The following is a 72,089-nucleotide window of genomic DNA, read 5'->3' as shown; positions in this document are numbered from 1 at the left end:
CTCTTGCAACAATGATTCGGAATCAATCAATGAAGGTAGACTAAAGTTAGTTTCCTCATCCTCCATAGGCTGTTGATAAATTTTATTATTAGTTATTAATTTAATAATAATTAAAAAATACATACCTTAATAACTTTATTTTGAAGGATGTTCACTTTTTGAGTAGACATTTTTTTTTTTCGTGAAATTACCAACAATTGAACAAATGAAAACTAGTAATTGAAATAAACAAGAATCATGATTTATATAATAAAAAAATGCAAAGTTTACAAAAAACCCCCACAATTTTTCTGCATGTGCCTTGGTCGTTTAAGTCTACCTCTAAATGGGTGGGGGCTAAGAGTGAACGAATGAAACGTCTTATGTGATAACGCCTAGATGAACAGTGGGAGAGAACGTTAATTACTCATTTGTAGCATAATTTTTTATGTTACCGCCCACAGACGTACAGAGCCATTACAGAATGATTTCTTTTGTATTTATTTTGAATGTGACCAACCCCCAATAAAAGTTGCACCAAAGAAGATGAATGCACCCTTAAATGAAGAGATTGAAGGAAAGAAAAATGTGCCAATTAACACAGGACAACATAAAATGTTTACAATTGAAAATGAATTAAATGCCGATATTGGCAAAAGTTTATTAGGAAATAATTTTGATTTTTATTTTGCTTTTATGGCTGTGTACATTTTCAATTGGATTGGATATTTATTGGTGATAACATTTTGGCACAAACTTGCAGCAAAATTTGGTGCTCTATCAGGATTTGGATTATCAATATCAAAGTGGACGTTTTTGATTCAATATTCAACAGACTGGATATTAAAAGACTACAGCTGGTTTTGTTGGCTTTTAATAATTTTAGGATTAATCGTCTGCATATTTTCATGTAAACGATATTTAAAAATAGTAAGGAACTGGGACATGCTGTCTGTTAATCAACAAATAACTTTAATTTTTAATTAAGTTTCAACCAATGTAATATTTATAAATGTCATGAATAAAATATTAAAAACAAACAATCCTTTAATTTTTTCTTGATTTTTATTCGTAATATGTATTTGTAATTTTTCACTATACAAAATTACATTTACAATATAAATTCAAACAGCAAATATATTTGAAAGGGTGGTTTAAGATCAAAAATAATAAAGGAAAAAAAGCTGCATATAGACGATTGAAATTAAATGAAACAAAATTGAAGTTAATAGAATCATAAAAATAACCTCAAATTATATTTTAAAGAAAATTTTTTGAAACTTTATTTCGTAAACGGTACGTTGGAGCCCAAAATAATAGAGGAAAAAAAGTTGCAAAAAGTTGTTATAAATCGAATGGTAAAAACTAAAAGTTGATTGATTCACGTGCATAAGCTCAAATTACAATTAAAGAGTAAAATTGTAAAAGTTTAATAGCGTTTATCTCAAAAACTATTCGTTTTATTGAAAAATGATCTATGTAAAAAAACATGCGCAAAGAAATGGAAAATCGATTTATTTAAATCAAAATTTTTTTAGGGTTGATCATTTTGTATTTTCTACACCGTTCAATATTTTTTGAATTTGAGTTTTTATTTAAATTTGTGAGTTTAAGCGATGAAGTTTGATATGCAACTCGATATGGTTCTGACAACATTTAAAAAAACTACCCTTAGCTTAAATTAATTTAATTTTGAGATAAAAATTTGAAATTAAAACCACAAGTAGCATTTTTTATGGAGAATTCAAGGATTTAATTTAAAAAATTTTAAAATGTTTTTAAGTGCCTTTTTTTGGTAAAAAAACATCACTTTTTAAAGAAAAAAAATTAAAAAAGTAACAATTTAAAAACATGAATTTTTCTAAATCCAACCATCATAAACATTTTAAAAAATAAAAATGTTTTAAGTGCCAAAAAGTATAAAATTAAAGTCATTTCCGCCCGACCAAAAACGGGGGTTAAACTTTGTTACTGATGTAGGTTCTCTTAAGATATGTCTCATATCTGGATTGAAAAGTCAGGACTCTTTTTTTTTTTTTTTTTTTTTTAAATAGGGGTGTTATATGGTTATTTAATAATAATAACAAAGATAAAAGTATAAACATTTATTTATTTATTCTCAAATACATTATTTTCATCGCAATCATCCCAATTTTCATCATCGGGAGTGTAATTTACTTGAGGGATGACAATTTTTGGTCTCTTCTTCATTTCTTCCCATAATCTTTGCCGTTCCGCAGCACCCTCTTTCCACTTGCGGTCCATGTCTTTCATGTACTCCTCACGATGAGCCTTGTACATGTGGATCGACAAACGATGCTCCAAGCATTTATGGAAGGGGTTGTAGGGACATTGAACAATTCCTTTAAAATAATAAATATATGAAATACAGTTTTATATTAAAAAAAAAAAACTTACCATTTTGATTATTGTAACTATCAAAATTTTGGAAATTCATGGTTGTAGTACTCGCAAGTTGACAATTATCAAAGTGTATAAAACTAAGCCAATTACTGCTATATTTATTTCAATGTCCCCACTCTTGTTACATCCCTCTTTTTGTCTCCCACCAACTTTTAAAGAAAGAAACATTTTGCTTATCTTCGGCAAAATATATCCCAATTTATTTTTACTTTAGGTAATTAACATGTTATCACCATTATTTTATTCTTTTTATTTCACTATAAATAAGAATCTTTTTTTTGAATATTGACATTGTTTGTGCAGCTTCTTTATTAAACTTCAATGGAAACCGTCACACGTTTATGTAAAAGAGTCTTAAAAGTGGTACGTGAATATTTCTCAAAATTAAAAACTATAGATGAGTTAAATAAATTTCAAATTCATATAAATAATACAATCAAAATTGTTAATAAAGCAATAAAAAACAAATTGCATAAAAATAATGTTTTAGAGTCACTTCATTCTTTAGAATCTAGTTTATCATATTTAAAATATTATCGTTTAAAATTAAAAAAACTTAAACAAAATTTAATTTTGAAAACGGGAGGAAAACTTTCAACTAATTTAAATCGAAATTGCTCTAATGTAAAATGGGAAAATATTGAATCAGCTTTTAATGGAAGAATTCGTACTGGTTTTATATCAACATTAAATATAAAAGACCCTTTAATTTTTTTCAATAAAGCTTTTAAGTGTTTTTCAATTAAAATTAAAAAAATCTTAAAGGAGTCTATGATAAAAGTGAATGTTATTTTCTCCGCTTATTTCATAAAACCTCAAACTGGTGAAATTGACATAAAAAGCTTTTGCACAAAAAATGTTCCAATTGACACTTCAACTAATTTAAAACGGTGGTACAAAGAAAACGTTACCGATAAATTAATGAATGAATTAGAAGAGTTTGCAGAAAAGGATTCTGGATGGGCTCTTCATGAAGTTATAGGGCTTAAAGTAAATATTAACAGGTATGATCCATTAAAGATAGGTTTTTCAACGTTTGTAACTGTACCAAATTTTATTAAAAAAAAACATGCAGTAATTAATGTTGAAAATGATGATAATTTTTGTTTTTTATGGTCAGTTGTATCTGCTTTGTATCCTGCAAAGAAAAACGCTAATAGAATTTCTTCTTATCCACATTTTAAAGATGTGTTAAAATATCAAAATATCCAGTTTCCAATTACAATTAAAGATGTTAGAAAGTTTGAAAAACATAACAATCTTGCCATTAACTTATATTATTTTGAGCGTTCAAAAATTTTGCCTTGTTCTTTAAGTTCACAAACACATAAAGCTGATATTAAAGTTATCAATTTATTAATGTTGCCAATTAATACTAAACCAAATTTGTCTTTTGCTTCTAAAAAGTCCTTACTTTATCACTTTGTGTGGATTAAAAATTTATCTCGTTTGTTATCTAAACAATTATCAAATCATAATAATAAATGTTTTGTTTGTGAGAGATGTTTAAATTCTTTTACCACTGACAATCTACTCCAAAATCATTTGCGTTATTGCCTAAAGTCAAATCAATGTTGTGTCAAATTACCTGATGAAACAAAGAAATTTTTGCAGTTTGAAAATCATTCTTATAAAGAAAAAGTTCCCTTTGTTATATACGCAGATTTAGAAAGTATTTTAGAAAAGGCATCAGACAATAATTACTCTACCAAATCTAATTCTAAAATATATCAAAATCATGTTGCATTTAGTGTAGCCTATTATCTAAAATGCTCTTATAACGATTCATTCTCTAAATTTAATATTTATCGTGGTAAAGATTGCATTCAGTGGTTTGTTAAAGAGTTGGAAGAAATTTCACAGTTTTGTGATGAACAGCTTAAAATAATTTTACCAATGACAACAATAACAACAACAACAACAACAACAACAAATGACAATTGTCACATCTGCAAACAAACATTTCAACCAAACCAAATGAAAGTACGAGATCATAATCATCAAACAGGAGAATTTCGTGGTTTAGCGCATCAAGCTTGTAACTTAAATTATAAAGATGCTCATTACATTCCTGTTGTTTTTCACAACTTGAGTGGATATGATGCTCATTTTATAATTAAAGAACTATCAACACAGTTTCAAGGAACAATCAAATTGCTACCTATAAATAAAGAAAAATACATTTCTTTTACTAAATATGTTGCAGGCACAAATGTATCTTTACGATTTGTTGATTCTTTTCGTTTTATGTCTCAAGCTCTAGGAAAACTTTCATCAAATTTACAAAACGAACAAAAATCTATAACAAAATTATTTTGTAATACCGAAGAAGAATTCTTGTTATTAACAAAAAAAGGTATATTTCCTTATGATTACATTGATTCATTTGAACGTTTAGAGGAAACCGTTTTACCTTGTAAAGAAGCATTTTACAGTGAACTTACTGAGGAACCTATTAGTGACAGCGACTATTATCATGCTAAAAAAGTTTGGGACTGCTTTCATATTAAAACAATAGGAGAGTATGCTGATTTGTATTTAAAGACTGATGTTCTTTTACTTGCAGATGTTTTTGAAGCTTTTCGTGATACATGCAAAAAAACATATGATTTAGATCCTTTACATTACTTTACTACTCCCGGACTTACATTTGATGCTATGCTCAAAACCACAAATATAACATTAGAACGTTTGATGGATATTGATCAAATATTATTTATAGAAAAAGGAATAAGAGGTGGTGTATCACAGTGTTCAAATAGATATGCAAAAGCAAATAATAAATATATGAGAGAAAATTTTATACAAAATTTAGACAGCAAGTACTTAATGTATTTTGATGTGAATAATTTATATGGTGCAGCAATGTCAGAATATTTGCCATATGGTGAATTTGAGTTTTTAGAAAATTTTAACATTCAACAAATATTATATACCTCCAATACTTCTCAAATTGGTTACATACTTGAATGTGATTTAGATTATCCCATTTGCATACATGATATGCATAGCGATTTACCATTGGCGCCTGAACATATGGTGCCACCAAATTCTACATCCAAAATTAAAAAACTGCTTTTAACATTATTTCCAAAAAAAAATTATATTATTCATTATAGAAATTTGAAAATGTATTTAGACCTGGGAATGAAATTAACTAAAGTTCACAAAGTTTTAAAATTCAAACAATCACCATGGCTTAAACAATATATTGACTTAAATACCAAACTCAGGCAACAGTCTAAAAATGATTTTGAAAAAGATTTCTATAAATTAATGATTAATGCTATTTATGGTAAATGTATGGAGAATGTTAGAAAACATAGAGACATTCGATTGGTAACGAAATGGGATGGAGGACGCTGGGGACTACGCGCATTAATTTCAAGACCTAATTTTCATAGCTCCATTATTTTTGATGAAAATATTGTTGTTGTTGAAATGAATAAATTAGAAGTTTATCTGAATAAACCAATATACGTTGGTTTTAGTATCTTAGATATTTCGAAAACTTTCTTATATCATTTTCATTACAACTATGTTATTAAAACCTTCCAAAACTCTGCAAAATTACTTTATACCGATACTGACAGTTTAATCTATGAATTTAAAGTTTATGACATATATGAATATATTAAAAAAGATTTTCATCTTTTTGATACCTCAGATTATGAAACTAACAATATTTATAACATTATACAAAGAAACAAAAAAGTACCCGGCCTTATGAAAGATGAAAACAATGGTAAAATTATGTTAGAATTTGTTGGTTTAAGATCAAAAATGTATGCTTACACTGTAGATGACGATAAATCAAAAGAGTATTTAGTTAAAAAATCAAAAGGATCTACAAAATCTTCAATAAAAGCCATCACATTTAATGATTATAAAAATTGTTTGTTCGATCAAACAATTTTAGAAAAAGTGCAAAAGTTAATAAGATCTAAAAACCACAAGGTATCATCTATCAAACAGAAAAAAATTGTCTTAAGTCCATTTGATGATAAACGTATTCTTAATTTTGATACAACTGACACTAAGCCTTGGGGCTATATGTATCAAGCGACACCTAACAGAGAAAAAGAAGAAGAAAATATTAATTATGAGTAAAGTACATATGTGTACATAAGTAAATAATGGAAGGGATATCAACTACAAAATGAGGTACTGCATACAAACTAGCAACACAAATAATTTTATTTTATTGTTGTTGCAGTGCTAACCAGTGTTTCCAAGATGGATCTTTTGTTACAAATCAAAATCGAAGCCCAAGATGCTCTACAGAAAATTTATATGAAACATTTAAATAACCTGATCCTGTATGAAGACACTCATCAAACGAAACTTAAACTTTTTACTCTGATGAACCGAGAAGACTTTATTATTCCAAGTGAAATTTTTCCAAAAATGTCTCTTTACATAAAAAATGCTAATGTTGAAATATTTGTAAAACTGTTACAGAAAAGAAAATTTTTAGATAAGTATGTACACACATTTGTAGATATCTGTAGGAAAGAAAATGTAAGTTTGCTTTCTTATTCGAAATTATATGCCTTGTTAACTGCTCATGGTTTAGAGAAAAATGTATCACATATTTATTATCTGTTAGATTTATTGTCCAACCACAATTTGCAAAACATTTGCACAAAGGAATTTCCATTGTTGAATATTTTGCAAAACCATCAAACTGTTGTATCATGCATTGATCAATTTGTATGTAATGTTTCATACATAGCTGACTACAAAAAGCTTCAGATAGCGATTTTGTCGTTGAAATTAAATAAAGATGTTTTATATAGATTTAAGCCTCATGAAAATGTTAAACACTCCCAAATATTACAATGGGTAAAGGAAAACATATTCAAAGGAAACAGCGATCCAGAGGCTCAGCTAGGTTGGACTTGCGGTCCAGACTCAGCGAGATGGCCATCAACAAAGCTCCAGGATTATAAAGAAACTTTGACTCTGTTAACATTATTATCATCTATTCAATAAAACACTTTTCATATTTTTTTGTCTTTTATTTATAAATTTTCTTACATAATTAAGGTGCTACAACTATTTATCTTAAATACTACCTAAGTAATAATAACAATAACTAAATAAATAAATAAATACATGGGTACCTACTTATAACCTATCTAACTAAAGATATTATGTTTTTAATTGGTATATATTTAGCTATTCTATCATGCAAAATTAAACAATAAGCAGTTGTTTTATCAGGTATATTTACACTTGTTTCAAATTCTATTCTAATATCCACTGCACTTCTTTTTAATTCTTCGTTTTGTTTAGAACAATCAATCACTGCAATTGGTGCAATATCTTTAAACTCTTTTGGAGTAAAAATAGGTTCACTTTCTTTGTAAAGAAAAGAATTTTGAAAATTAGTAAACATTTCATATAAGAGAGCATATTGATTGTTAACAAAATTTATATTTAAATTGTCATATGGATAATGTGTATCATTAAGGAAAACTTTAATATTTCTTAAATAACAATGATCAAAACGACTACAGTTTTTAGTAAGTTGATTTTTTCGATCTGTTTGTAATGCAAACATTACATATTGAGGTTTTTCTATAGCAGATTTAATAGCCCATGTATGTTTTTGTGTTTGAGGTAAAACTGGATATTCATGTAATTCTCGACTTCGAAAAGGAATGTACAATTCTTTTGCACTTTTAACAATATCCAATAATTTTAATTGTTCTTTTATTGTTGTTGTAATATGAGGAACTCTCCATGATATTTTTTCTAAAGACAATTTTACTGTCTTATCTAAATCATCATCAAGCAAAAATGCATTACTATCATCACTACCGCGACGTAGTACTAATTCTTGTCGAGCATTTACCAAAACTTTTTTAAAGTCTTCACACAAACCCAAAACCATGTGAAGTGGAATTATAACATCAAAACTACCACTCACTCCATCAATAATAGTAGATTGTTCTTTGGGAAACCAACCACTGTTTTGAAGAGCCTTACTTTGTGATTCGTTGTATGTTGCATATCCTTTTAAAACAGACGCAATTCCCGGATTTCTAACAGTATCAATGGAATCTCCTGATATTTCATAACGTATTTCATTAAACAAAAATAAAATTCCCATGTTAACAAATTCAACGCTTGAAGGTGGTAAAACAGCATTATCTTTACCATACACTTTTACTTTTCCTTGAACATGTAACGTACTGTACCAAGGTAAAGTGTATATGTCTTGTTGTTGTATTGGAATTCTAATTTCATCATTGTTATTAAAAGAACTAGATGCATAAGGTGGATGAGTACGTTTTTCAGCATAAGCAATTGTCATATCAAACAACGGTGGTTCCTGAACATTCAGAATTTCAAAATTCATTTTGCTAAATTTATACTTTTACTCGAAATCCTAAAGATTTTAAAAACAAACGGTTTGCTGTAGTTAACACTTTCACGTTTTTCACTCGACTAGAAATTTTATTTGTTTTTGAGATATTTATATTTTTACCCTTGTATGCTGCACCAATTTTACTATTAACATTAAACACTATTCCCATTGCAGGATCGCTATTTTACTTTACGCAAATGCAACCTTACTGTTAGCACTTCTCCTCTAAAATTGACAATATTTCCATCTTGATCAGTTATTTTAATTGTTATCTCATCTATTTGTTTAGTGTTAACTGGTAGATAAATAACACTAGAAGGTGTTTCTATTATTTTGTATCCAGGAGGTACACAAGGAAAAAATTCATGAATAACATGCACTTCTTTACCATTGCGATACGCACCAGATACAATATTACACTCCACACATAATGCATTTACTTTGAATATTTTACAAGGATTATCTGATATATGTTTTTTGTTTGCTCTAAGTGTATTACTGCTGAAACCTAGTAAGCTACCAATAGTGTCTTTTTTTGTAAAGTCAATATCAAGACTACATTTAATTTCACATTTTAAGGTATTGTTATTTCCTTCTATAAGTAAAGTAGGTTGTTGCATGTAGTGATTTGTTTTTAATGATTCGTTTTTAACATATCTAATAAGTTCTTGACTTAAAAAAGCATTGAGTTCATCAATTTCATAAGAACCCTCAGGAATTTCAATAAAACCTTTTGTTTGATTTATTAAGGTAAAATAAAATTTGTTATTTGAATTAGTTACGTTTGCTATTGAATTAAATGTTTCTAAGTTTATTAAACCTAAAGCGTATTCACTGTTATCCAATACTAAAGGAGGATAATATTTACTTGAAAGTATTGAACTTGTTCCTGTTAAAGTAAACGTAACAGACATGATACAAACACATACAAAAGACTGTGCTAAACTAAAAACTATCTACATCCGTTATTAATTATTATAGTTGTACAAAAATTTTAAACACAAATGTCCACAAATTACTGTATCAAACTTTTGTAATGTTTGATGATTATATATTATTTCACACTTATTGTTTTTGTTTAAATATTTAACTAATTCTGTAGGTGGCGGTAAGTTGCCAAAGCTATCAAAATAAATGACCTGGTTATTAATTTTTTTATAAGCAGTCCAGTGAGTTCCATTACCTTTCTGATCATCTAAATTTATGAGACCAGTTTCGTTAACTTTTGCTCCTGATTTAGGCAATGAATCTTTCATAAATACTCCTCTAAAATTATGAATTTCTAATAGTTTTGCAAATTTTTTTAAATCAATATTTGTTAAGGCACGTTTTGGAAGCTTTATAGGAATGTCCTTGGTGATTTCCATGGTCCTAAAAAAAGACCGAATCCCTTTTTATAAGGTTTTAAAAACAATCCTTTTCCTGATTTAGACTTATTTAATGCAATGGCTTCCATATTTTGATTATGTCTTTGAGTTTCTTTAAGTTGTTCTTTAGCTGCTTTAGTATCATTTACTGCTTTTGCAATTGCTGCAGCACCACCACCTAAAGAACCTAAGGCCCCTAATGCAGCAAAAATTGGAATAAGCGGTAAAAATCCACCAGTTTTTGGTATAGGAATAGTGCGTGTATGTTTAATAGGACTTTTGTTTTTTACTGATTTTACAGCTTTTACTGCTGCTTTTATAACGTCAATGTTGTTTTTAAACTTCTTTCCTTTAATTGCTGTTTTTGCAATTTTTCTTAGTTGGTTAAACCCTAATCCTTTTTTACTTTTCTTAAATTTAGTTTTTGAGCGCTGAGATTTTTTTGCTGATGAACAACCCATTCCAAGTGTTAATTTAGCTTTCATTGCAGATGCAACACCCAAAGCCGCAGTTTTTTCTCCAAGTGAAGAATTAGAAGAACGTAATCTAAGCTTTGCTTTCTCTAATAAGACACGGTCTGCTTTATGTCTATTGATTAGATCTAAACTCTTATTATAAGCGATATCATGTTCCTTGCAGGCTTCATCCAAATCATTAACTCCTTTATCGCCTCGGGAAAGCCGTTTTGATAGTTTTGTTCCTGGTCCACAATAATTATAACCCGGAATATGAAGTTCTACGGGTAGCTTATTTATCACCGAATTTAGAATACCACGTCCACTATATCTCTTTTTAACCGTTTTTACTTGACTGTTACGCTTTCGTTTTTTTACTGCCATATATAGACTTTATGAAGTTTAGGTTTTACCAACTAAAACACAACTAAAACAAAACAGGTTTGGATAAGAATATTTATAGTTTACAGAAATTTTTCTCATTAGTTTCATGCAAAATGCGAATAGTACAACAACCAATAACACTACAAGTTTCAAACAATGATTTTAAAACTATTAACAAAAAAAGACATGGAGGACTTTTTCCCTCAACTATACGTTGTCTTATTGTAGGACCATCAAACTGTGGTAAAACCAATACAATGATAAGTTTAATTGAACATCCTAATGGATTGCGATTTGAAAACGTCTATGTTTTTTCAAAATCATTATTTCAACCAAAATATCAGTATTTAGAAACATTATTAAAACCTATAAAAGGAATGAATTTCTTTGCATTTAATAATCTAGAAAATAATATTCCCTCTTCATCAGAAGTTAAACCTAATTCCTTAATAATTTTTGATGATGTAGCTTGCGATAAACAAAATGTTATGAGAGAATATTTTAGTATGGGTAGACATAAAAATATTGACTGTTTCTATTTGTGTCAGACTTATACCAAAATTCCGAAACAATTAATTAGAGACAATGCAAATTTTTTAATAGTATTTAAACAAGATGAGTTAAATTTACTTCGCATTTATAGAGACAACGTTAGTTCGGAGCTCACTTATGAACAATTTAAAGAAATGTGTCATTTATGTTGGCAGGATAAATTCAATTTTTTAGTAATTGACAAAGAAAAAGATTTCAATAGTGGAGGTTATAGAAAAGGTTTTGATTGCTTCATACAACCTTAATTTCAGTAAGAAAAACTATATAAACAAAACAAAGTACCAAATTCCACAGTTTTAGAAGCAGTTTGTTAACGCTTTGTAACGCTTTTACGATTTGATAACGTTTTGCGTATTTGTATTAACTATGAATTTAAAAAGTAGAGTTAATGATACAGACACAGACAATCTAAAAAAATTAATTAAGAAAAGAGATGAAGTAAAGCGAAAAATGACTTTGCTAAAACAAGATGAGTCTATTTATGAAAACACCTTTTCTCCTATTACCAAAAGACTTGAAACAATATCCAATCAGTTACAAGAAAAAGGCATTGTCAACAACTTTAAACCTAAAGAAGAAAAACAAGAAACATTTAAACAAATTATTCCCGTCGAAAATAAGCTTACTCTTTCGGATAGAATCTCTAAACTTCAAAAAAGAATGGATTCAATAAAAGATGATAAAGTTGATTTGAATGAAATTGATAAGCTACTTCAAAGTACATCACATGATGCATCAGTTTTAAAAAGGGAGGTAGAACCAGAAAGTTTTATAGAGGAACCTGAAAATGTAGACAATATAGAACTAGATGAGTTAATTGAAAATTCAGTTGAAGAAAGTAAAAATAATATTTCAAATATTGTTGGAACAGATTTATTTACTGAGTACTTAGAAAGTTTTGATGAAATACCACGACAATATATAAGTGCTATGATTCTTGATAAGAAACGAGAATTTGATCATAGGACTGGCATAAGACACGACAGCTTTCAAGAGAAATTCTTCATTGGTTCATCTGTTGTAGAGTTTATGGGCAAAGACATTAAAGTAGATAACAACTTTTATAAAACAACACCGGGACTCTATGAACTTTTATTTAAAAACAATCCTAAAAAGTATACACAAAATGACTTGAGTACATATAAAGAGATTTTGGATTTAGGCAATGCTTGTCGTCCTAACTTTGATCCTTCTGCTCCAATTCGCCTTAGATCTGATAAATATAAATCAGTTATTGCTCCCTTATACTTTCCATCTCAAAATTATACTGAAACTCCTAAAAGACCAAGAAAAGCCATCGGTAAAGGTATGATAAAAGAAACAAATAATTATCCAATAAATTATGTTTACTGGGATGATCCAAATGAATTAGTCGAAAGACTTCGGTTATTAGTTGCTTCGCAGACAGCGGGACATTCGGGTCACAATAACGAAATAGTTTCAATTGTAGAAGAATTGCGTGAATCTGGTATTATTGAATGATGACGCTTGATAAATTTGGACGTCACTTAGTTAAAAATCCACAATTGGTATTGACAAAGTTTAGTGACAAAGAAATTCTTTCATCCTCATATATGTTTTATAACGTAATTTTAAAATTTGAAGCTAATGCCATTGTAGATAATAAATATATTATAGGATTTGACAGAGTTGATTATAAATTTCCATTAGAACAGGGTACCATTGAAAAGATTCTTCTAAACAATGAAGAGGTTCTTATAAGTTTAAATGATAAATTATTTACTAAAGAACAAGCTTTGAATTATCAAATGCAATTTGGAACAAGTATATCATTTGTTGTTAAACAAAGTACATCGAAAACTAAAAACAATAAATTTAAATGTTTATTTGCGCAAATAATTGTTAAATGTCCAATAAAATTTGAAAATCAGTCAGTCAATGATGAAAAAGCGATTATAAAACATTAATAATAAGCATGGTTTCCAAATTAAAAGATAATGGTTATAAACCTACTTCCATCAAAATGGATATCGTAAAAGAATTACATAAGCCTGCAAGAAAAAAATTCAAACGTCGTCGTATTATAATTAAAGGACTAAATGAAACATTGCAAGCTGATCTTGTGGAAATGATTCCATATGCCAAAGAAAATCAACAATTTAAATACATTTTAGTTGTAATTGATTGCTTTTCTAAGTACGTCTGGATGGCTCCATTAAAGACAAAAAATTCTATTGATGTGAGTACAGCAATGGAGAATATTTTACTAAAAGTAAAACCACCACCTAAAAACTTACAGACTGACAACGGTAAAGAGTTTTTTAATACAAAATTTCAAAGTTTAATGAAAAAACGTAAAATTAATCATTATAGTACGTTCAGTTCTATTAAAGCATCTATAGTTGAACGGGTCAACAGAACGCTAAAGCAATTAATGTGGGTACAATTTAGTTTTCAAGGAAATTATAAATGGGTCAATATATTAGATAAAATCGCCAACGAATATAACAACAAATATCACAGCACAATTAAAACTACACCCGCAAATGTTAAAAAAAGCAATGAAAGATCAATATTGAAATCAATTTATACTCATATAAAGCTTGCAAATGTACATAATAAATTTTCTGTTGGTGATCATGTACGAATAAGTAAACATCGTCAAATTTTTGATAAATCTTATACAGCCAATTGGTCAAACGAAATTTTCATTGTTAAAAAAGTAAAGCTAACTAATCCAACAACATATTTATTAAAAGATGTACAGGGCGAAGATATATTAGGAGGATTTTATGAAGAAGAATTGCAGAAAGTAAAACATTCGGATATTTACTTGGTGGAAAAAGTTTTAAGAAAAAAAGGAAAAAAAATGTATGTCAAATGGTTAGGACTAAACAACACACACAACAGTTGGATTGATAAAAGTAGCATCACATAATACATTCAAATGTAATTTATATTTTTAATAAAATTATAATAAAGAATCTAGTGTTTTATTTCATTATTTCCTTACTTTGCAGTTCATAATCATCCGGATAGAGATGACTAACCTAAGTCAGCATCTTCAACCTTCACATAATTGTGATTAAGCAATATTTTACATCACAATATGGTAGTGATAGTAGCAATAAAACAACATGAATATGTGAAAGTTTATTTATATTTACATTACTACAAAATATACAATTTCAAATAAATAATAATAACATTTAGGAACACACAAATTCACTCTTTAGTTCTATATTCTCGTAAAAAATGTTTAAAATGTTGACTCTTAATTAAATCATGCATGGCGCAAGGAAGACATCTGACACCTTCCATATCACTTTCACCTTTGCATGATGGACACTTATATTTAATCGGAACAGGCATTTTTTTTTCTCGTGTAGCTCCAGAAAAATTTATTCTTCTGTCTGTTCAACAAACTTGATATTGGTTGTTCTTCCAACTATTCCTTCACTAACCATAAAAATGTTTTTTCCTTGTTTCAATAAATTGTTTAAAGTTTGAATAACTTTTTCGCTAAATTTTTCTGTAAACCGTTGTGGAAGAGGCGTTTTAAATTCACTACAATCAACGACTACTTGTTCACCAAACTGAGTTTCCGTCTTAATAAATCTTTTAATGGGGAATCTTCTATCAATTTCTAAATAACTTGGCCTCACATATGGCACAAGATGAGTTTCTTCGTTTATAGATTTTAAGAAATGACTCATCGCTTAATTTTGATACTATGCAGCTGCTTTAATACTATGAAAATGTAAGTTCAGCATACAATTATAAAATGATCCCCCACTACCTCAATGTTTAGATGAATGAAAACACAATGACCCCTTCAGAAAAATAAAGATCATGCAAAATACTACTTATTTGCATGAATAAAAAACTATGTTTTGCAGAGAACACAGAAATATGAAACTTCAATATCTTCCGCAATGTTTCTAGCTCATAAAAATATAAGTCACGCAAAATACCGCTTATTTACCTGAATCAAAAACCATGTTTTGATGGAACCAAAACGGATGTAATGATCAGATAATTTACTCTGAATCAAAAACTATGTTTTGACTAATCTACAAACGCAAATTAAAACTAGCGTTTTGATCGCGACATGACTGATACAGTTGAAGGTCACGCAAAACACATGAGTCTAAAACGCGATTTTTGAGTGAGCCAGAACCAGCACTATATAACTACTATTATTCATACGAATTACACGTTGCTTGGCAATTGAGGGAAGGTACTCAATTTTCTCGTAAAGGGACAATTAGATCGAGCTCTATTGATTAATTCATAACTAAAAAGCTGTTGCATCTTGAATATTTTTCTAAACATTTTTTACCTTCATTACCGTCAAGGAAAACGCACTCTAAATTTGATCCGCGAGTTCTGGGACAGCCTGTATATGTATATGCAATGTTTCAAGTATACTCCGTACGGTGATAGATTGCACGTTTTTAAATTCTAGCTCCAAAACATAAAGCAGTGAAAAATACTAAACTCTCCATCTCAATTGTTTCACATTATGTAAAAAACCGTTGTATCCCTGCAGATTAATTCCCGCCAAACCAGTTTCTGTGTCTGTCTTTTGTCAAAAAACGTGCAATCTATCAGAGTACGGAGTATACCTGTAACATTTCAAATTTCTCCAGTGTTTAAGAATACGTGGGAGGATTGGGGCAATTATTTTGCTGTCCAAGAAAAATTGTGGAATTCCCTATTCATTTTTGCCTAGTTTATTTTCTTTTTTACAATAGGTACAATACTTATTTGATTTGAGCTCTTCCGTGTTATAGGACAAGGTCCGAGCCCTTGGGCCATGGACAGAAGCAAGAACCCTACTGTGCGTGGGAAGTAACATTCCAGTATAACATCCGAAGGCAAGACCTTAATCAGGCAAATGGGGCCAATGTGGGTATTGCCAATTACATACTTGACTTAATTAGAACAAACGGCCCATTGAACAGTTGCCACATTTATTTGTCGTTCTTGCCTGAAACGGACCATTGCGCTGTTGTCAAATATTCACTAGACTGCGATCGTAATGAACAGGAAAAATTTTAAAATAATTGACAATGATACCTATCCAACGGGTGACTATTAAAATTTTCACTTAGGGTTGGCTATGGAGCATTCTTTGTTTTCCGTTACACCTTAGACACTGACAAGTTTGACATTTCAAAACTATGTTTCAATTGTACTGACTGACATTTGTCGTTCGTTCTTGCGTGTGTCTAAAGTAACAGAAAAAATAAAAACTCGTTCAAAGCCAACTCCAAGTGAAAATTTTAATAGTCACCCGTTATTATAATTAAGTACCTTATATTAAAACACATATCGGGTGTTTTTTTAAATTTCACCTTGTAGTAGGCGTTGAAGAGTCGATTGTGAACGAACCACTCCTGTAAAACATAAGGTTTCCACAGCTGATCCGTGATTCGTAACCTGTGTAGTGTGTTCACAATCGACTCTTCAACGCCTACTATGAGGTGAAAAACACCCGATACGTACCTACATTTTTGACAATTTTTAATAGAAATTGCTGTTGAAGGCAGTGTTAGTGTTAATATTATGTTTTATCATATTATTTATTGTACCTACCTATTAATTTCGTGTGAAGTATTTTGTGTTATGTATACAGGGTTATTCATGTAAGATGACGAGCCTGACTAGGTAAAAATGTAACCCAAAATACACTTTACAAAGCATTCATTGAGTTTTGGTATTTAAAAATTAAATCAGGAATCCAAGTAGATATTCTATTAATTTGAAAGATATATCTGTCATTGCATTTTTCTTACATATTTAGTATTTGATAAGGTTTTCCAACGAAGACAGAACAGATATGTTCCTACTTTTGTGATTTTAATTGCTTATTATTGTTATTAAATCATACTTTGTTGGGACAGGCACTTTTCTGTCAGAACTTGTCATTCATTAGGCTGACGTTAAAAGCTGTCTGTGTTTTATGTGCATTATGATAATGACAGATAATATAACCAGTGATCGAGATTGCTTTGTGAATTGTCTTTTGGGTTGCATTTTGTAAGGAAATCGGACTCCGACAACAACTGGGTGTTGACTTGCGGAAACGCAATACGATTCGCCGGCTGGCCCCCTAATAATTACCTCGTTTATTTTTGTGAATAGGGAATAGTGTTAATAATATCACGGAATCTAGTTTGGTTAATTTTTATGGTATATTATAAAAATAACTATTACAATAATACCAAAAATTTTGGGTTTTTCTAAAATTGCCCAGGGAACAATTGTAAACTGATACAACAATTTCAGGCATTTTGTATTGTCTATAAATAAAACAAAATCACAATTTACTTCCTGTTTAGGTGACATTATTAAATTTTCAAACTTAAGCATTTGCCTGCATACAATAGGAAAATCCTTGTTCAGATGCGCTTCTAACAATTTGCATTAATTACAGTAAATAATAGAAAAAGATGAAGACCATTAACATTCCAATCAGCAGCATTCTATTTACTGATACTACATAAACAACAATAAAATTATAAAGAAAATTTAAAATGCTTTCATTCTGCAAGAGGGTCATAAGTTTAACTGGGAAATGACGTTGGGCCGCTGAGTCGCTTTCGATATCAAAATTAATCTGTTTCGAAATTTTCCCCGAGCCTGTAGTTTTGAAAATAATCCAGGTGGATACATTTCTTTGAGCCACCATGTATGTTAATTATTACCGTCTAGAATAATTTTTAATATTTTGTTTTATTTCTCCTTGGCATGTTTACGCCGAAAATTTATTCGAATCAAGGACGCTGTTGTCGTCTAACTAAATACTTAATTGTTGTTCTTTTTACGAATATATAAATTGGTGGTTACTTCTCAAGAAATATTTCATTTAACAGTGACATCAGACGTAAAACAGATTCTACACTTACTTTGATTGAAATAAATGAATATCGTCATGAAGGAAAATAATTTGAACGTCAGTAGTGTTCTGTTTCATTTATCATCAGTGGTGTTAGTGTTGTTTATTATTAATTATTGTTGGAAAAGAAGAAAGTTGTGTTATAATGCTGCAAAGATAAAAGGGCCTTTTGCTTTACCATTTTTGAAGCATTCATCTATTCGCCAAAGGTCCAGATGGTAAAACAATGTGACAGTATTAGAAAATATATACCTAACTAACTTCTCTTGTAAGAATTTTATCCTAAAACAATGGAACTGGCCGAGAAATATGGACCAATTGGAAAAATGTGGCTGGGTCCCTATTTATACATTCTAGTTTCCGATTCAGATGTTGTAGAATATGTTTTGAAGCAATGTCTTGCTAAAGGGTCGTTGTACAGATTGCTTGAACCTGTATTTGGTAATGGAATACTAACTGCACCAAGTATGTAACTTATTAGTAATACAGTGATAAAGAGCCGGGCGGAATTGAAAATGCAAACCACAACACATTTCCAAAGTTAACGTGGCTAGCGCATTGTTTTAAAGTGAAATTATAAATCCATGTTGGCTTTGCTTCCAATAATTTTATTTGTCACACTGACATTTACGGAAAAGTTAAAATACGACGATCAAAATCTATTCGAACGATGAGAAAACAAACATGATTTACATAATGGCGAATGTAATAAAAATGCTTCTGCCATTGCGCGTTTATGCAGACAATAAACATTTTCCCAAAAAGTCTTCAATTTTTCACAGTTTCATTTAACCAAGCGTATGACGTTTATGTCAAAATTCATGAATCTGGACAGCTAACTTTGTTTTATGTTATCAAATAAAAAACAAATATCCACGTTAACTTTGGAAATGTATTTTGGGTTGCATTTTCAATTCCGTCGGGTTTATCATCACTCTTGAAATGCAGTGTAAAAAAATTTGAAACTGAGTAAATGCCATTTTTTTCTTATTATTTCATTCTTTTGTAAAATCTAGATGTTACTTTTTAAATAGTTTTTAATGTTATTAAATACTTTTAAAATAGTGTTTTTGAAATTAATGTAAAATAATGTCGTAAAGCAGCAGTCATAAGTAAAATTTATTTTTAATTTATTTTAAAAATACAGTGTTTAATTACAACTACACCATAGTAATTTATTATACGAGTTTTATAAGACACCATTTTGTGGCACGCGTTTTTTAGAGCAAGAGGAGCGTAGCGACGAGTGCTATAAAGCAAAGTGCGACAAAATGGCTTATAAAACGAGTATAATACAATATTTTTTCTATTTTGCCACTTACATTTAAAAAAAATTAAATTAATTTTTTTAAATAAAATTTGCGATTTTCTCAAAAAAAAATGTTATGTAAGGTACCAATTTTTTTCAATCATCGGTTAGGTAGTAGGAAGGTCTATCAGAAAGAGATGAAAAAAGTGGGGAGTGCCATTTAAAAAAATTGCGCAAAAACCAATGACGTCATTTAAACAAGTTGTACGTCACAGTATGGCATTTTTCAAAATAAAATCGACCTGTCCGAGCGATTTTCCAAAAAACATCACATAACGCTACTATCAATTTTGTTCCAAACTTTATGCTTGTGTAACATTAATATATTTATATAAATTTGGGTGGTTAACGCAGACGATTGAAGTTTCACTTCAACCGTGCGTTTATGTGGGTGAGGCACACATTTTTTTTCTATAACAATGTAACTTTTTAAATAAGGCCCCATTTCTATCACAACAGAAAATTTTCGTCCTTACCCATTGGTATACACTTTGATGGCTAATTTATTCAAAAATTTTAAATCAATTTGTAATGATTTTACGTAAAAACGTTATAGAGAAAAGTTTCATAAATTGCCGAGTACTTCCACTGGATAAAATCAACACATGTATTACAGATACCTACACTCTGTATATAGGTTCATATGTATAGTCCAATTTTTACCCTTTTGCGATGACGATATTATCTAGTAACTTTGCGTATGTTTGAGCTAGGTTCAGAAACAAATTTGAATTGATCATAAATAACTATAAATGTGTCAAATTTGTTGACAATTGCTTCGAAAGGTTATGTTTGTAATCAATGTAATATGTGAAAGAAATTAAAAATTGTCAAATTGACAGGAGCATAAAATAACCTCAAAGTGACCATTAATAAATAAACTTGCCTTTTTTTTGTTTTTTTCTGTTTCTGTCGTTTCAATTAAGAGAAAGCGAGGAAGGAAATCGTGACGTCACCTCAAAAGGGTAAAAATTGGACTATATCAAATGTATAAGTATTTTAATATTTTTGTCAACATGTTAATTCTGTTTCAGTTTCAAGATGGAGAACCCATAGAAAAATAATTAATCAAACATTTAGACAAACCATTTTAAATTCATACTTTGACATTTTTGTGGGACGTTCAAATGAATTAATCGTTAACCTAAAAAAGAACTACGTTAATTGTGAAACAAACATCTTTACACGATATTGCGAATCTACATTTAAGATTATTTGTGGTTAGTTAGCATTGTAAAATTAGATTAACAAACATTGTGTTCTAAAGTGTTATCATTATAGACACATGTATGGGGGTAGACTCGGCCGATCTCAATCATCAAAACGAATATTTGTCGTGGATTGCCGAGTAAATTACATAAACCACAATTGTCCACAGAGTTTTCACTTAATTGTTTTAGAGCTGCGATTTACATAGGGAAACGTTTCTTTAATCCAATATTACAAATTAATCTTGTGTGGAGGTTGTTTGGATATGAGAAAAAATTGGATCACGTTTGTGTAATGATTTGTGCTTACGTCAGAAAGGCGAGTACAAATGACGCTTCAATAATAATTTATTTGTAAATGAATTACTTTTAGATTCTTGAAAGAAAAAAGTGTAATAAGGATGAAGTCGCCCATAGTAGCAATAATAAAAATTATTTAAGTAACTTAATGAAAATTACTGAAGAAGAGGGTAAATGGACCGACGCGGAAATGATGGAAGAAATACAAACGATGACTGCAGCAGGCAGCGACACAACAGCTCTCACATTAAGTTTTGCCACTATAATGTTAGCCATGCACCAAGATATCCAAGAAAAAGTTTTCAAAGAGATGTGCGACATCTTTGAAAATACCGATGGAGATCCTACGTTGGATGATTTAACTCGAATGGACTATTTGGAACGTGTTATCAAAGAAACCATGAGATTATTTCCAATAGCATCTGTTCTTTTGAGACAGGTTCAGGAAGATATTAAAATATGTAAGTTTTTCAACGGCTTAAACTGCGGAACTGTAATGAATATGTTGTAGGTGACATTGTCATCCCCGAAGGCAGCGAATTATTAATTCCTGTACATTTTATACATAGGAATCCCATACATTGGCCAGATCCACTAAAATTTGATCCTGACAGATTTCTGCCAGAAGAAATTGAAAAAAGACCTCATTATTCGTTCATGCCCTTTAGCATTCCTCCGAGAAATTGTATTGGTAAAATATATTTCATTAAAATTTTTCATATTTTAAATATTTATTTTTTTCAGGGATGTCATTTGCCATGATGTCAATGAAAGTATCTTTATCAACTATAATAAGAAATTTTCGAAATATTTCAACTCAACACAAATCTGTTGAAAGTATTAAACTTCTTATTGATGTAGTAATTGCTAGTAAGGATGGTTACGGAGTAACTCTTAAACCTAGAAAAACATAATTTGAAGATTTTTGTATCAACAATATTTTTAATCTGTCATATTAATCGATTGTAAAATTTTAGATTTATTAAATTTATACCGCCCGATCAGCAATTCTTTAGATCGATAAGGGTTTGAGATTTTGGACTCACCTCTACAGATGCTCTGGAATGCATGGAAGTATTTTTGGTTTCATTTACCTCTTTCAATTTAAATTTGAAAATTTTCTTTTATGTTCTGAAGTAAAAACTATTTTTCGTTAAAATTTGACTAATAATGACAATTGTTTCACGTTTATTAGCTAAAGTTAGCAAAAAACTGTCAAATTCATATCCGACCCTTATCTAAGTAAAGTGGGTACAGGTTGCAAAGACACACTTGTCATTTGCAACAGCACTTTTATGGCATTAGTCATTTGAAATTACTTTTTTGTAATATCTAGTTGTTAAAGGTGGATATCCGGACTGTTTGTCACCATGTAAACAACCTCATAACGGCCACGGTCCGTTAAGGGTGTCCGTTATGAGCGGGAGCGGCCGTTATGAATGACCAAATAACTAGCAACGTAGATCTAAACTTTATTTTTCAACTTTTTTACAATTTGTACAATAATTAATGTTTAATGTTATGGGACACACCTTGAATTAATCGAAATCCGTAAGTCACTAGCAGATGTAGACGAGATCGAAGATGATGCTTCAGAATTTTAACACCGACACAAGCGCGATTTTGCAGGGAATAACGATGACCTCACTTGCTCTGCGGCCATCCGGACATCGGGAATATCTTGATCGCGATTTTTTATTGATTTCAGTCGTTTATTTTCAACGGAAAGTGTTGAACAAATCTGACAAACAGCAGCAAATGGAGACAAGATCGAAGATGATGCTTCACTAACACAAGCGCGATTTTGCAGGCAATAACGGTGACCTCACTTCAGGACATCGGGAATATCTTGATTGCGGTTTTTTATTGATTTCTTTCACTTATTTTCAACGGAAAGTTAAGCGTTGAACAAATCTGACAAACAACATTGAAACAATTTTTTTTCACAAACAACGGTCGACATGACGACGTCCTCCGCACACTTATTAATCATTCGGTTTTTTCGATGGCGTTGAAAAAAATGTGTTTCTACAAGATAATTTTGAACGAATCGTAGAGATATTACAAAAACTATTGTACAATACACGTCCGTTAGGGCCTTTACAGCCTCGCCAGTATTATTCGACTCGCTCTGCGAGCTCGTCTCACAAAATTTCTGGCTCGGCAGTAAAGGCTATCCTAACGGACTTCTACTGTAAAATACTATAAAACAGTATTTATATGGAAAATATTCAATCCAAACTATGTATTTCTGGTCCTTTTGTGCCTTTATTTGGTTCAGAAATATTGAAAAAATGCTGTTGCAAATGACAAGTGTGTCTTTGCAACCTGTACCCACTTTAATTGTTGATGGCACCATGTAATTACGTGTATAATTTTCTTTAGCATTATTAATAATTCATTTTACAAATTCAACTCGTAATTTATTTTATATCTACCTACATATTTAACAAATTTAAACGATATCTACTATCGCGGTCAAAAATAACTGGGACAGGTTGTTAATGTAATTAATGTTAATGTAGACACTTCCAAACTGAAGGAGTTTGAATGAGTTTTGGAAGTGTTTACAGTAACACACTGTACCAATTATTTTTGACCGCGATAGTATTTAGTATAAATGTTCAATTTTTTTCGACAATTTCCGTTAGATACTGTTAGGGTTCTTTCCATTTGTTAAAATAATTGTTTTCTATTAAAATTCTACATAATTGAAAGCTTGATACTTTTGGACGGATAACGATGGCTATTACTCGTGAGGATGTATTTGTGTCACGAGGCGAAGGCGAGTGGCGTAATTCTTCCGAGCTAGTAATAGCCATTAGTCTCTGGATGCTGCACATAAAAACAGCCCCTCCAACAACAGTTTCACTTCGCTGTGTTCTATAAGGCTCGTTGGCTGCAACTTTAAAGCATCCATGATTTTGCAGATAATCCACATTATACAAAAATGCATGCACGTTGAGAACGGAATAAGTTGGAAAATATTACATGTAAATTATCTGGGTTTAAACAGCGTTCCCGGAAGGCTTAATTTTTATTTTTTTCTATAACAACGTAACCTTTTGACAAGGCACCGTTTCTATCACAATAAAAAAATTTCGCCCATACCCACAGGCGGGTAAACGCTTTTTTTCTACTCTCTATATGGTAAGTACGTTGTTATGACATTGATTTGGTGGATGTAGGTACAACTTTTTTGACCTATCGTTGGTTACTATTAACGACGGGATGTAAGTAACCACTTACCTCCCTCGGGGAAATAAGTGACAAAAATTAAACCAAACAAAACACTAATATGCCTTGTGGTAACGTTTCTTCGATTTCTGTGGCAGGGGGAAGGAACATGAAGCGTTTGCAGCCTCAGCAACTTCCATTTCTCTTCTAATTTTGTTCAAATTCATTTACAAACTTTTGACACGACGCTTTTAATATTGACGTTTTGTGTGATGAAAGTCGTAGCAACCGGCAACAGACATACTAATATTTTATTCAAATATTTAAAATAAATTCTTCAAAAAGAAAGTATGCAATTCAAAATAACTTTGAGAGTGGAAAAAATATTATAAACAATTCGGGAGGTAACTAATTTAACCAGTCTCGGACTCTATTGCTACCCCTCGCTATCGCTCGGGGGCAAACCTGTCCTCGACAGGTAAATATTAGTTACCTCCCTTAATCTTTAAATAACTATTTGTAAAAAATTCAAATAGAAAAAGTTTCATTTAGCAAGCTCTGCTACGTGTTAAAATTAACACACATTATTATGTAATATTATGTTTCCCCATTTTGAAATTAGCTCAATGACCTCCAGCATCTTGTAATTCTCGTTTGTATAAGATCTAATTCTGAGAGATTTATTACTAGAAACCAAAGCTCTTGCTGATATAGCGATCTGCCTGTCAGGAGGAAGCTTCGCACAGAAGCTATGTTGGGGGATATAACTAGAATGACTTGTGTGTTAAATTTACCAGTAATTGATAGAAAACAGATTACAAAAAATACAGCTGTAGTGAAATATTATCCAAAGGAATGTAAGTGCCCGGTGAAGAATTTTGAATGGGCCACAGATGTTTTTTTTGCTTTTCTAATCAAGCTTTAAAAAACTATATCTGGACACTTGTTGGAACTTCGTCCAACCACTTTCGGCGCACCCCCTCTGTCGGAGGGAAAAAGACGTCGGAAGAAGAAGAAGAAGCAATCCTCAACCAAGAAGACTCACGACCCACGACTCGTCTAACAGCTGTCAACCACGACAGGACATAATAATAACTCACTTGTAATTTAAACATAATACATAAATCGTTAGCGCTACCAACACACGCCTATTCAATTTTTGTCCTTCGATTCATCGAGAACAACACTTATCAATTATCACTCGAAACATGTTTTCTTTCTTATACCTATTGCTTAAAAATATCAGTTTGAGATCTTAGACTGCTTCGCTTCATAATAAATTATTTCTGACAATTACAAAAATCATTAAAAACGCATTATGTTTACTTTTTCAGAATATTTTTATACAGGGTGTTTTCGAAGTTGAGGTGTTCCTTTTAACCTGTGATAGTATGCGTTGTTCTAAAGAGTTTTAGCCAAAGTCACCTTAGTAAAATGTGTACGGCAATAAAGATACAATAAGTTAATTTTTTTGAAATTTTTGAAACCGGTCCTGCTCAAATTTGCGCTGATTTGTTAGAAATTAGAACTGACAAAAAAAAAATCAAATGAGCATGGACGTTAATCAAAAATACTGTCAGAGTTGTCATCTAATTAGTCGGAATGGCTTTATCATTACGAAAATAATGAGCTCACAGATATGTTGCTAATGTATGGGCAATGTTATCACGTTATCAGAATGCAGCTGCGGCGTCCAGAGAGTACGCAGAGCGATTTCCAGAAAGACACCATCCTGGGCCACGTCAGTTATTAATCTAGTACAGCGGAGAAATAGACAGGACCGGACTCAAAATTTTAGAAAACAATAAAAATATACAATCAATTATCTCCGTTAATACAAACATTTTACTAAGAAGATTTAGGCTAAAATTCATAAGAATAATGTATAGTATCTCGTGTTATAAGGAACCCCTCAACTTCGAAAACACCCTGTATGCTTGTCTTATATGGACAGTGTGATGAGAGTGCCACAGTTGCTACTCAGGAGTATTAAGTTTGGTGTCTTTTGTTACTCTCTTAAATAAACTGTCGTTTATGTAGTCAAAAATTTTTATGTCAAATACTATAACCTGAAAACGTCCGTCGTTGCACAAACAATGCGAATACCCAACAATGCATATGCATCATTTGAAATGCGTCCATAGTTAAGTAAAAATAAGGCAGGAAAACTAATTTATAGGTAACTTAACATCAACAACAGGATTGGTCAGTTTAAATTGCTTCTTTCCTAATCACTATTTGAAATAGATTTTTTTGAACATTTTTCCTATTATTCCCAGAAGATGATGAATTCACCGTATTATTTTGGTCCGCCAGTTCTGATATACCCTGTATATCATTCAGGGTCTTTTTGTGCTTCGCCCAGTTGCCGACCTCAACTGCGTTTCGGTTTTCAATCGCTGGGCTTGTCACAAAAAGGCTCACTTCTACTCTTTATGAGTAGTAGTATGAGCGGCAAAAGTATGGAATAAATTCCATAACAATTAAACAATTTTTTTTTCAAAAAATTCTTTGGACAGGTCAATTTTAGTTTATAAAAATACATGTTTTAGTACCAAAGAAAATTTCAAGCAGACATTTGTTTTCTTGATTCCCTTTGATGCCCTTTTAATTGTCTAAATGACAGTATAAAAATTTTGTTACCTTACATAAGGAAACTTTTGAGAAAAAAAAAAATAAAGTTGGAAAAAATAAATTTTATAACGAACAAAAACAAGTCAAAAAATCAAGTAGGTAAATCAAACAGTCAAATGTTAATGTCAATTTCATTCGTAGTGTTATTTGTTTTACAAAACGTTTTCGAAAATGACTCATTTAACAGAAACACAACGTATAAAAATTTTAATTTTGATTGGGTGCGGGGATAAACCTAGATAAAACTAAAACAGGGGGAATTTCTTCATAAACTTACTTATTATCAACAACCTGGGGGATTTAATTCCATAATTTTAAGTACTTATTAACACAGTTTTTCACTTTTTGTTAGTTACAAAATTTATTTTTTCCAAATTTTTATTATTTTTCTCAAAAATTCCCTTATATAAGGTAACAAAATTTGTATACTGGCGTTTAGACAATTAAAAGGGCTATCACAACCAAGAAAAAAAATAGAGGGTTTCCATTAAAAAAAACTATCGATGACGTCATAACTCGAAAACAAATGACTGCTTGAAATTTAATTTTATATTAAAATATATATTTTTATAAACTAAAATTGACCTGTCCAAAGATTTTTTTGAAAAAAAGTGTGTTTAATTTTTAATGAATTTATTCCATACTCCCTGTATTATTACTATTTTGTAACTGAGAAAAAAGCTGTGTTACTAAGGCAACATTTTTGAAAGTTCAAAAAGTACTTTTTGATCTTAGCATTAAAAAATGTTGAATTATTCTTTTCCATTTGTTTTGAAAATGATGCAGTCTTTAATATTTTACAATTTTATTAAATTAAGCATTACATAAATTCTAAATTTTGAAATTAAAATTAAATGTACAATTGGAACAATAAACGATTTATTGTAAGAAGGGAGTAACTGCTTCATTACAATTTCAGAGAAATAATGACATGTCGCTTCAATAAAACAAACAAATTAATAACAGAATAATAATGATTTTAGCATTATAAAATGTACCGTGCTGCTCTGCTAAAACAAACTTTAAGCCTTAGTTCTCTGTTGACGCAAATAATATAAATTCAATTAAATAAGAGTAATAGAGATTGTGGATTGTTTCATTAAATTTCTTCATAAAGTAATATTCAAGAAGGGAATCCTTTTTTAACTGTTCGTTGCAAAATTATTTTTATTATTATTTATTATTTATTATTAAATCATATTTACTAGTTGGAGGACTGGTAGGACACTTAATCATTTCGAGCATTTAGAACAAACTTCTCCCTTGTTTATTTTGGTCACTTGATTTTTAAATTTTGTACATTTACTCTTTAATTTATTGACTTTTGTTTAATGAATGGGTATAGTTCTTTGCAGACAGCAGACAAATCTCTACAATACTGAATAAAAAAAAATGTACAGTCAAAAACTGGACGCAATTTTATGTGTCATTTATTCAAATCGGATAAAAAATCAGCAAGATACAGCATCAAAGGTTTTTCGTCAGTTACCCTGTATGATATATACAGGGTGACTGAGGAAAAATATCGGTGGTAATTTCAGAAGAAATATTTCATTTGATAGTGACATCACACGTAAAACAGATTCTGAACTTTGATTTAAATAAATGAATATCGTCATGAAGGAAAATAATTTGAACGACCGGCACATACAAATCAAAAGTGGTGCCAATTGGCTGACGAAAAAAAATAAATTGCCCAGCAAAAAAAATGTCCATGGAGGCAGATGAACGGAGGAAGGAGGCGGAAGAACAGACGAAGGTGGAACTTCACAAAATTACGCTTGCACATATGGAAGAGGAACACAACAAAAAATGAGGCAAGTCGGTATCTGTTATAAAATTCCTGATCGTCCCAATAATGAAAATGATCTTTTCTGATGTGAAATCGGGAAATCTTTCTGATCCGTCCCAAATTGACCACAAAATTTATAACATCTTCGTCATCAGAGTCACTTGATGATGATGATGATGAATAATAATAATAATTATTATTATTATTATTATTATTATTGTTGACGGCTAACAGGCTTGACGCCCAATTAGAAGCCCTGCCAAAAAGAAAATAATACACAAAACACTATCACAACACAACAACCATTACACAGAGAGCATCCCAACACCCAGGCTACAACTACCGAGCTCTCATCTGAGTAGGATCGCCCTAATTCACGAGGAGATGGAGAAGAATTTTTTGATTTGCGAAATGCTGCAACAAAAAATATCGATGTGGGCCTCGACACTCTGGTAATTTCGCAGCATTCGAGTGACGGGTGACTTGAGCCCGATGTCCGTGTGGCGCTGACCGATGTAGAACACACTCCTTACCCCAGATCCCGACCGGGGTTATCCATTTCCATTATAAACTCGGTACAGGTTGCAAAGACACACTTGTCATTTGCAACAGCATTTTTTTCATATTTCTGAACCAAATAAAGGCACAAAGGGACCAGAAAATCATAGTTTGGGTTGAATATTTTCCAAATAAGTACAGTTTTAAAGTAATTTCAAATGACTAATGCCATAAAAGTGCTGTTGCAAATGACAAGTGTGTCTTTGCAACCTGTACCGAGTTTAGATAATGATATGTATTTTTGAACAACACCACTCTTTAATCAACTCTACACGTGGGTTAAAACGTCACACAATTGTCACAGCTGACAGCCATCGACGGGATTCTACGCCTGTCCGCTACGACTGGCTGCGACTTTTTCAAATATGGCTGCGGAAAGCACTACCAACATTAAGAAAAAGTTGGTTAGATACTTTAACCCGTAACTAAGCACTGAAATACGCATACAAGGTTAAAAATTGAGTTAAAATTTAACCGCGGTTGGTAAACCTAAAAGTTAACCCTGCACTGAAATACCGGGCCTTAAAGAGTTTTTGTTTTTCGTTGTTTAACGTTGCGTTTTGTTCTCTTTTTATTTTATCATTGTTTAATGTTGCGCTTTGTTTTGTTGAATTTGATTATTGTTTAATGTTACGCTTTGTTCTATTGAATTAAACTTGGATTTTCTTTGTGTTGTTGCTAAGCACCGCTATATTTCAGATGAGTTAAAGTTAAAATGTTGTAAGTACGATCCCATGGGGGCTAGGTGACGTTCAGGAGGTCGGGGGGTTGTTTAGTCAAATTTCTGTGAGGGCGACAGTTATGTAGGGCCATTAGCGTAAGCGAACCTAAGTCCGGCTGTACGCGGCTCTGGGATGTTGACGTAAAGGCCCCGTCGCAGTTATAAGGACCTCGGGGTTTGTCGGTAAACGGTTGGTTGGGGAACGTGGAACAGGCCTAGCTCTACGCGACTCTGAGAAGCTCATCGTACAACCCCGAACGATTATATCACTCGGAATTGGTCGGTAAACAGTAGTCCGACCCGCGATACCCCGAGTACCTATAAATGTCGCTTGTTTTCAAGACGATTCAGTCCCCTCGCGGCCGAGAGTTTGTTACTTCTCGCTCTAAGCTCCTGTCGGCGTACCTTGACCGCGTAGTTACTGATTAAACTTGTAATTCTCATAACATTGTAAAATATGAGTAATACCTGGGATACGGTTTTGGAGAAGGTTTTTTTTGCAACCTTTAACTTGTCATTTTTGTTGTCATGTACCCGTTCTGTTTGTTTTAAAAGTTGCTGTATTAATATTGTTTGTTCTGGCAATGGCCTCCGCTAGTTAATTTACTTTACTCTGTTATACTTGGTCCCCGTTAATTCTGAATTCGTTTCATTTGTTCGCCGAAAATCAACGTTATCACAGGCATTTTTCAATAAAATGTATTTTGCGTCCCTCACATGTGTGTTTTATTTTGCGGCACTCATCCAACTGGACCCTCAACGTTTGCATTCCGAACCTTTTCCGCCAAAAGAAAATCACAACGTAGGGCCCCTCCGCATCGATGACGATCACGACCACATTTGTTTCAGTTTGCGCAGGTTCGAATATTTGGCGGAAAGAAATAATGTATTCAGATCATTACAGCGTAAATGCAGACATTAAACATTTTCCCAAAAACTCTTCGTTTTTTCACAATTTCATTTAACCAAGCGAATGACGTGTGTGTCAAAATTCACGAAACTGCGCAGCTAACTATGTTTTATATTTTGTACACCCCTAATTGTCATTAGAATTATTTTCATTGTGACATTATTATTTAATAGTGTTTAAAATGAATGAAATTTCACTTTTCCATAAAAAAAGAGATTATTCTTACATATGGAGAATGCCAAAGAAATATTTCTGCAACATTGCATGTCTCAAGGAAAGGATTTTCTGATCAAAATTTTTCAAAATTTAAAGTTAAAAGGGTAGTTAATCTCTTTGAGGATACCGGAAGCGTACGAGAAACTAAGCGAATCTGTACAAAAAGTGTTACCGAAAATAAGGAAACTGTGGCAGCAGTTATTAATTAAGTTACTTAAAATCCTGAAATTAGCATTAGAAATTTGGCAAGACAATTAGAAATTTCAGTGTCCAAGAGTTCCATACAAAGAATTTTAAACACTAAAAAATACCATCCTTACAAAATTTCACTTCATCAAGAACTGTCCCAGAAAATCGAATAAATTTTTGTCGTCACATGCTGCAAAGATTAGAACAGCAATCAAATTTTCCGTTTTTTATACTCTTTTCTGATGAATCGACATTTTAAGAGTAATAGTGTAAATCGCCACAATATGCACTACTGGAGTACCGAAAATCCACGCTGGGTAAGATATGTCGATCGCCAACGTGTATGGTCAATAAATGTTTAGGGAGGCATTATTGGACATCATGTAATTGGCCCCCATTTTTTAAATGGAAGTTTAATGGAGAAATGTATCTCAATTTTCTACAAAATGAGTTTCGAGACATGTTAGATGATATTCCGCTTGAAATTGTACGGCGTGTTTTTTATGCAAGATGGAGCTCCCCCACACTTTGCCGTAAAAGTTTCGTATACGTCTGGAGCTGTGCTTGGAAGAAGAAGGTGGAATATTTGAACATCGTTTATAAAAAAAATTAATACTAACCTTTATTGTTTATTGTTTATCATTAATTTAATATTTTTTATTTTGTATTTTATTCGTCTAAACATTAATGCAACCTTATTTTACTTCGCATTTTTCATTGTGATGCATAAAACATAGAAAACTAATAATTTCTTTGTTTAAAAAAGAAACAATTTTATTATTCTGTCATTTAAGAGAATTAAGAATTTTGACTGACATTTGCATTTTTGCATGTCAGATGTTATGTCAAAATAATTCAAGGTTGTACAAAATTGGAAAAAAACACCAAATGTTCTCATGGCCCATTTAATTAAATTTCGGGAAATAAAAATGTTAAATTATTCACACTCTAATGCTAAATTTCTCAGCGAAAAACCTACGACTCTCTACCATTGCGTGTGGCTTTTTCAATTGCATATTTATAAAAATATTAAATACAATAAAAAATTACTTAATAATATACCTGTTTAAAAAATGCATTTTTAAAAGTAAAGCTTCTTTACTACTATCAAAAATTTCCTCAGTAATTGTAATGTGTTCGTACCAAATCGCAACACTTTGTGTTCATAAATAAAGGAGATATGAGGGGTGAAAGTCTTCGCTGGGACAGCCTGTATAAATGACGCATTTTCAAATATTGCTGTTGTTTTAAGAATACATTGAAAATAAATACTAAGCATTACCAGTGTCAGTGGTTTCTATTTTTTTTTTTTTATTGCACAAAGGCGGCTCATAACAAAGCCTCCTAAAGATATATTTAGGAGGCTTTGCTCATAAGCACCCGGCGGCTCTGACGATAATCACAAGTTAATCTTTATAAGCTCTAGTAAGATAAGATGTTAAGTAAATAAAATGTAGTGTAAGTACACAAGTATTTTGCTGCAAATGTACTATATTACATGATATTTAATATCAACATTGTAATCCTCCGAATAGATTCGCCGCTAAATCAAGTGTTTATTTTTTGGTTAATTTCAACAAAATAGCATCAAAAGTTATTTATTGGTGATGGAATTGTTGATAAATGTAGGTTTTAATGTTTCTTAATTAGAAATGAGATTTACTACTCAACTGAAATTTGCTGACCTTCTTATAAATCTCTACAATTTCGAAATTAGTATATTAAAACATGAGTTTTATAAAACTTAACATTAAGACACGAGTCAGATTTGCAACACGACTGCCGCAGGCAGGACTACCTGTAAATGACGAGTGATCTTAAATTTTATAAAACGGGTTTTTTATGCCAAGTATTTTTTCTAATTTGCATATTAAATACATGTTTTTTTACAAATAAAACAAATTTTGGTTAATTTTGAGAATTTATTGATAGTTGGTGACACTTTGATTTCAAAGTTGAGATTTAAAATAAAATTTTAAATTTGAATCTAGAATAAACATAACTGTCATTTTTGGCAAGTGAAATTGCAATTAAAGATGAATCATTCAGAAATATGGCAAGTAGCAAAGAATAAATCCAATCAAAAATGTTTATTGCGGTTAAAAGGTCCTGCTACTCTGTCATCTGTGAAAAGTGATTAAAATTGCATGCTACTCCTGTCAGATTTTCAAATTGTTTTTAATAATTGTATTTTTAATAACTGTATGATAAATAAATAATTAACGTTAAAGTTTGTATTCTGGGATTAATCTTGCCAAAAATAACACGACCTAATTATTTATACCTGATAAATTTCCCAATTTTTGCTTTAGACAATTTTACAAGTTGAATTTGGGTATTTTTATTCTGGTTAGACCAGAAGGCTTTAGCTCGAGGGTTTAAAGCAAAAAGTTTTCGTAAAATTGAAAAATTTATCCGATAAAAAAATTAGGTCTTGTTGTTTTACTCACACTGACATTTGAGATTCCGTTCAATGTGTTAATGATTTATTAACGCATTCAAAATGAATCTATAAACAGCTTTGTTAGAACAGCAAATTAGAAGAAATGTATTAGCTCTTTAAGTAAAACTGAACTACGAGCAATATCTCTATTTAATTTTAAGTAAGTAGTTCATTTAAAGAGAATTAGTTAACAACATTGTCAATTTTTTAATTTTAATAATTTGTAAGAAATTTTAACACAAAAGCGAATGTGATTGTATATCTTATTGAACGAGGACCTGGATGTAATCTAACCAAGATTGAATATAAATAGTGGGAAGGCAAGGAATTTTCTTAGAATGTTTTAAGATAAATGATAATTAATATTTTTTAAAGCAAATTGAATATTGTGGAGATTTCTGGGGATTTATGATCAAACACATTCGGCTGTTTTAATTATGCTTTTATGGATTATTGTGCCGCAGTGCAGTTAACTGAAAATTATGAAGAATTTGCTGCTGAAAGTAGAAAATTCCTTTTAAAAAATTGCTTGTGTATATTTCACCCAATTAGATTGTGAAGGAAAGACCACTTTATTTGACTTCGTCTACTGGACGAAAATATTTGATTTCGAAAGGCATGGAAAATGTAACAATCAACAAACAACTACGAGAATTCTATCAGATAGCAAAATATTTTGGAGTGTTTATTAAACATAGCGGAAATTGATCCTTCACAAAATGACGAACAATTTGAATATAATAGAAAAGGTATCAAGAAAAGAACAAGCTGATTTATCTAACTAACTATAAAGATTTAAATTTTGTATGCAGGTACTGTGTACGAATATAACCTGCTTATGTGAACGTATTATCGACACTCATCTAATCATTGGGTGGTACGGAAAAATATAATCTATGTCAAAAGTGACAATTGAGAAATATAATCTCTTCACATATTAAAGATGCATCAACACTGCAATTTATATCGACAATAGATTAGGTTACGTTGTGACGAACGCTATCTAGTGCAGCGTTATTACCAACTTTACATATTATTCCGTCGATCTACGGCTTAGGTCTTGAATCTATCGTTTTTGTGAATAGTTTATAAAAAAAACAGAGTGTGTCGTAAAGACGCACAATAGAAGTGAAACTTTTGTATTACAGGGAAACATTGTAATTATTCATCAATCACTTTTAAATAGCATATTCACAACAAAATTGTATATTTTAATGAAGAAAATAAATTATAAACAACGATAACACTAAACAATAACGAAATGCGTAACTCATTGTTCATTTTTAAGCCTCCAAATTAAAAGAGAGGACATTATAGATAAATGCCGTGAGTATGACAAAGACAGAAGTATACACAATTTTAAGGGATGTCTGTATCGTGTCAAACATTTTAACTTACATTTAAGTAAGATGGAAATATTGGCGCAACCGTTCTGCGAGACACTGCTCCCACTCGACCCGACAGTGTTTACCCCCACCACTTTTCGTCACACAAAAAGGTTGCGGATTAGAATTTCAAAACCCTCCCATAAAAAGTTTCACTTCAAAAATTTAATTTTAGCCTCCATACATCATACTCGTACGTCAAACGTCATGGTCCCTGTTATTCTTCGTCGCAGCGCCAAGTTATAGGCTGTGGTTAAAATGTTGTATTACAGTAGTGTCTTATTGGCATCTAAATATAGGAATATTAAACATTCGACCTTCGATTTTGGGTCTAATCTTCTTTTGCGTGATGAGACACGTGTAATAAATAATTATTAGCTTAGTGTTAAGTTATGATAACGACCGTCATAACATGGGCAGCAAATCGAAATAAAACTTTATTGTAAAAAGGATAATCACAATAAAAAAGAGCTTAGCAATTTTCAAGATAAAATTGAGAATGTGGGAAGCTGACAATTACTATATTTATTTATATTATACGTATCTTATCTATCTAATAATCGTTATTTTAAAAGGCGAGTCTGGAAATGTCAAATATTGTCAAATTATGATTTATGTCCATGTATCAAGCGATCAAATTAACTTGTAATCGAGTCATCCATGGATTTGAATCCGTATGTCTTTTGCGATTGATATGTCGAGATCTTTCAAGCTATGTTTATTGGAGCGTGGAGTTCAAGTAACGACATACGATTTCGGATTCATGGATAACTCGATTACAAATTAATTTGATCGCTGTTTAGTATGTATGGCATTAAACTGATTGTTTTTGAGATATCGATTTTAAATCTGAAAATAGGGTTAATTTAATTCATTATTATTTTATTTATATTGTCTTAATGATTTCTCATTATTTTTACTGTTGTTACTATTCTTATTTGTTCTAGTCCTGCTTCCGAACCTTGCACTTGCCCTTCAAAATGTTATCAATTATCATTATTATCCAAAATCTGATTATTCCATAAAAATTGCGTTTTTTTCTATCGTACATCGAAAAATTAAAAAACATTTAGGCGAACAAACAGGAGATTAATGTGATTAATATACTATAAACAAACTGATCCATTTCTTTGATTAGATAAAAAAATAAACATTTTATAAAAGCAATATTTAATATTATCTTAGTTATTTGTTTTTAAGACGCATAAGCAACGAAGTGAAACTGTGTCAGTTTAAGTTACTTAATTACTGGTAGTTGATTTAAGAAGTTGATGTATGTACACGCATCGCAGAAATGGCCGGCAGAAAAGAGGTACCTATGGATAATTTTTATTCTATTTAATATTCGTTATTGAAGTCAATTCTTTCTCTAGTTTGCAAGGGGTGTCATTAATTTGGGATACGAATACGAAAAACTCGTCCCGGCTTATCTATCACTTAAACTGCTAGAAGATAGTTCAATTAAAAATTTTACGCTAAATGTCAATCCGAGCCGCTATCGAAAATTTGACGATTTGAGCGTTAACATAACCACTCATGATGGCACTAACGAGAGATTCTTGCTACAACTTAAACACCGAGAACAAGGACGAGATCAAATAGAAGCAAGATCTGAATTAAACAGAGAAAAGAAAAATTTTAACATCTCCGAGTACCGCACTGAATTCGAAAGACTCTCACCAGAAGTCCAAAACAATTACAAATTCATCTTGTTTACCAATGCGACATTTCGAAACTTCCAGGCAGTAAAAAATTATAGAACTGAATTGTGTAGAACTTCATTTAAAGCAGACGTTTTCAACACGGACAACATTTACCAGTTTCAAGAGAGCAAGGTCGACTTTCAGATAGAGTTTTATAAAAAATTTTACTTATTCTCGGCACAGAAAAATGTTCACCAATTGATCGAAGCCATAGACCAAATTTTTCGCGAAAGTTTTCATTCAGATTCAAACACTGCAACATGTTATATAGATTTCTTTGGAAATCTGCGCATGGGGAATTATTTAAATACTGAAATATCCAGAGATGAAATTATTCTGAAACTGACAACTTTACTTTTACCAAATCATATAATCAGGACTCCTCTGAGAGAAGAACGAGACGAAAAAATTCAACAACTTGAAAAGGCAATTCAGCACTTTGACGTAACACTAATTCAAGACATCGATCAAGATTTTGTCAGAGATAAATGGTGTTATTTGAATACGCAGATTGATTCAGTAGAAGATTGGGCAAGAAATAACAAACTGTTACAAAGTCAATGTAAATTAAACAACGGGGATACAAATTTGTTATACTACTTAATGACAAAGCTTGTGTTTGTGAACGTGACGACAAATTGTGAAGATGTTGTGTACAAAGTAGTAAATTTATGTAGATCTTCAGAAAAATTTCAAATAAAATTTGTTTTAATTGGGAAAGAGATCAAAGACAAATTTGTTCTAATTTGGAAAAAGACTGAAGATCAAAGTTTCAGAAAGTGGAAGCTTTTTGAAAATTTGTCACAACTGCAATCAAGTCAGCGTCTTTATTACGACATGGCGACGTCCTTTAGAATATCCCTTCAAGGAAGAAACGCTGAAAATCTTGCAACACTTAAGAACAAATTTGACTTACATTTAGACGCGCTGATAACTCCTGACGTGTTATTTCAAATGTTGGAGGGTGACCTGGTAGTTGGAACACCAATTGAAAAATTGTCGGAATATTACATACCACGTATTTTAAGAAAAGCAGCGTTTAGTTACAAATATCTGGGAGATATATGTGCACAAACTACTGTAATTGTAGAATGTAGTGGACAATCTGAAACATTCAAAAATCTTTTAAATGTTGAGCTTGCAAACTTGAAGATTTTGGATTCAGATAGCTATCACCAGAATCCATCAAAATACAAGAAATCCACTGTTGTCCTCACCGATGAAAAATTTGACAAACACAATCATCCCATTATTTATTTACAGTTGATTCAAGACAACAAGCTTGTATGGTCAGACAGTAAAATTAAAGAGGAGGATTTAAATATTTCTGACCAAAAAGTGAAAGCTATATTTGGTTCTCCCGGCATCGGTAAAACAATAATGATGAAGAGATTCGCAAATACATGTCCTTTAAAGTATTGGGTCGTCATGGTCCCTCTAACTCAACACAGCTCTTTTTTGAAGAACAAACCAACCAGTGTAGAAATTTTGAAACATTTTCTCGAGAGCGACAAGACAATCGATCAACAAGTTCTAAATTACTTTCAAAGGTTTAAACAAATCTTGTTCCTTTTTGACGGATTAGATGAATTAGACAATAAGAACATTACAATCGTCATCAATGTGGTGAAACGACTAATTGACGAAGGATACCAAATTTTGATTTTTGGTAGGACGTACCTGAAAGAAATGTTGGTAACAGAATTACAAATATATTCTGTATATGAGATAGAAGATTTAAAGAAAGAACATATGAAAGAATACATTCACCAGCATCTTAAAGGAAAGCAAATAGAAACAAAAAACATTGAGTTGATAGCTGGAAAAATCCTTGAAAACAATACAGAAGAAATAGATAGTATCATTTTGAAAGTTCCTCTCTTTTTGTTTATTGTATTGGAAATCGTCAGCGGATTCAAAAATCTTGATAATTCAGAAGCAATACCAAGTGTTAGCGAAATGTATCCGCGTTTTATAGAAGGTAGACTTCAACACAATTTAGAAAAGGAAAAATACGATTACGCGGATAAGTCAAATAATGTCATTGACGTGTTTAAACGTTATTACCTGAGAGAATACCAAATTGCTGCTTTAAAATCCTGTTTGGATCCAAATATGTTGGAACGTCTCAATGTATCACCAGATACATTCTTCGTGAAGCTGATTAAAGATAGGAGAGATTTCTTAGGACTCATAACTAAAATAAGCACGCCTGATACGTTTGTATTCCGTCATCACACTTTTGCAGAATACTTTGTTGCACTCTGGCTAAGCGAAAATATCGAAAAATTATCACACGAAGAAAGAAGATTTATTTTTGACCAAAAATACAACCGCGTAAGATATTTTTTTGACACTGAATTAGCAGAAAATTGTCCACTTCACCAGGCAGTCCTCAAACAGAATGTTTCCGAAGTTGAAAAACTTGCCCCAAAATATCTAAACCAGGAAGATCGTAAAGGAAGAACAGCACTCCATTTAGCGTCATCACTAGGACAAAAATATTCGAATTCTGAAGATATTGAAGTTAGAAATAATCAGAACGCAGAATCTACGAAAAGTACGAAAATTTTAAAATGCTTATTGAGTATGGAACAAGTCGATCCTTTACAGAAAGACAAACTATTTGAATGGAATTCGTTTCAATATGCGGATGCTTCCTTGTGTTTATTGGCTTTAGAAGAATTATTATCAAAGAATAGAGAATTTAAAGTGAAAGATTTAACAAACTACAGAAATGTGATCATCCTATGTAACCACTGTGTGTGCTTTGGCTGCATAAATATTTTATCAACACTTATCAAATTTCAAGGTTTATCAAATCTTGATAGACTTAGTAAACCATTTCTCCATATAGCTATAGAATATGGACAAAACAAGGTTGTACAATTATTACTAGACCACAATGCCGATTTGTTCAGACCTTGTTTTAAGGGACAGACAGCATTACACGAAGCCGTTATGTGGGGACATTTAGATATATTAAAGACCCTGTTGGACGCTAACATAAAGACGGATTATGCAGGAAGCGCATTTTCACAATGTGATATTAACAAGAAAGATGATAAAGGAAATACACCTTTACAAATTGGCGCAGAATTAGGATATTTTGATATTGTGAAACTATTAATTGAAAGAGGAGCTCAGGTTAATACTACTGATAATTTAGGAAAAACACCTCTTCATAAAGCAGCTTGTACGCGTAACAGAAATATCGTTGAATATTTGATTAACAATGGTGCGGATCCTAATATTCAAGACAATGAAGGGTTGACGGTTCTCCAAAAGGCTGTTCGGATGGGACAGCTCGAAGTTGTCAAATGTTTGATTGAAAAAAAAACTACCATCAATGCCGTTGACAGAGCCAAAAGGACCGCATTGCATTATGCGACTTTCAAAGGCTTCAAGGATATTGTGGAATATTTGGTGACGAAAGGAATCGATATAATGGCAACTAATGAAGACGGTAAAACAGCTTTGGAAATCGCAAAAGAAGGAAAACAAGAAGACATCGTAGAATATCTTAAAAATGCTGAGAAAAACACTAAAAGGTACGAGTAGATCAATTTAATTTACTTTTACAAATAGATATATTTTTTTACAGATTTGTTGCTAAATTGTCGTCCGAAAATACTGAAGAGTTGAGTTTGCATGAACTGGCCAAAACTGGTAATGTGAAAAAAATTCAGCAGTTCGCAGTTGTCAATATAGAAGCGAGGGATCAGGAGAACAACACAATCTTACACATAGCCTCTTACTACGGGCATGAAAATTTTGTGGAATATTTACTGGATAAAGGTGCCAACACCGACGCTGTAAATAACGACGGCAGAATACCCTTACATCTAGCATCGCAACTTGGACACGTCAAAGTGGTTAAACAATTATTAGACAAAGGTCATAAATCTTCAGCTAGGGATAAATGGGGCTTATCTCCGTTACATCGAGCAGCGTACAAAGGTCATAAGGAAATTGTCAAACTTCTACTAGACGCTGGATTTAGTGTAAACTCGCAAGACTATCGTAAGCATACACCTCTACATGGAGCTGCTCATCAAGGACATAATGACGTAATTGATTTACTGATTTCCAAAGGAGCAAATGTCGAACCTGTCTCTGAACAAAAGAAGACATGTTTACATGAAGCGGCCAAAAGCGGAATGGCGGAAACTGTTCGACACTTGGTAAAATTGTTCAAAAATATTATTAACAATGCGACTACTGATGGAGAAACAGCTCTTCACATAGCGGCTATATTCGGACACCTGCCCGTGATTCAAGAACTCGTGTGGGCAAAAGCTGATGTGAATATAACAAATAATTGTAAAAAAACGGCTTTAGATCTTGCAGTAGAAAATAATCAAACAGAAATTGTAAAATTTCTTCAAAATTGTAGAGCAAACAGTAATTAATATTTAATAAAAAAAAGTAACTTACAAACAGTGATAGTTTCACATTAATGTTATAAGATGAAATTTAATTTTAGACGTATAATCCTCATACAGTCGCGGACAATGTTTTTTCGCTAATGTAAAAATTTGCTTGCCCTTTCTATGGTTATTATAAAAATATTTATTTATTTATTATAGTAACACCGGTTTACTCAACTCAATTTTGGCTAAATTTGATAATAAGACTTGTCCTACTCTTTTTGTCCGCGACTGTACCTTTAAGTATGAAATTTTATTTCATTATAATTCATATTTCATTAGAGTTGCCACAATTTTATCAATTTTTATATCAAAAGTGATTACAAGAATTATCTGTTCAATTATAATTATTTATGTAGGTATCTAGGAATTAATGAAAATGTTTATGTTCGACTGTGACAAATATAGATGGTTTATGACGTTATTTTGAGGCCATAAACTACCACATTATCGGACTAGTCCGATATTTATTATTCCAAATAATAAATACTACTATAATAAATAAAGTCGCAAACCTGGTGTCATTCTACATTTACCTCATAGATGCCATTGTTATTTTTTTGTAATTTGAACAAATAATGCAGTCGAACATAAAATATTGTGTGCAACTCGTCCATAATGATGCTTTATTGGACTCTTCTATTTATGGCCTCGCTCGCTGCTCTCGCTCGTCCATAACCTCGACTCGTCCAATAAAGCATTACATTATGGACTTGTTATATAAATAGCTATTATATTCGAGGTCAATAGTTTAAAAATCCGAAGGCCTTCGGCCCCGAAATAGAGTAAACTCTGCTCTTGTATCTATGCCAATTATTTCTATATTTATAATTAAAACGTGCATGTTATTTCTTGCAAGATGGCGTTATTATTATGCCCGCTTATTACGCCCTAGGGTATAACAAAGTGGTTTATATAGCTTGTATTAGGCCCGGTTGTATAAAGCTTAGTTAACATCGTGTCAGCTAACAACGTGTCAAGTTGGAAATCCGCCCATTTGATTCGCTGATTCAAATAAAATGTTAAATATCCTCCAATCAGGTCGCTTGACATTATGTTAACTTTAACAAGGACTTGACATCGCTTTATGCAACCGGGCCTTAGAGACATAAACAATCAATAATAATAGGTGAAAAACGAAGATAATGATTTTGACATATCTCGAATAAGTATCACATTATAATAAGAAGAGTGTCAATTTCAAATCTATATCGATCTATATAATTGTTGCGAAAACTAACCTAAATAATATTTTTGTTTGTGAAGGTTTTAATAAACGGAACCAAATTTTGACAATAATCTTATCTATTCCTTGAAAGATAAAATCGGAGTAAATCAACAAATAAATATGATCTAGGTTGTAAGTAATTGAATTTTTCATAAGAATAAACTAATATAAATACCTACACTCTAGATGAAATGTTATTTTTAAACTGAAACAAATTTCGATTTTTAGTTGCTCATTGTTCATGAAATTAAAAAACTATTGATTTGGTAACTTACATGAAACAATTGTCAACTTTAACTTATTTGTACCTAGATTGTCTCACAAAAAGCGTTGCAATAAAATGTATTAAAGAAGAAAATACAAAATATAATAAAATAAAATAAAATAAAATCGAGATCAAGGACTTTAGAAAATGGAAAGTCAATAGGACGTCAGTTTTTGGAATATGTAAAAGAAAATTAATGTCACACGGAACATTAATTTGGACTTGTCACCAGTTCTTCGAATGCTGAATTAGCAGAAAAAGCAGTGCATTTCTCTTTGCCTTCAGTCAATATAACAATTGATTCTATACCTCTGAATTATACAAGGTCTTTTTGAAATACATGTCCAAATTTTTTAAGGTGTAGGGTGTTTCCAAAAGATTCAGAAATATCTAATAAATTTGAAGTTATATTTATCCAGAAAATACTTATTATAAAAAAATTTTGTTAATGATTTCTATACATCGTCACTAGTTATTGTTTTTTACGTGTATTTCTAGAACACCTGTATAGTGTCAAAGAGTAAAATCGCTAATCAGGAAGTTAAGTGACTACTGTTGACGAGCTAGGCTTCAATATCTGAGTTAAAATCCAATCGGACTGTCTATGAGGTATAAATGCAAAACTGGTAAAACTGTGATATTCTGCCAAGGCATTTAACTAATTTTAGAAAGTGTTTGCCATCTCTCCGTTAGCTAAAACATAATAATTTATCCAGTGTGTACCAGAAATACGTGTTTTAATTGTAAACCGTGGTAACATAATTATTCTACATAAGTTCAAAAACGGATGCTGTTGCATCTCTACCAAGATACAATCTGTATGTCTATCATATTGGATGTGTTCAGTTTTTACTACCTGGCGAAAATGCTCGTAGTGACATATTTTGCGAATAGATTATTGAAAAATTTATTTCACGCAATATGTTTCTAAGTCCCATTTCTTCTTCAAGGATAATACTCAAATTGTTTATGTCAGATAAAATGTTCACTAAATATTTCTTAATCGAAACTTGAGATTTTGCAATTTTTGTACTTACCGATATTATTTATCGATCGTCCTTACGGCAGCATTCTGAAGTTATTGTTAGCTCAACCCTTTGTTTTTTATATTTAATAAATTAAACGAATAAGATATCAAAAGCTTCATCGGATAAAACATTTCGCGTTCTGTTGTTTTGATCGTTTAAAAAAAATTGGATTGAAACACTATCACCACCAAAATAAAAAAGTTTGCCATATATTCAGTTAGTTTTCACATCATTCATTTATTTTTAAATATTGCAGACAGCAAATTAAATTCGTTAAAAGCAGGAAAATTTTCTAATCCAAAAGGCCACTTCTAGTATACTGAAATAGTGTGCAGAATTTTGATCAAGGCCATTTAGTATTTTTTTGAATCAGTTTTTTATGTCGGGAAACATTCCGCCAGAATGTGAAACTCCACTGGATAGACCTGTACAGTAGAAGCCTGGCCAGTAATCAAGCTCAACTGGGCTTTGAGGGCTGTCTTTCCCAAACGCTCTTTGTCAGCAAGACAATGCTCGATCACACATTGCACGTCTTTCTTTAAAGTACCTGGAACACGCTATCGTTATCCTTTTGTTTTGGCCGCCACGTTCACCGGATTTGTCACCCATCAAACAGGTGTGGGATATCATAGGACAAAAATTGAAATTTCTAGCTCATCCTCTTCAGTTTATACAACAATTACGAGATTTAAGTTACATGGAATGCCTCAGGAGGAAATTGATAATCTTATTCGCAGCTTGGCAAGACGTGTGACAAAGTATGTAAATTTGCAAGGAGGTCCCACTACCCACTCGCTATTAACGGAAAAACAGTAGAGTTTCATGTTTGGCTTCTCCAAATAAACTCAATTTGATTGTTTATTTTATTTTTGCTTATTAGAACAGTTGTGTTAAGTTTTACTTAAAAACGTTATTTGTTATGTTTCAATAACAATTGTCTTTTTCTTGCATCGTTCGTCGAAAAATTAAAAAAACATTTCGATAAACAGATAGATAATTGTGATTTGGCCCCAAAAAATATAATGATACATTCAGTAGGTAGTTTATCTACTTTTGATAAGATAAAAATTATATAAACCAATATAAAACATTATCATAGTCATTTTTGGTTAAGATGCGTAACCAGTAAGGTGAAAATGTGCAAGTTTCAGTTACTTAATTATTCGTAGTGTCCTTAGTGAATTAGTGTATCTACACGTTTCGCAAAAATGGCTGGCAGTAAAGAGGTATGAATAATTTTTATTTTAGTCAATATTTATCATTGAAGTCAATTCTTTCTCTAGTTTGCAAAGGGTATCATTAATTTAGGATACGAATACGAAAAACTCGTCCCGGCTTATTTATCTCTTCGATTGCTAGAAGATAGTTCAATTAAAAATTTTACGCTAAATGTCAATCCGAGCGGTTATCGAAAATTTGACGATTTGACCGTTAACATAACCACTCACGAGGGCCCTAACGAGAGATTCTTGCTACAACTTAAACACCGACAACTAGGACGAGATCAAATTGAAGCAAGATCTGAATTGAACAGAGAAAAGAAAAATTTTAACATATCTGACTACCGCGCTGAATTCGAAAGACTCTCACCAGAAGTCCAAAACAATTACAAATTCATCTTGTTTACCAATGCGACATTTCGAAACTTCGAGGCAGTAAGAAATTATAGAACTGAATTGTGTAGAACTTCATTCAAAGCAAAAGTTTTCAACACGGACAAGATATATCAATTTCAAGAGAGCAAGACCGACCGTCAGAGAACGTTTTATAGAAAATTTTACTTATACTCTGCACAGAAAAACGTTCAGCAATTGGTGGACGCCATAGTTCAAATTTTTCGAGAAAATTTTCATTCGGATTCAAATACTGCAACATGTTATATAGATTTCTTTGGAAATCTTCGCATGGGGAATTACTTAAATACGGAAATAACTAGAGATGAAATCATTCTGAAACTGACAAGTCTACTTCTATCAAATCATGTAATCAGAACACCTATGAGAGAACAACGAAATCACAAAATTCAACAACTTGAAGAGGCAATCAAGCAATTTGATGTAACACTGATTCAAGACATCGACCAAGAGTTTGTTAAAGATAATTGGTGTTATTCGCATAGACAGGATCATTTGGTAGAAGATTGGGCAAAAAATAATAAAATGTTGCCAGAGCAGAACAAAGACATGTTAGATGAAAAACAGAAACAACTCTTGCACTACTTGATGCAAAATCTTCTGTTTGTGAACGTTACGACAAATTCCGAAGACGTTATTTATACAGTAGTCAACCTATGTAGATCGACAGAAAATTTCAAAATAAAATTCGTTTTAACTGGGAAAGTGATCCGAGACGAAGTTTTAAAGAAGTGGAAGATTTTTAGAAATTTGTCGGAATTAAGATCGAGTCAACATATTTACCACAACATGACGACCTCCTTTAAAATATCTCTTCAAGGAAGAAAAGCCGAAACACTTGAAGCGTTCAATAATCAGTTTGATTTAAATCTTGATGAGTTTGTCACTCCAGATATTTTATTTAAAATGTTGCAAGATGATCTAGTGGTTGGGACAGCAATTGAGAAATTATCGGGATATTATATACCACGAATTTTATTAAAAGCAGAATTTAACTACAAGCACTTGGGAGAAATATGTGAGCAGAATACCGTAATTGTACAATGTAATGGAGAATCGAAAAATTTCAGAAATCTGTTGAACAAGAAATTTAGTGACTTAAAAATTTTAAATTTACATGATTATCAGCAAGGGCCGTCGCAATACGAGAAATCGTATGTGGTCTTAACGGATCAAAATTTTGACGAAGAAAATCATCCGACCATACAACTGAAGTTAACCCAAGACAACAACCTTGAATGGATGAAGAAGAAAATTAAAGCGGAAGATTTGAATGTCCTTGACAAACAAATCAAAGCCATAGTTGGTTCACCTGGCATCGGTAAAACCACAATGATGAAGAGATTGGCAAATAAATGTCCCTTGAACTATTGGGTGGTTATTGTTCCTCTGCAGCAACACAACTGGTTTTTAAAGACCAAACCGACTACAGAAGCAATTTTGAAACATTTCCTCAACAGTAACAAGAAAATTGATCAACAAGTTCTGCAATATTTCCAAAAGTTTAAGCAAATCTTGTTTTTATTTGACGGATTAGATGAACTTGACAATGACAGCATTACAAACGCTATCGGCATCCTAAAGCAAATCAATGAGGCAGGTTACAAGGTTTGGAACTTTTGTACAACATACTTGACAAATACTTTAAGAAACGAGTTAGAAATATATTCCATATACGAGGTTGAAGATTTAAAGAAAGAATATTTGAAGGAATTCGTGTCTCAGCATCTTAAAGAAAAAGGCATGGAAAGAACAAATGTTGAATTAATAACTTACAAACTCTTTGACGGCAATATAGAAGAAATAGATACCAACATTTTAAAAACTCCTCTATTTTTGTTTATTGTGTCGGAAATTGTCTGTGGATACAAGAATTTTGACAATTTGGAAGAAATTCTAACATTAACCAGAATGTACTCCCATTTTATTGAACGAAAACTTCAACATAATCTAAATAAGACTGAATTTAAATATCCGGAAAAGTCAAATATAGTTATTGACGTTTTTAAACATTATTACTACAGAGAATATGAAATTGCTGCTTTAAAATCATGCCTGGATCCAAGTCTCTTAGAATTGTTAAAACTAAAGAATGATAAATATTTTTTGAAGTTGATTGAACAGTACGGTGATATTTTGGGGCTGATGATCAAAATGAACAAAGATGAAACATTTGCATTTTCTCACCATACTTATGCAGAATTTTTTGCCGCACTGTGGTTAACTGAAAATTACGAAATATTTCCTCTTGAAAAGAGGAAATTTATTTTTGAAGAAAAATACGACCGCATTAGAAATTTCTTCAACATTAAACTGGCAGAAGGTTTTCCACTCCACCAAGCGATTCTAAGACTTGATGTTTCTGAAGTTGAAAGACTTGCACCTGTCTATTTCGAGCAACTAGATCGTGGAGGAAGAACACCACTGCATATAGCTTCGTCGCTCGGACGAAAATATCCTGTTTTGAAAGACATCGAAGTTAGTAACAATCAAAATCAATGCGAGAACTCCATGAAGCATCAGAAGATTCTAGAATGTTTATTGAACATAAAAGAAATTGATCCTTTGCAAAAGGACCGACTATTCGGATGGAATTGTTTTGAATATGCTGATGCCTCGTTATCGTTATTGGCTTTAGAAAACTTGTCAAAAAGAGAACAGTTCAAACTCAAGTATCTAATCAACTATCAAGATTTGAATACTCTATGCAACTACTGTGTATCACTTGGTTATGGGAACATATTATCTACGCTAATCGAACTACAAGGTTTATCAAATCTTGATAAAAACAACAAACCACTCCTTAATCTGGCTTTGGAAAGTGGTCACAAACAAATTGCAAAATTGTTAGTTGACAATGACGCAGATTTGACAAGAACTTGTTCGGAGGGAAGAACGCCTTTACACGAAGCTGTATTATGGGGACATTTAGATTTTGTAAGAATTTTTTTAGACGCTAATCTACACGCCAACAAGAAAGATTACAAAGGAAATACAGCTTTGCAACTTGCAGCAAAAATGGGACATTTTGATATTGTCAAAATATTAGTTGAGAAAGGAGCTCAAATAAATACCACTGATGAATTAGGACAAACACCTCTGCATAAAACAGCTTCTATGGCAAACAAGATTATTGTGGAATATTTAATCGCGAACGGAGCAGACCCTAATATTCAAGATATTGAGCGAGAAACTGTCCTCCAACAGGCCGTCCAGATGGGACAATTCGAAGTCGTCGAGTGTTTGATTCAAAACGGAGCTGACATCAATGCCTTCGACAAAAGCAAGAGAACGGCATTACATTATGCAGCTTTTGAGGGTTACCAAAATATTGTAGAATATTTGGTTGAAAATGGAGCCGATGTAGCTGCCACTAACGACGATGGTAAAACAGCATTGGAATTAGCAATTGAAAGGAAACATAAGAATATCGTAAGATATCTCAAGGATCTTGAAAATAATAACCTAAGGTAAGTAGACCCCAATTTACTTTCTAGACACTTATGATTTTTTTTATCGTCAGGTCGTCGTCTCAAGCCTGTGGGCAATTCAGTTTGCACGATCTAGCAAAAATTGGTGATGTGGAAAAAGTCAAGCAATTGCTAGAAATTGTCAATATTGAAGCCACTGACCACAACAAGGACACCGCTTTGCATCTAGCTTCGTTTCATGGACATGCACCTCTTGTAGAATTTTTACTCGAAAAAGGCGCCAATACAGATGCTATAAACAACGATGGTCGAATTCCGCTACATCTGGCAGCGCAACTTGGACACGCGAAAGTGGTAAAGCAGTTATTGGATAAAGGCCATAAATCTAAAGCTAGGGATAAATGGGGCTTAACACCGCTACATCGTGCGACGTGCAAAGGTCATAAAGAAGTTGTTCAACTTTTGGTCGATGCTGGATTTAATCCAAATCAAGCCAGTCATCGTCTACTAACACCTCTGCATACCGCTGCTCGTGGAGGACATGGCGATCTGATTGAATTTTTGGTTGCAAAAGGAGCGAAAGTGGAAGTTATTACTGAAGACAAGGAGACATGTTTGCATCAAGCGGCCTTAAAGGGATTCGCGGACACAGTTAGCTATTTGGTACAAGCGTTTAAAAATATTATTGATTTTGTTAACGTTGAGGGAAGAACAGCTCTTCACATAGCTGCTGGGAAGGGGTATTTTACTGTAGTCCAACATCTCGTAGAAGCCAAGGCTAACGTTCACATCACCGATAAATACAAAAAAACTGCTTTGGATGTTGCAAGTGAAAATAATCGAAGAGAAATTGTTGAATATTTGCAAAAATGTAATCAAAAATAATTAATATTCCAGAAAGTAGGTCTTTTAAAGTTTTGGTAAATTAACATGTAACGTCCGAGCAAATTTAGTTTAATTGTGATGGACGATATCAAAAACATTTTTTGTTGTTTTGTTTATTAATTAAGATAATTAATAATTGTTAACATTTAAGGAATGCAAACGTTAGGATTTGAAAAAGTACAAGGGGTTAAGAAAGTACATAAAAAATATGTAACAACTTAAAATTAGTTCCACATTAAGACATGTATCTAGAATTTCAAATTACTACATTGGATAAAACTTCCATTATTTAAATTTCAATAAATTATTCTTCTAATTATTATTTTTTTAGTATATTTTTTAGAAGAAAGTAAATCTATTGTAAATGTTTAAGCACGTTGTGACTTCCTATCTGAACAAAGCTTTTTTCGAAAAATGAATTTTTGTAAATTTCTGGAAATTGTTTCGTTGTGACTGTTCTAATAAATTAGAAACAATAGTTACTAGTGGAGTTCTTTATAAACTGGAGCAAATAACTTCATACTACGGACATAAGTTTATTTATTTATTCTGCTTGTTTTACCATGGCACTGAAAAAAAAAAATACACACATTTTCGACTTAACTTCATTTAAGGAACGTTTGAAGACAAGCTTTAAAATCTTGCTTTTTTTAATTATTTGCTACCAAAATCTGCCTCGTCTTCTTCATCAGAAGTTACTAACATTTCATTATCATTGAAGTCTTCTGACGATGTTTTGTTTTACAACTTCATGATCTTGATGATAATAATAATAGTGATAAATAATAAGAGGGACAGAGAAGGGATTCGACACATTGGTTGTCCTGGATTTTTAATAATTAACATTTTTGTTATATTGGAGTCTGTTTCTTGATGATTAATAAAAATTGCGAATCTATCTTTATGTTGAAGTTTTTGTTAGGATGGATTAGAAATGAATAATTATTTTTCTAAAAATTATACTGTAAAAAATTCACTAGCGATCCAACGATCAATATTTGGAGACCAAATGCTATGTCGCAATACGTTCGAATTTTGGTAAATATGAAATTGATCAGTGACATCAAAGAACAAATATTGTTTCCAGGATGAAAATGATCTTTATTACTAACTAGCTCAAACATTGTACAAAAGGGTCGTACATCAGGAGCTCTAATCGTATCTTTACAAAAACTAGGGTAAATGTTTGAAGTGTCTGCTTTCAGCTTCCAAACATAATGTTATTCTTCGCTTCATGTTTTCAAATGACCTTCGCAAAGTCGGGATATCAATTAAATTGCAATTATCAGTAAATACTTGCATTAATTCGGGAATTGTGTCAGGCCTGTTTTTGAACACGTTGTTTTTCAGGTATGGAGAAACAAAATAATCAAGGCAAATTGTTAGAATTTGAAAAACTCTAGGTGTCGAATAGGATTATTCTCCGTTCTCAAGTCTTTCTCCATTTCTGAAGTAACACTGCACAATAAAAATTTTAATGGTCAATAATTAATTATGACAGTTACTATTGTAATGACATCTGATTATATTTGAATTAAACTTTTACGTGTTGCCAACTGAAGCGAATTTCGTTCTATTTTAATTATTTTTTTTTTAATAAATTCCTGCTATTCAGTAGTGGCGAAAACTTTTGATCAACCTAGTATTTAGAAATGTGTCAGAGATAATCACACATTAATCTTTTATAAGCTCCAGTATGAGTAAAAAAATTTAGATAGTATAAAGTACACAATTATTACATTGCAAATATACCACATTGCATGATAATAATTAATATCAATACATATTATAATCCTCAGCATAGGTTCGCTAAATTATAAAATGAAACAAAATAAAATACTTAATGTTGTTTATGTATTTGACAAAGAGAAGAGAGACAGATTGATCATTAAAAAACTCAAATGAAAAGAAGAATTTAAAAAATGATTTCTTTATAAGATAGTTAAAAAGACGTTTGAAATAGTATAACATTTAATTGCTTCTATTATTTATATATAATTTCTGACTTGCCTCCCATTGCGCCGCCGCTGAGAACAACAGAAAAGAGCAATTTATAGGAAAAGGTTCATATTTGCACTGTATGTAAAATTATTTGAAATAATTTTCTATTCTAAGTAACTTTTTATTTTATTCATTATACGTTCCGTAACATCAACATTTAATTTTGTTTATTTTATAAAGGAAGAGAGATTATCGTTTCTTGGATTTAGCAACAATTTTTTTTATTTGTTTTCAACTATTATCTGTCATTTTTATCGGATTATAGATATGTACTCGTATAAACAATATTACCGCAGACTTTCGGTGCATTTTTTAAAAGTGACTCTGTTCAATATTTCATCAGTGTAAATTGTCGCAAGTGACTTGATTAAATAGTGAAAAAATACTTTGCCCTATTGAGAGAAATGTCTCAAAATTCGGTATGATTCATTTTTATTTTATTTAACATTCATCAGTGAAATCGCTTTTGCTTAGGGTGCATCAGGAATCGTTAATTTAGGCTACGAATATGAAAGACTTCTCCCTGCTTATTTATCACTTAAACTACTTGAAGATGATTCAATTAAAAACTTCACGCTAAATGTTAATCCGAGTAAATCGCCAAGAGATGATTCAAAAGAAAATTGCTACGGAAAATTTGACGATTTGACTTTTAGCATAACCTATCACGACGGCCAGATAGAACAATTCGCATTGCAACTTAAACACCGGGAATCAGAAAATAAAATATTAGATGCAAGAAAACTGTTAGAAAAAGGAAATAAACAGTTTAACATTTCCGACTACTGTGCTTCATTTGAAAAACTTACAACAACAATTCAAACCAATTACACGTTCATCTTGCTCACTAATGTAACATTTCAAAAGATAGACGAAATTCAAAGTTATAAAACTAAAAAGTGTGCAGACCCATTCAAAGTAAAGGTTTTCAACACGGACAATATTTACCAATTTCAAGAACTCAACACCAAAAGTCAGGCAGTCTTTTATGACAAGTTTTACCTATTGTCTGGACAGCAAAACGTCCGCGCCATAGAAAAAGCCATTTTTCAAATTTTTCGTGAAAAATTTCATTCGGATTCAAACACTGCAATATGTTATATACATTTCTTTGGGAATCTACGCTTGGGGAGTTACATTAATTCAGAAATTACCAGAGACGAAGTTATTTTAAAACTAACAAGTTTACTTTTATCAAATCATGTAATCAGGATACCTCTGCGAGCAGAACGAAATAAGAAAATCCAACAACTTGAAGAGGCAATTCAGCAGTTTGACATAACGCTAATTCAAGATGTCGATCAAGAGTTTGTTAAAGATAATTGGTGTTATTCGCATAGACAGGATAATTTGGTTGAAGATTGGGCAAGAAATAATAAAATGTTGCCAAAGCAGAGTCAAGACCCATTAGATGAAAAAGAGAAACAACTCTTACATTACTTGCTGCAAAATCTTGTGTTTGTGAACGTTACGACAAATTGTGAAGATGTTGTGTACAAAGTGGTCAATTTATGTAGATCCACAAAAAAATTTAAATTAAATTTTGTTTTAATTGGGAAAGAGGTTAAAAACAAATTTGTTCCAACTGGGACTGAAGAAGAAGATTTCAGAAAGTGGAAGATTTTTGAAGACTTGACACAATTAGAATCAAATCAATGCCTTTATTACGACATGATGACCTCCAATAAAATATCTCTTCAGGGAAGAAACGCTGAATGTCTTGCAACACTCAAAACCAAATTTGATTTACATTTAGATGAGTTTATAACTCCCGATGTGTTATTTCAAATGTTGGAAGGTGACCTGGTGGTTGGAACACCAATTGAGAAATTGTCGGGATATTATATACCACGTACTTTAAGAAAAGCAGCGTTTAGCTACAAACACCTGGGAGCTATATGTGAACGAAACACTGTAATTGTAGAATGTAGTGGAAAATCTAAAATATTCGGTAAGCTTTTGAATGCTGAGCTTGGGAATTTGAAGATTTTGGATTTAAATAGTTATCAACAGAATCCATCACACTACAAGAAATCGACTGTTGTCTTGACCGATCAAAAATTTTACCACTCCAATCATTCCGTGATTTGTTTACAGCTGATTCAACACAACAAGCTTGCATGGTCAGACAATAAGATTAACGAAGGGGACTTAAACATTTCTGGCAAACACGCCAAAGCTATATTTGGTTCTTCTGGTATCGGTAAAACAGTAATGATGAAGAGATTCGCAAATGAATGTCCCTTAAAGTATTGGGTTGTCATGGTCCCTCTAACTCAACAAAGATCCTTTTTGAAGAACGAACCGACTACTGCAGACGTTTTGAAACAGTTTCTCAACAGTGACAAGAAGATCGATCAACAAGTTATAAAATACTTCCAAAGGTTAAAACAAATCTTGTTTTTGTTTGATGGAGTAGATGAATTAGACAATAAGACCATTACAATCGTCGTCAGTGTGGTGAAACAACTAATTGATGAAGGATACCAAATTTTGATTTTTGGAAGGACGTACCTGAAAGAAATGTTGACAACAGAATTACAAATATATTTTGTATATGAGATAGAAGAATTAAAAAAAGAAGATATGAAAGAATACATTCATCAGCATCTTAAAGGAAAGCAAATAGAAACAAAAAACATTGAGGTGGTAGCTAGAAAAATCCTTGAAAATTATACAGAAGAAATAATTTTGAAAGTCCCTCTTCTTTTGTTTATTGTATTGGAAATCGTCAGCGGATACAAAAATCTTGATAGTTTAGAAGAAATACCAAGTGTCAGCGAAATGTATCCACGTTTTATAGAAGGAAGACTTCAACACAATTTAGCAAAGGCAAAATACGATTACGCGGATAGGTCAAATATTGTCGTTGGCATATTTAAACGGTACTACTTGAGAGAATACCAAATTGCTGCCTTAAAATCCTGCTTGGATCCAAAAGTGTTAGAGCGTCTCAATATATCACCAGATAGATACTTCGTGAAGCTAATTAAAAATAGGGGTGATTTCTTAGGGCTGGTAACTGAAATAAATAGATCCGATACGTTTGTATTCTGTCATCACACTTTTGCAGAATACTTTGTTGCACTCTGGCTAAGCGAAAATATCGAAAAATTATCACACGAAGAAAGAAGATTTATTTTTGAAGAAAAGTACAGCCGCGTAAGATATTTTTTTGACACTGAATTAGGAAAAAATTGTCCACTTCATCAGGCAGTCCTCAAACAGAATGTTTCCGAAGTTGAAAAACTTGCCCCAGATTACTTTAATCGGAAAGACCGTAAAGGCAGAACACCACTCCATTTAGCGTCATCGTTGGGACAAAAATTTCCGGTTTTGGAAAATACTGAAATTCGAAATAATCAGAACGTGGAATTAATGAAAATTTTACAATGCTTATTAAATATGGAACAAATCGATCCTTTACAGAAAGACAAATTATTTGAATGGAATTGTTTTGAATATGCGGATGCTTCCTTGTGTTTATTGGCTTTAGAAGAATTATCAAAGAAAAGACAATTTCAACTGAAACATTTAACAAACTACAGAAATGTGAACATCCTATGTAATCACTGTGTGTGCCTTGGCTGCATAAATATATTATCGATACTTATCAAATTTGAGGGTTTATCAAATCTTGATAGACTTGGGAAACCACTTCTCCACATAGCTATAGAATATGGTCAAAATGAGGTAGTAAAGTTATTATTAAAAAACGGTGCCGATATGAGAACTTGTTCTAAAGGACGGACACCATTACACGAAGCCGTTATGTGGGGACATTTAGATATATTAAACACTTTCTTAGACACTAACTTGAATACGACAAAGAGAGATTGTAGAGGAAACGCAGTTTTACAATTTGATATTAACAAGAAAGATGGTAGAGGAAATACGCCTTTACAATTTGCTGCAGAATTGGGATATTTTAATATTGTTAAGCTATTAATTGACAGAGGGGCTCAGGTTAATACTACTGATAAATTAGGAAAGACACCTCTTCATAAAGCAGCTTGTATGCATAACAGAAATATCGTTGAACATTTGATTAACAATGGTGCGGATCCTAATATAAAAGACAAGGAACATTGGACGGTTCTTCAACTGGCTGTTCGGATGGGACAGCTCGAAGTTGTCAAATGTTTGATTGAAAAAAATATTAACATTAATGTTGTTGACAGAGCCGGAAAGACCGCATTGCATCATGCGGCTTTCCATGGCTTAAAAGATATTGTGGAGTATTTGGTGACAAAAGGAATCAATGTAATAGCTACTGACGAAGACGGCAAAACAGCATTGGAACTCGCAGAAAAAAGAAAACAACAAGATATCGTAGAATATCTGAAAAATGCTGAGAAAAACACTAAAAGGTATATCAATTTACTGTACTTTATAAAATAGATATATTTTTTATTTGTTGCTAGGTTGTCACCCAAAAGTACTGAAGAATTGAGTTTGCATGAACTGGCCAAAGCTAGTGATGTGGAAAAAATTCAAGAGTTATTGAAAATTGTCGATATAGAAGCGAGGGATCAAGACAACAACACGATCTTACACATAGCTTCTTACTATGGGCATGAGAGTCTTGTGGAATATTTACTGGAGAGAGGTGCCAACACCGACGCTACAAACAACGACAACAGAATACCCTTACATCTAGCATCGCAACTTGGACATGTCAAAGTGGTAAAACAATTATTAGATAAAGGCCATAAGTCTACAGCTATGGATAAATGGGGCTTAACACCGTTACATCGAGCAGCGTATAAAGGTCATAAGGAAGTTGTCACACTTCTGCTAGATGCTGGATTTAGTTCAAGCTCGCAAGACTATCGTAACCAGACACCTCTACACGGAGCTGCTAATCAAGGACATAATGACGTAATTGATTTACTAATTTCCAAAGGAGCAAATGTCGAAGCTGTTTGTATAAACAAGAAGACATGTTTACATGAAGCGGCCAAGAACGGAATGACGGTGACTGTTCGGCACTTGGTAAAATCCTTCAGTAATATTATTAACAACGCGACTACTGAAGGAGAAACAGCTCTTCACATAGCGGCTATATTCGGACACCTGCCCGTGATTCAAGAACTCGTGGCGGCAAAAGCTGATGTCAATATTACAAATAATAGTAAGAAAACGGCTTTAGATCTTGCAGTAGAATATAGTCAAACGAAAATTGTGGAATTTCTTCAAGATTATAAAGCGAACAGTACTTAATATTTAATAAAATAAAAGTATGTACCTTCAAAATAGTGCTAGTTTCATACTTAACGTTTTAAGATGAAATTTAATTTTAGACGTATAATCCTCATACTTTCAAGTATTAAATTATATTTCATTATAATTCATATTCCATTAGAGTTACTACTATTTTGTCCATTTTTATACCTATATATTTTTTAAAATGGAGAAGTGTTCCATTTTTAATTAATTGTACCGGGTGACTATAAATGAATGTGACTTTTTTCATAGGTTGGTAATACTATTGTTGGTTATTCTGCAGTTTAATGTGATAATTGACATAAACATAGGCGTACTCGCCTATTTGACACAATTTATTAATACATAAAATGTCAAAATGACGTACGTACGTCAATGTGATTGATTAACATATTAGGTTATAATAACATATTAGGTAATAAAATGTTTTCTTTATACCATACTGTTATTAGGATTTATCAGTACTCAATGCTTGATTGATATGACACCTATAACAGTCTAGGCCGTTATTCAAAATTATAGGCCGTTATTCAAAATTATCAGACCGAGGCCGTTATTTTTGCTGCCGTTGCTACGGTTACGGCACAAATGACAACTAAATTTAATTTTTGAAGTAAAGAGAAATGTCAATCTTACAAATAAATCATCGTTAAATGTTAAGTATTATTGGCATAAAGAAAACTATAAAACAACATACGGCCGATATGGATATAACAGACTCGGTTGATTATAAAATCTCGGCTCCGCCTCGATTTTACAATATCTCAACCTCTTCTGTTATATAACCCATATCAGCCTAATACCGTTATTATACTATTAGACTTTTTGGTGCAAGCCTGGTCACGGACTTTCTCCTCGAATGATATTTTAGCCAAAAAAATGCGAAACAACAAATTGTGAATTACTCACTCACACATTATTACTTTTCTGGCCTAGCGATACAAATGACTAGTTTGCTTTAATTATGAAAGCCTGCATAGTCCACACCACTTTTGATAAACAGTCTTCACGCTTCATGGTTGTAATATGCAGGCAGGTAAATTTCCCATTAAAGGTGTCATTGTTTTGCACCGTCTTAGTACTTAGTACCTATTGTAGGCTAATATTTGCACCGGATAGCACATAAAGTAATCCTAGTACACCTGCATATAGTAAATTCAAAAAACTCCTGGACTGTCAAAATTAAATTTTAAATAAAATGCTTGTTTTGACTGTACTTGGATATAAAAAATTTTCGCTAGACTGTACTGACGTCAAAATTTAGTTACAAAATATATTTAGGTTATGTTTTCATTTTTAATCATTGAACTAAAAATGTTTTGAATCATTCATTGCTTCGAACACTTGAAGCGAAATGCAGCATCTAAATGAATGAGAGCAATTTAATAAAGTTTATAAAAAACACGCGACAAACTGAAAACAGGTAACAACAACCAAAATCATCCAAAATAAACTAACCTGTTTCATTTATTCAGAAGAAAATTATTTAACACTTGATTAACACTTATCTCTCCAAAATTTTGATTTGTGAATCACAAGAACGAACACCAATTCTTAGTTAACAATACTGGAGCGGCTTTGGCACAAATTTGTAATTTCTTCCCGTTATTATCACTTTTTTGTTTGTTCCTCATAATAATTTCTTATGGCCCTCTTCTCTCGCGCTAATAGAACCACCCTAGTTCGTTTTGAACTTTCCATTTTAACCCTTTTACAAAAAACACTTCAATAATTTTGCAATTTATTTGACAATGTCAATTTAAACAAATGAATAGTTTGAAAAATTTAAAAATCATAGATAACAACCGAGCAATATGAAAATAACTAGTGATTTAACCAACCTAACAACTGCAATTTTGATTTTGACAGTCCAGATGTTTATTGAATGGATTTTACATGAATCTTCTACGTTCTTGTTTTATTATTAACTAGCTTTTACCCGCGCCTTCGCGCGCAAATTTCAGAATGTTTTAAAATTATGTTTCTACTTTCATGTATTGTGATAAACGCAGTAATTTCAATATTAAGTTTGTCTTTTTACGAAGAATAATTAAAACTTTACTGTAGACTACCTTTTTCTTCGACCACATAAACCAAAAGATCAATACGATAAGAAACTAACACTATGATCACTTACCAATTCATGAAAATACGCCAACATAACACTTTTATTTTCAGTTGTAACCTTATTTAGATCCTCCTATTGTTTGACTGTCTCGTTTGATTTCAGATACCTGCCTTTTGATGTTTCCGGTATTAAGCTATTTGAAACTTGTTCTGCTTCATTTAAGACATCTTCCGGTAAAACAGAATCATTCAAACACATTTTGCGAAATTGCTACTTTTAGAAACAACCAAATGTAACTATGACACCTGAACATATCATGCAAACGCTTAAAAATGATAATAGGGGTTGCTTTTTGTGGGTGTCAAGCGGCGAAGGTGACGATATACTCAGAGGATGAAATAGGTGTGAAGCGGAGAAGGTGAGGGTATTTCCAACTCGAAAAAACTGTCTTTTTTTCTTAACAGGGTTGAAAATGGTAGTAGGGGTTGGTTTTTGTAAAATTAAAATAGACAGTACTTTTCTTCTTGTTTTGAAGATCAAGTGTACAAAATTTCATCAAGATCGGAGTAAAACTGTAGATTTGCATACAAAATATACAAACAAACAGACATTCAGTTTTATATACAGGATGGTCCCGATATAACCTGCCAGAAGAAATCTAGTCATAGGTGACGATGAATAGAACTCGTACACAAAAAATGTTTCTAATAAAAGTCTTTTCGTTTTCGGGATAAAAATAATTGAAAATTTGGTCAAAATTTGCTGTACGCTAATGAGTTAATCGGTTTTAAAAAGGTAATTTTGGTTGCTTGGCTGCAATTTTTTTAGCAACGGTACCTGTAACACCTATGACATTTGTCAAGTTTAATTTTAAATTTGCGAATCCTTCAAAAAGTTATGAAATTCACAAAACAAGAATACGCCGATTTGCATTTACTTTATGGCGAAATACGTGGTAATTCAAGATCGGCAAGGCGACCATACGACGAGCGTTTTCCTGAGTCCTTCCGTCCCGTTGTATTTTTGTGGAGCTACATCTGCATTTATGTGAGGTTGGTTCTGACTGATTCCAATACGATGGCGTCCCCGATCCTCCATTTAACCCCTCTGGATTTTAATTTTTGGGGCCACACGAAAGATTTGGTATACGAAGTTGAAATAAATACAGAAGGCCAACTCCAGAAACGCGTAACAGACGCCGCGAACCAGATTCGTAAAAAGCCAGAAATGCTGAATTCTGTTTATGAAAATTGGTACCAACGGAAGGCACACAGAACATTTATTATAAAATAATTTTTTAAGTCTAGTTTACCTTTCATTAGTTTAGTATTCGTAGATATTCTCAGTTAGAGTTGAAAGTACGAATATGTAAATTGTGAATAAATTTACTCAATACATTATTTTGGCTATTTAACCACAACTAAAACGAGACTCGTATTACACAATTCTTCCACAATTTTGCACACACTACCTCTACATTTATTTACACGTTGAGGAACACCACTTTATTTATTACTTACTCATTCATCTCAGTCAACAAAATCAGCTTTTGTACCTAAATAAGCTGGTGAATTAACGCACAGTGTACAGCGTTTTCAATAAATGTCATTAATTTGATTTAGTTTGTCAGATTTGAGATTTGTCATAAACGATTGTAATGATTTGCATACATTACTTTTTCCGCCAAATATTTGAACCTGCGCAAAACGGTAAGAAATGTGGTCGTGATCGTCGTCGAATCGGAGGAGCCCTACGTTGTGATTTTCTTTTGGCGGAAAAGGTTCGGAATGCAAACGGTGAGGGTTCCAGTTGGAAGAGTGCCGCAAATAAAACACACATGTGAGGGACGCAAAATACCTTTTATTAAAAATGTCTGTAATAACTTTGATGAAAAAGAAATTGGAACGAATACAAAGGACAGAAATTAAGTTTAACGAAGTACAAGAAATTAACTAGTTGAGTACATCACAAAGATAAACGACAAGATGAATGCAACAATATTTAAAATAACAGAAAAACGGGCACATGACAGACAAAATGACAGTTTAAAGCTTGCAAAACAAGTAAACAAATTATAAGGCAGTTATTACAGACAGGGACGGATGAAAAACCCTCTTCAAAAACCGTATCCCAGGTATTACTCATATTTTACAATTCGATTAATGACAAACAATGTTTAATTTGGAACTACGCGGTCAAGGTACGCCAACGGGAGCTTAGAGCTGGAGGTAACAGACTCTCGGCCGCGAGGGACTCAGAAGAATAATCTGAATCGGCTTGAGACCAGCGACGTTTCTAGATACTCAGGTTAGTAATGAACGTCGGGCTATTTCACCGACCAAGAAAGAGTGACAGAGCGCCTCGGGGTTGTACGATGAGCTTCCCAAGCCGCTTCGAGCAGAGCTTGCTCCACCTTCCCCAACCAACCGTTTACCGACAAGAACCTAAGATCTCTAGAACCGTGACGGAGGTTTCACGTCAGCATCCCAGAGCCGCATCGAGCAGGGCTTAGGTCCGCCTCCGCTAACGGCCGTAACTTAACCGTGGCCCCCCAGGAATTTACTAGACAACCCCACGACTTCCTGATTGAAACCTAACTCCCATAGTGGCGCACTTACAACATTTTACTTTAACTCTTCCGAAACCTAGCGGTGCTTAACAACAACATAAAGAAAACCCGAGTTTAATTCAATCGAACAACGCGTAACATTAAACGATGCGAAAATTCAACACAAAAAAGCGCAACATTAAACAATGATCAAATAAACAAAACAAAACACAACATTAAACAAGGATAACATAAGCAAAAACAAACCGCAACATTAAACAATGAGGAAATAAAAGAGAACAAAACGTGAAGTTAAATAACGATAAAATAGAACCACTTTAAATGGCACAAATATCAGTAAACAACATAAATCACGAATACAATAATCGCTGGTAATGTTAAACAAAAAGAAAATGGCGGGTCGAGTGCCGTTAGAAAATGTTAGTGAAGAAAAAAAACAAAATGGACGCACGCGGTTCGGACGACGGCTCCTAATTTTCGAAATTACAAGATTACAAAAAAATGAATCTCCCGGGAGAAAACTTAGGGATAACGCTTAAAATTAACAAATGGGCGCTTCTTAAAGAAACAGCATGCAACAAAATGAAATCTACAACATACACTTACCACGTGGTCCTGGCCCCAAAAACAAAACACAAAAAAAAGGCAACGAAAGTGGGATAAATTACCCAGGTGAATTAAAAACGTTGAATTCCTCACGGGGACACAAAATATCTACTCGGAACGGTAGTGGAATTGTTCAGGTTTAACTTACAAATTCGAGAAACTTGGATCGCTCTTCGCAAGGTGTGTTCGTTTCGAAAAACTAAACAAAAGTGCTCTACCACCCTTCAACCATCCGCGCGAGCGAGTTTCAACCCCCGCTATATTTCCGCTCGTAGTTCCTAGTCTAGCCGCTAGTACCTTCATATTTGGCGCGCTGTTGTGGCGGTACCGGAAATTTAAATTTAAATTTTAAACTGGGTCACTACACGATTCAGGTACCTATGTTGCTGAGATACTGTCATCCTTACAAACACCAACAATTAATACCTGAGTAGGTACGTATTTTTGTGGTCAGCAGCGTCGAATGGGTGTGGATAGGGGTTAATTTATCCCCATTACTTTGGACCTAATGAAACGGGGTTTTTTGGACTTGTTAGATCCTTCTAATGACCCAGATTTTTTTTTGGCAGGTTATATCGGGACCACCTGTATATAGATTTGGAAAAATTTGTCTAACGATAAGTGAATTTTATGATGCTGTTATCACTGTTATCAGATATAATGGCCCTAATGATTGAGAAATTTTTGATAATTTTGTATTGGTGATCACGATCACAAATTATCAGCAAATAATTAACTGCTAATACGGAAAATCCAGATGTGTGTCCAATTAGGTGTGCTTCTTGCAGGAAAATTTTAAGATATATTAGCAGAAAGTTTACAGGTTGTTCAAGATGATGTTATCTAGACGGACGAATAATATTGAAACTGATCGACTTTTCTTAATATCAAATTTAATTTTTTGTAACGTAGATTTGTTTTTATCCAATTTTATTTGCCCAATACACAGAAGATTCCAATCCTAATGGGTCTGCTAATTGAATGTTCTCAGGTAAATTAACTGGATTAAAACCGCTAAATGGCAGATTTTCGGTAACTTTCCCTACCACTAGACAAGATACTTGGGTTTCAAACTGCATGTAATTTGACATTAAATTAATATATTTTTCCGACGACCACTATGCAATATGGCACATTTCACACAGTTTTCCCTTGGTGAAAATTTAAAATTGCAAACAATTTCAACACGAAAACAAACGAACGGCCTACCCGTGTGAAATGAAAAATTTGAGAAATCTGATTCGCCGACAGCTGTGTGTTTTTATTTTGCACACAGGCCGATGATCAACGATGTCTACATTTCCGCGCAACGGCATAATTATTTTGTCCGCAGCTAGAGTGCTCTGCCGAATGATATTTGAAGTTTTAAGTTGAGGTTTGCACCGTTAGCAACTGGAAGAGAGAAAAAATACTATCTTTGGGAACAAGAAATTGGAACTTTAGCTTCTTCACTTGTAATGGGTTTAGGATAGCTTGTAAAAATTATAAGAATAATCTCCCTGTATTGTTCTTATTACACTTTTACTGATGACTACGCAATAAATTAGTGTTAAAAAGAACTTTTTAGAATCTGCGTCTCTAATAGGTCTATTGTTGTATTCAATTTGGAGTCGTTTATGGCTATCTCTTAAAGCACTCGTAGTTTAATAGATCTCTAAGAAAATTTTTATCAATATTTCAGTGTATTATTGTGATTTACACCAAAAAACTTCCAATATTAATCTTCAAACTCTACTTTTTAACATATGTTGCAGATATAGTTGCATCCGTTACCTTGAATTTGCAATTAATACAAAACTTCCTAGAATTTGAAAATTTAATTTTTTTATTTAAAAATTAAAACAAGGGTGCAAATTCTAAAAAATAACATAAAAAACTTGTTTTATAAGGGCATTGGCGCACTCGTTCCATACAAAACTCCCCTACGGGTCGTTTTCTACACCTGGAACTCGTGCGCCAAATCAACCCTTATAAAAGTCGTTCTTTAATATACTAAATTTTCCAGCTGTGTTCAAAACAGAGTTTACGCGTAAAAAGTTATAACAAGGTCAGTAACGACCTCGGGCAACTTTCCACGTTGCCCTCAGTCGTTATGACCGTCGTAATTCCCTTGATGCATACATAGCTATAACTGCTCGAAGTCACATTTAAAACCCAAAAAAGAAGTCCCAGATTTATGTGTCAATGATTTTTGAGGTGATAGCCGCTGTTAGAGCGAAATGTCAAATTATTTTTTGATAAAATCTGATGAAATTCTAGCGATTCTGATTCTAAATGAGTGTGATTGTGGATAAAATGTTGTATTGCATTCGCGTAGTCGCATTTTATCCACTTAAGAAAATTAAACGCTCGACTATCATCTCGCGTTTAAACATTCTTGCGTGGATAAAACGCTATCTAAAACACATAAAATAAATAACTATTACTTTGTATTATTTGTTATTTATTTGTTTTATTTGTTATCTGTCATTTATCAGATTAAACAACAATGTATTTATAGATATAAACATGACTAAAGGTAGACATTTGTTATTTTATTCAAAGTTTCTCGGTTCATCAAAATGTCGCGAGTGACTTAATTAAATAGTGGCCTTACTACTGAGAGAAATGTTTCAAAATACGGTAAGAATGATTAATATTTATTTTATTTAATATTCATCACTGAAATCGCTTTGCTTAGGGTGCATCAGGTATCATTAATTTGGGCTACGAATATGAAAAACTTGTCCCTGCTTATTTATCACTTAAACTACTTGAAGATGATTCTATTAAAAACTTCACGCTGAATGTCAATCCGAGTACACCGCCTGAAAATGATTCAAATGAAAATTGTTACGGAAAATTTGACGATTTGACTGTTAGCATAATCCATCACGACGGCTACAAAGAGCAATTCGCATTGCAACTTAAACACCGGGAAGCAGGAAAAGAAAAATTAGATGGAAGAAAAGAGTTAGAAATAAAAAAGAAAAAGAAGAATGATTTTACCATTTCCACCTACTGTGCTTCATTTGAAAAACTTACAACAGCAGTTCAAACCAATTACACGTTCATTTTGTTTACTAACGTAACATTTAAAAAGATAGACGAAATTCAAAATTATAAAATTGAAAAGTGTGCAGATCCATTCAAAGTAAAAGTTTTCAACACGGACAATATTTACCAATTTCAGGACCTCAACAGCAACGGTCAAACCGTGTTTTATAAGAAGTTTTACTTACTGTCTGGACAGGAAAACGTTCAGACCATTGACAAAGACATAGTCCAAATTTTTCGTGAAAAGTTTCATTCGGATTCAAATACTGCAATATGTTATATAGATTTCTTTGCATGGGGAAATACATTAATTCAGAAATTACCAGAGATGAAGTTATTTTGAAGCTGACAAGTTTACATTTATCAAATCACGTAATCAGGACTTTGGGAGAACAAAGAGATGACAAAATTCAAAAACTTGAAGAGGCAATTCAGCAGTTTGACGTTACCCTGATTCATGATATCGATCAAGAGTTTGTTAAATTTAAATGGTGTTATTCGCAAAGGCAGGATAATTTAGTAGAAGAATGGACAAGGAATAATAAAATGTTGCCAAAGCAGAGTCAAGACCAATTAGATGAAAAAGAGAAACAACTCTTACATTACTTGATGCAAAATCTTGTATTTGTGAACGTTACGTCAAATTCCGAAGATGTTGTATACAAAGTAGTGAATTTATGTAGATCTGCAGAAAATTTTAAATTAACATTTGTTTTAATTGGGAAAGAGGTTAAAAACAATTTTGTTCCAACTGGGACTAAAGATGAAGATTTCAGAAAGTGCAAGATTTTTGAAGACTTGTCACAATTAGAATCAAATAAATGCCTTTATTACGACATGATGTTCTCCAATAAAATATCCCTTCAGGGAAGAAACGCTGAATGTCTTGCAACACTCAAAACCAAATTTGATTTACATTTAGATGAGTTTATAACCCCCGATGTGTTATTTCAAATGTTGGAAGGTGACCTGGTGGTTGGAACACCAATTGGGAAATTGTCGGGATATTATATACCACGTATTTTGAGAAAAGCAGCGTTTAGCTACAAACATCTGGGAACTATATGTGAAGGAAACACTGTAATTGTAGAATGTAGTGGAAAATCTAAAATATTCGGTAAGCTTTTGAATGCTGAGCTTGGGAATTTGAAGATTTTGGATTTAAATAGTTATCAACAGAATCCATCACACTACAAGAAATCGGCTGTTGTCTTGACCGATCAAAAATTTTTCCACTCCAATCATTCCGTGATTTGTTTACAGCTGATTCAACACAACAAGCTTGTATGGTCAGACAATAAGATTAAAGAGGAGGACTTAAACATTTCTGACAAACAACCGAAAGCTATATTTGGTTCTCCTGGTATCGGTAAAACAGTAATGATGAAGAGATTCGCCAATGAATGTCCCTTAAAGTATTGGGTTGTCAAGGTCCCTCTAACTCAATATAGATCCTTTTTGAACAGCAAACCGACTACTGCAGATGTTTTGAAACAGTTTCTCAACACTGACAGGATGGTCGATCAATAAGTTATAAAATACTTCCAAAGGTTAAAACAAATTTTGTTTTTGTTTGATGGAGTAGATGAATTAGACAATAAGACCATTACAATCGTCATCAGTGTGGTGAAACAACTAATTGACGAGGGATACCAAATTTTGATTTTTGGAAGGACGTACCTGAAAGAAATGTTGACAACAGAATTACAAATATATTCTATATATGAGATAGAAGATTTAAAAAATGAAGATATGAAAGAATACATTCATCAGCATCTTAAAGGAAAGCAAATAAAAACAAAAAGCATTGAGTTGATAGCTGGAAAAATACTTGAAAATTATTCCAAAGAAATAGATAGTAATATTTTGAAAGTTCCTCTCCTTTTGTTTATTGTATTGGAAATTGTCAGCGGATACCAAAATCTTAATCATTTAGAAGAAATACCAAGTGTTAGCGAAATGTATCGACGTTTTATAGAAGGTAGACTTCAACACAATTTAGAAAAGGCAAAATACAATTACGCGGATAGGTCAAATATTGTCATTGGGGTATTTAAACATTATTATCTGAAAGAATACCAAATTGCTGCTTTAAAATCCTGCTTGGATCCAAAAGTGTTAGAGCGTCTCAATGTATCACCAGATAGATACATCGTGAACCTAATTAAAGATAGGGGTGATTTCTTAGGGCTCGTAACTGAAATAAGAGCACCCGATACGTTTGTATTCTATCATCACACTTTTGCAGAATACTTTGTTGCCCTCTGGTTAAGCGAAAATATCGAAAAATTATCACACGAAGAAAGAAGATCTATTTTTGAACAAAGGTACAGCCGCGTAAGATATTTTTTTGACACTGAATTAGCAGAAAATTGTCCACTTCATCAGGCAGTCCTCAAGCAGAACGTTTCCGAAGTTCAAAGACTTGCCCCAGATTATTTAAATCAGGAAGATCGTAAAGGAAGAACACCACTCCATTTAGCGTCATCATTAGGACAAAAATATCCGATTTCTGAAGATATTAAAATTAGAAATAATCAGTACGTAAAATCTACGAAAAGTCAGACAATTTTACAATGCTTATTAAATATGGAACAAATGGATCCATTACAGAAAGACAAACTTTTTCAGTGGAATTGTTTTGAATATGCGGATGCTTCGTTGTGTTTATTGGCTTTAGAAGAATTATCAAAGAAAGGACAATTTATCCTGGAACATTTAACAAACTACAGAAATGTGAACAGCCTCTGTAACCATTGTGTATGCCTTGGCTGCACAAATGTTTTATCGACACTTATCAAATTTCAAGGTTTATCAAATCTTGATAGACTTGGTAAACCACTTCTCCATCTAGCTATAGAATATGGTCAAAACAAGGTTATACAATTATTGCTAGACAACGGTGCCGATTTGTTTCGAACTTGTTCTAAAGGACGGACACCATTACACGAAGCCGTTATGTGGGGACATTTAGATATATTAAACACTTTCTTAGGCACTAACTTAAATACGAAAAAGAGAGATTGTAGAGGAAACTCAGTTTTACAACTTGATATTAACAAGAAAGATAGTAGAGGAAATGCACCTTTACAATTTGCTGCGGAATATGGATATTTTGATATTGTTAAGCAATTAATTGTAAGAGGGGCTCAGGTTAATACTACTGATAATTTAGGAAAAACACCTCTTCATAAAGCAGCTTGTATGCATAACAGACATATGGTTGAATATTTGATTAACAACGGTGCGAATCCTAATATACATGATATTAAAGGGTTGACCGTTCTCCAACAGGCTGTTCTGATGGGACAGCTCGAAGTTGTCAAATGTTTGATTGAAAACAAAACTAACATTAATGCCGTGGACAGAGCCGAAAGGAACGCATTGCATCATGCGGCTTTCAAAGGCTTGAAGAATATTGTGGAGTATTTGGTGACGAAAGGAATCGACGTAATGGCTACTGACGAAGACGGCAAAACAGCATTGGAAATCGCAGAAAGAAGAAAACAAGAAAACATCATAAAATATCTGAGAAATGCTGAAAAACGCACTAAAAGGTACGAGTCCATCAATTTAATTTACTTTATCAAATAGATATATTCTTTTATTTGTTGCTAGATTGTCGTCCGAAAGTACTGAAGGGTTGAGTTTGCACGAACTGGCCAAAACTGGGGATGTCAAAAAACTTCAAGAGTTACTGAAAGTTGTCGATATAGAAGCGAGGGATCAAGACAATAAAACGATCTTACACATAGCCTCTTACTACGGGCATGAAACCCTTGTGGAATATTTACTGGATAAAGGTGCCAACACCGACGCTACAAATAAAAACGGCAGAATACCCTTGCATCTAGCATCGCAACTTGGACATGTCAAAGTGGTAAAACAGTTATTAGACAAAGTCCATAAGTCTACAGCTAGGGATAATTGGGGCTTAACTCCGTTATCTCGAGCAGCGTACAAAGGTCATAAGGAAGTTGTCAAACTTCTGCTAGACGCTGGATTTAATGCAAACGCTCAAAACTACCGTAAGGAGACACCTCTACACGGCGCTGCTCATCAGGGACATAACGAGGTAATTGATTTACTGATTTCCAAAGGAGCAAATGTCGAAGCTGTGTGTGAAGACAAGAAGACATGTTTACATGAAGCGGCCAAAAACGGAATGACGGAGACTGTTCGGCACTTGGTAAATTTCTTCAGTAATATTATCAACAATGTGACTACTCAAGGAGAAACAGCTCTTCACATAGCGGCTAAGTACGGATACCTAACAGTGGTTCAAGAACTCGTGAGTGCAAAAGCTAATGTCAGTATTACAAATAATTGTAAAAAAACAGCTTTAGATCTTGCTGTAGAAAATAGTCGAACAGAAGTTGTGGAATTCCTTCAAGATTATAAAGCAAACACTAATTAATATTTATTTTATAAATTATCGATAATTTAATGCTTAATATTGTAAGACGAAATTTAATTTTAGAGATAAAATTCATACCATTTAAATATAAAAAGTAAACGGTCCGAATAGGTTCGCTAAATTAAGAATTTTAATTTTTAAAATAATTTCAACGAAACATTTTAAAAACCGTTCATTTTGGGGCGCAAATGCTAGTTGTAAATTTTATTTTATTGATGCCTTTATCGGATGAAGATGGTACCACATTCCTCAAGTGAAGTCTGCTGGCCTTTCTTTGAAAATTCAGGTACGCGTCCGGTCCAAACGCAACACCCAAGTAAGGGATTTTCATGGGAAAATAAATAATGAATAATAAATAATAATTAATGAATTTGATGTTAGCAGGTTTCAAATTGAGAGAACCACCAAATCAATGTTCATTAGGTTAATTTACTTTTTTTAGTATTCTAAAATTTGTGGCATATTTGTAATTAAAGGGCGAGAATTGCAAATTAGAAATAGAGGGCTTTATAGTAGAAAATAACTAGAATCGTTGTTAGAAAAGTAACAAAGCAAAGTAGAAACAGAGTCGGTAGAAAACACAGACAACAAGGGTAACGGTAAAGCCAAGTAGTCGTAGAAATCAGAGGTGAGAGTGGGAGAGAGAGAATGAAACTTACGAATTAATTAGAATTAATTGGGAAATCAAACCAATGTAGAACAATTTTTAGGAATAGCAGATCAACGGAATTTAGTTGCATGACATGGCACTTGCGTAACAGCGTTTCAAGCCCAATTTAGGTTTCAAAATAATGTTAATTTGTTTCGTTTTTAATTCTGTTTGTTTCTTGATGCTGATGTTTATTATTGTATAGAGTCAGTAATTTAGTGTTCTTTTCAGTGTTCTAATTCACAACAAATAATGTACATTCGGTCTGGTCCTAACAAAAGTCTAAATTTAAACCTTTAAAATTGTGGTGGCAAACGGAAACTGTTATTTCAAAAGTTCTAGAGATATCGAAAAGGTGTCGCGATCGGCGTAGTAACAACATAGATATGTAAGGGGAAGATACAGCCATTCCATATAATCATATTTCGTTGCTTGGGGAAACATATCGATTCCGGTAGTATCTTCCATTTTTTTTTTAGCACACAATGTAATGTATTCTTGTCTTGTTTCCATACACCTGCACTTGAGCAGAGAAGTACCGATATTAATTTAGTTGACGGATAATTGGGAAAATGTTTTGCTTTAAAGATGAAGACCTGTATTGTATGTTCCACTCCTTACAATTCTTCAAATAAAGAAATATCCTTTCATGGATATACAATATACCTAACTCATGGAAAACACTATATTTGTTAATTACATGCGTGCGATTGAAATAGAAACAAAAGGTACGTCTTGTCCCCAGAATTTTACCAATTGCTGTATCTTCTCCTTATATATCTATGAGTAACAAGTAAAGTAGAATCGAGCTGATTGGTCACATTGGTCAAGTAGGGGTTGCGAAAGTGGGGTGCGCCAAAAATGATAAAACCGAATGCGGAAGTCCGGGAAACGAGGCTTTTTTTATTCACTCGGGGTTTGATCTCCAAAGCAGCCGGAGGTACGTTCAGTACTTCCTGCAGTTATTTTTGTGACCACGTGTTTTACAATTACAAGGTAAATTATTTCTCTAATTCTTGTACATAAGCATTTAGTTCTTTATCGTGCTAAAGTAAAGATTTTTGAGCACTTGGTGACCACGTGGCTTTTTAAAATCTCAGTTCGCATTTCAAACTCGTATAATGCTGTTCGCGCCAGAAACTTCTGAATTTGCCCAGCTTAGTCATTTATTCATGAGTCAGATCTCAATTCGCGGGCCGCGAGTCAAATCTACTTGAGTCAAATGTCCACCAACTTCTGTTATTAAATTCATTTATTTATTTCTACTATTTGTTGGGACCAAGCACCGCCAGAAACGATTTCTTGTTCAATAAAATTTAAGTGAAGTGTGTTCAATCGTTTTAATTCCATTTTCCGAAAACCTTCCGACGGTACGGCCTCTCATCGTTGAACCAAATTAAATTACATTATAAAGAAAACACAACGTAGGATCCATAAGCACTTCTTTTCTCATTATTTTTGTTTCGTTTTTTTTTTCAATACACCAAATAAGGGAGGAACGTTTGATCGAGGAAAAGTCGAAACGTTTCAATATTTAAATTTAACTTATATTTATATCTTATATTACTCATACGAGTATGTGTTTTAGGCCCGGTATTTCAGCCGACGAGCGGCAGATAAAGTTATTATCTCCGCTGAGGCGTCCGTGAAGTTATTATCTCCGCTGATG

The 72,089-nt window shown here is 32.4% G+C and overlaps 6 protein-coding genes across 6 annotated transcripts; 5 read left to right on the top strand and 1 right to left on the bottom strand.

The window, feature by feature from the left end:
• Positions 1-2,069: 2,069 nt before the first annotated feature.
• LOC138127833 (uncharacterized) lies at positions 2,070-8,770 on the bottom strand. Its single transcript, XM_069043909.1, has 2 exons — positions 2,398-8,770; positions 2,070-2,342 (listed from the first exon to the last, which is right to left on the bottom strand). Exon 1 carries the CDS (start codon positions 8,768-8,770, stop codon positions 7,541-7,543), a length of 1,230 nt encoding a protein of 409 aa, XP_068900010.1. The 3' UTR covers positions 2,070-2,342; positions 2,398-7,540.
• A 9,922-nt stretch (positions 8,771-18,692) lies between these two features.
• Positions 18,693-22,133, top strand: LOC138129404 (cytochrome P450 4C1-like). Its single transcript, XM_069045695.1, has 6 exons — positions 18,693-18,867; positions 20,993-21,059; positions 21,112-21,238; positions 21,293-21,680; positions 21,731-21,910; positions 21,964-22,133. The coding sequence occupies exons 1-6, from the start codon at positions 18,693-18,695 to the stop codon at positions 22,131-22,133; spliced, it is 1,107 nt and encodes a 368-aa protein (XP_068901796.1).
• A 14,277-nt stretch (positions 22,134-36,410) lies between these two features.
• LOC138128187 (uncharacterized) lies at positions 36,411-41,462 on the top strand. The gene is made up of 3 exons (XM_069044376.1): positions 36,411-36,556; positions 36,618-40,498; positions 40,552-41,462. The coding sequence occupies exons 1-3, from the start codon at positions 36,539-36,541 to the stop codon at positions 41,357-41,359; spliced, it is 4,707 nt and encodes a 1,568-aa protein (XP_068900477.1). The 5' UTR covers positions 36,411-36,538; the 3' UTR covers positions 41,360-41,462.
• Positions 41,463-44,978: 3,516 nt separating this feature from the next.
• On the top strand, positions 44,979-50,752 carry LOC138127859 (uncharacterized). Its single transcript, XM_069043939.1, has 3 exons — positions 44,979-45,124; positions 45,182-49,002; positions 49,056-50,752. Exons 1-3 carry the CDS (start codon positions 45,107-45,109, stop codon positions 49,846-49,848), a joined length of 4,632 nt encoding a protein of 1,543 aa, XP_068900040.1. The 5' UTR covers positions 44,979-45,106; the 3' UTR covers positions 49,849-50,752.
• A 152-nt stretch (positions 50,753-50,904) lies between these two features.
• LOC138127858 (uncharacterized) lies at positions 50,905-59,779 on the top strand. Its single transcript, XM_069043938.1, has 3 exons — positions 50,905-52,268; positions 52,324-56,219; positions 56,274-59,779. The coding sequence occupies exons 1-3, from the start codon at positions 52,254-52,256 to the stop codon at positions 57,070-57,072; spliced, it is 4,710 nt and encodes a 1,569-aa protein (XP_068900039.1). The 5' UTR covers positions 50,905-52,253; the 3' UTR covers positions 57,073-59,779.
• A 4,346-nt stretch (positions 59,780-64,125) lies between these two features.
• Positions 64,126-71,750, top strand: LOC138128540 (ankyrin repeat domain-containing protein 50-like). The gene is made up of 3 exons (XM_069044738.1): positions 64,126-64,940; positions 64,999-68,911; positions 68,973-71,750. Exons 2-3 carry the CDS (start codon positions 67,044-67,046, stop codon positions 69,769-69,771), a joined length of 2,667 nt encoding a protein of 888 aa, XP_068900839.1. The 5' UTR covers positions 64,126-64,940; positions 64,999-67,043; the 3' UTR covers positions 69,772-71,750.
• Positions 71,751-72,089: the final 339 nt, after the last annotated feature.

Source organism: Tenebrio molitor, chromosome 4, assembly GCF_963966145.1.
Source record: "Tenebrio molitor chromosome 4, icTenMoli1.1, whole genome shotgun sequence".
Classification (NCBI taxonomy): domain Eukaryota; kingdom Metazoa; phylum Arthropoda; class Insecta; order Coleoptera; family Tenebrionidae; genus Tenebrio; species Tenebrio molitor.
This window is presented reverse-complemented; position numbering and strand designations above follow the sequence as displayed.

Coding starts and splice junctions, on each gene's coding strand:
- LOC138127833 (XM_069043909.1), bottom strand. CDS start 8,770: ATGAATTTTGAAATTCTGAATGTTCAGGAACCACCGTTGTTTGATATG.
- LOC138129404 (XM_069045695.1), top strand. CDS start 18,693: ATGGAACTGGCCGAGAAATATGGACCAATTGGAAAAATGTGGCTGGGT. Junction 18,868..20,992: donor TGGAATACTAACTGCACCAA/GTATGTAACTTA, acceptor TTATCATTATAG/ACACATGTATGGGGGTAGAC. Junction 21,239..21,292: donor TTTGTGCTTACGTCAGAAAG/GCGAGTACAAAT, acceptor AATTACTTTTAG/ATTCTTGAAAGAAAAAAGTG.
- LOC138128187 (XM_069044376.1), top strand. Junction 40,499..40,551: donor GCTGAGAAAAACACTAAAAG/GTACGAGTAGAT, acceptor ATTTTTTTACAG/ATTTGTTGCTAAATTGTCGT.
- LOC138127859 (XM_069043939.1), top strand. Junction 49,003..49,055: donor CTTGAAAATAATAACCTAAG/GTAAGTAGACCC, acceptor TTTTATCGTCAG/GTCGTCGTCTCAAGCCTGTG.
- LOC138127858 (XM_069043938.1), top strand. Junction 56,220..56,273: donor GCTGAGAAAAACACTAAAAG/GTATATCAATTT, acceptor ATTTGTTGCTAG/GTTGTCACCCAAAAGTACTG.
- LOC138128540 (XM_069044738.1), top strand. CDS start 67,044: ATGTTGACAACAGAATTACAAATATATTCTATATATGAGATAGAAGAT. Junction 68,912..68,972: donor GCTGAAAAACGCACTAAAAG/GTACGAGTCCAT, acceptor ATTTGTTGCTAG/ATTGTCGTCCGAAAGTACTG.